Source organism: Leptopilina boulardi, unplaced genomic scaffold, assembly GCF_019393585.1.
Source record: "Leptopilina boulardi isolate dan_hultmark-lab unplaced genomic scaffold, ZJU_Lbou_2.1 LbouV2_121, whole genome shotgun sequence".
NCBI classification, from domain to species: domain Eukaryota; kingdom Metazoa; phylum Arthropoda; class Insecta; order Hymenoptera; family Figitidae; genus Leptopilina; species Leptopilina boulardi.
This window is the reverse complement of record NW_026137665.1, coordinates 1,412,688-1,484,776: the sequence shown is the minus strand read 5'-3', so window position 1 is coordinate 1,484,776 and position 72,089 is coordinate 1,412,688. Positions and strand designations below refer to the sequence as shown.

The window sequence follows — 72,089 nt, the reverse complement described above, 5'->3', positions numbered from 1 at the left end:
TTCATATTAGTAATCAGTGACCCCAAAAACAACCGAGAAACGAATTTTAAGTGAATCCAACCAATTTTTAATAAAAATTTTATGTTACATGAAAGAAACCCGCACCATTTACATGGGAATTTGGGGTCCGGTGAAATTTTCTGCAACTTTGAACTTTTGTAGTTTTTGACCTCCTGAACAAAAAATGTAAATGGCAAAATTCCAAAAAATGGACAGATTTTTTAAAAATTGAGGTTTAAGTTTAAAAAATAGTGTTAAAAGCGAAAAAAATTCAAAAATGAGTAAAACCAAAAGAACTAAACAAACTTTCTTAAAACTCGCTACTCGGGGGTTTTTGGGGTCGCTGATTACGAATTTGATGTGCGAATTTTTGAAAATCCAAAATGGCCGACGATTTTTTTAAATATATTGAATTCCCTTAAATCTCGTTACTCGGGGGTTTTCGGGGTCGCTGATTACGAATTCGATGATAGTTTTTCAAAATCCAAAATAGCGGATGCAGACTGGCGAAAAAAAGTTTAAAAATTATTTTTTTTAACGTGTTTTAAGAAAGTTTGTTTAGTTCTTTTGGTTTTACTCATTTTTCAATTTTTTTCGCTTTTAACACTATTTTTTAAACTTAAACCTCAATTTTTAAAAAATCTGTCCATTTTTTGGAATTTTGCCATTTACATTTTTTGTTCAGGAGGTCAAAAACTACAAAAGTTCAAAGTTGCAGAAAATTTCACCGGACCCCAAATTCCCATGTAAATGGTGCGGGGTTTTTTGAGGATAGAAAAAAATCCTGACATGATGGAGCAAATATAAGTTCAGATTCGTGTCCAGCTTACTAAAATACATGTGAGTAGCGTACTCGGGTAAAGCCGCACATGATACTTTTTTTGTAGAGCTGTGCTATCAATGAAAAAATATTAAAATTTATTTTCCTCGAAAAGGGCTCCGTCGATTACTTTCTTTTTTGTTTAAATATATACTCTGGGAACCTCAAAGATTCAAAATCCACAAGAAATTTTGGAGTGCAAGCAATTTTCATTTAAATCCATTTTAGGCGCATCGTGTAATGGTATAATTTATTTTAATAGTCGTAACATTGTAACATATAATATTTTTTGATAACATATAAATATATATTTTATTAATACCTATGTACAACTTTATTTTAATTGTTCAACAATACGGAATAAATAATAATTATAATAGAATAATAATTTACAATTGGTCGAAAATAGTCAGAGAAATGGATAAAAGGAAAAAAAAATGATAAATCATTTTCAGTAGACGGTAATTTTAAAAAAAAATAAAATGAACTGTATAATAAATTTTATATATTTTTGTGACAATATTTTGTAACAATATATATAATTCTAACATTTTGCGTGAATATACATTTACACAAACTATAAGAAAAGTGTCGATTTCGCGACATTAAAAATTTATACATACAAGCATAGAATTACAAATTTTTTTATTAATTTTTTTTTTACTTTTTTCAAATTGTTAAATAACACACATATATGGGCGATTCCACACTGAAATGAAAATTTATTTGATTCAAGTACTCAATTACTTGACTATTATCAAATAAATATTTACTTGAACCAAATAATTTTTATTTAAATTAAATAAATTCTATTTAAACCAATAATTTCTTTATTTGAAACAAATACCATTTAATTGACTCAAATAAAAATTATTTTATATAAATGAATATTTATTTGATATAATAGTCAATTAATCGAGTATTTGAATAAAATAAATTTTTTTTCAGTGCAGGTGAAATTTACTTATGACATTTTAAATTCGGATAAATATACTTTTTTTCAGTTTTTGCAGAAAAAAGTGATATACGTATTTTTTTTAATTTTTTTATATAAGAGCCTAAATTTTTAAGTTATGAATTTTTAAAAATCTGGGGTTTTTGAATATTTTAAAAGTATAGACCTTACTTCACTGTCATCAAAATGCAATACTTTTAATGTTAGATGTCATTAAAATTAGATCTATTTTTAAAAAAAAACCTTAAAAAACAGAGATTTTTTAAAAATTTAGACACTTAAAAAAAATAAAAAAAATACGTTTACCACTTTTTTCCGCAAAAATCGAAAAAAAGTATATTTATCCAATTTTAAAATATCATAGGTATAATACTACATATGAAATTTGTATATTTCTTATATATATGCCTGAAGTTCTGAACGTTCAAATGAACGAAATTTTTTTTTGTCTACAAATTTTTTTAAAAATTACTACAGCAATGAAAAAAAAATTTTATTAAACATTTAATAAATTATTAATTTATTTTTTGATATCGAATGCAATTTTTTAGAATAAAATTTGAATTTAAAAAAATTGGAAACTTTTTCGTTCAAAACTTTAGACACATTATTTCTTACTATATTTTTTATTCTATTTGATTATTAAAAAGGTCAACTCATATATATATATATATTTTTTTTTAATCCTGATTGTATTGTCTTTCACGACAATACACTATATGATAATTTAAAACACATTTTTGCCTAAAACGTCTATTGCAAATTGAACATCGATAGAATTTTTGTTTTTTCGGATAATTTTGATGCAACAATTGATTATATGACGTGGTGGTTTCATGTTGAATATGATGTTCTAGTTCATTAGTAAGACTCCAATATGGAACTTCTTCTTCTTCTTCATCATCTCCTCCTCCACTAAAATTTCCCGTATTTTGAGTCAATATACTTTGTAGAATTCCTGAAATTAAAAACAATTATTCAATTAGAAAGAGAATTTGTTTTTTTTTTTTTTTTTGAAATTACAATGACATTAATTATTAGTATTTATTAGGTGCAGAAAAAATTTATCAATTTATTGCATAACTGTAGATTTTTTTTTTTATTATTGGTTATGGGAAATTAATTGTTTGAAATTAATGGAATTTTCTGTTTAGCTTTCTACAAATCAGGAAAAGAAAACAATTGAATTGGATGAATCATTAACAATTTTTTTTTTTTTTTTTATTGATTATAAACTATTTTCTGAATGTAAAAATTATTAGAACTATTATAAATATTATTTCCCAGATAGCACGTATTTGGGTTATTTAGAAGTAGAATTTTTTAAATAAAATAATTTTTTTTTAAATTATTCTTTTTATTTGTAAAAACTGTTCTGAATATATCTACCTATTTTACAAAAAGTTATTGCCGCCGCCGCTGTTTCAAGACTCTGAATATAGTCGCAAGTCGCCCCCCCCATCTTCCGGCCAAAAATGACCTAAATTTTGAGGTTATATTCGTTTCAAGACTCTGAATATAGCCGCAATTCCCCCCCCCCCGCCTTCGTTGAGGGGAGGGGTGGATTTTCCGCCAAAAATGACCTGAATTTAGAGGTTATGTTCGCTTTAAGACTCTGAATATAGTCGCAAGCCCCCCTCCCTTACGTTGAGGGGGAGGTTGTTTTTTCCGCCAAAAATGACCTAAATTGTAAGGTTATGTGATTTTGTCAGGAAACGACCAAGAAACAAACATAACCTCAAAATTTAGGCCAAAATTTGGCAAAAACGGAACATGAAACAAACATAACCTCAAAATTTAGGTCTAACTTTCGAGGAAAATAACCAAGAAATAAACATAACTTTAAAATTTAAGCCAAAGTTTGGCAAAAACGACCAAAAATCAAAGATAACCTCAAAATTTAGGTCAAATTTGGCAAAAACGGAACATGAAACAAACATAACGTCAAAATTTAGGTCTAACTTTCGAGGAAAATGACCAAGAAATAAACATAACTTTAAAATTTAAGCCAAAATTTGGCAAAAACGACCAAGAAACAAACATAACCTCAAAATTTAGGCTAAAATTTGGCAAAAACAGAACATGAAACAAACATAACGTCAAAATTTAGGTCTAACTTTCGAGGAAAATGACCAAGAAATAAACATAACTTTTTAAAATTTAAGCCAAAATTTGGCAAAAACGACCGAAAAACAAACATAACCTCAAAATTTAGGTCAAATTTTGGAGAAAAATGACCAAAAAACAAAAACATAACCACAAATTTGGCAGGAAAATTTAAAAAAAATTAGATAAACTTTTATTAAAATCATAAATTTGAATTGAAAATGATTTATTTTGTATATTCACAATTTTACCTAGATTATATTATAATAAATTTTTTTAAGTCAAACATTTTATTAATTTTTGTTTTCCGAAAATACATTATTTTTTTTCTAAAAATAAAATTTATTTTTTTTGTTACAAAAAAAAAAATAAAATTTAAGCATATTTTTTTGAAAAATGTCGATATCCATGAACTTGATCCATATGTCTTTTCATATGATATTTTCGTTTGAAAACTTTAAAACACACTGAACAAGGAAAAGCTGGTTCTTCTTGATGATAATTTTTGTTGACATTTTCCGTGTAGTCGACAAAATTTGTTGATGAATAATTATTCAATATATAACCTGAAAAAAAAATATTTGATTAGAATAAAATTTATTTATAAAATTTTTTTTTTTTTTTTTTTTTAGTAGGTATGTATGATTAACAGCATGCAAAATACTTCACACCAATAATAATTAATTTATATTAATTTTTTTTGCAATGAGTAAAAAGTTGATTTTTTGATTTTTTTTTATTGGAAAATAATTTTTTATATAACTACATGTATTATTATGATTATTAAAAAAAAAAATGCCTCAAAGTGTTTTCTTTGTCACAAGTGGAAAATAATATTTTGGTATTGGAATTTTTGTAAATAATAAAATTAAGTACAAAGTGGCAAAATAACAAAAAAATTGTATAACAATAACAAAAAACGGATATTATAACAAAACAAATAACAATTTCTTTAGATTAAAAATCACACATTTTTTTCACAACTTATGTATTAATAATATAAAATTTATATTCTGTTATATTATTTTTTTTTTCCTTATGTATAATGGTTTGAAAATCAATGTATAAAGATCTACTAAAAATTATACATGAAATAAACAATAATAAATAATATATATTTTTTTAAATTATTCTTTCAAACTGTTTCACAATTAGTATTTTCTTTATTTTTTTATTTTTATTTATTTTTTTTTATTTAATTATTATTTTTTTTATTTTTTTATTTTTATTTTTTTTTTTTTCATTTTAATTATTATTTTTTTTTATTATTATTTTTTTATTATGAAAGAGGAACTGGATGTTTCAGCCTCATGTGAGATTGCCATCGATGCTTGTGTTTAAATCGACGAAAACAAATTTCACATTGATGAGATGGTTCTTTGCCGCATTCTATTCGCAAATGTTTATATAAACTTTCTTTCCAAGAATATTTTTTGCCACATTGATTACACATCCAAACAGTGAGAACTGGAGCTAGACATAAAATAGAAACAATTAAAGAAAATTAAAAACATGAAAAAAAATTTTTTTTTTTAAATACTTTTTGCAAAATAATTATGAAATTAATTAAAAAATTATTCATATCCACTTATTACTAATTTTTTTTTATTGCAAAAATTCCTTAATGTATACTGTCACCGGTTAAAACAAAATTGTCAGAAAATTTTTTTTTTTTATCAAAAAGGGTGCAAGAAATTAAGTCAAGAAAAAAAAACGTATTAGTAAATTTTCAAAACATTCTTGTTATAAAAAAAAAGCAATAAAATTACAATCAGTTAAGAAAAAAAATTGCAAAATTAAAATCAAAAAAGAAATTGCAAAAAGTCATTTTACTTTCTGCCATATTTATTTATATATCTTAAATCTAAAACAGTTTTTTTTTAACAATTAATTTATGTGCAGTGAGTATAAAATTTTTTTTTTTTATACAAATTGTAAGTAACTTGAAATAATTTTTTTTTAATAATTAATTAATTTATTTATCGAAAGAATGAACAATTCTATTATGAGTTGTAAAATGATGTTTGTGCTTAAAACGACGACCACATTTTTCACAGCTAAATGCTGGTTCGCGATTGCATTCAACTCGCAAATGTCTCGTTAATGACTCCTTCCATCGATAATTTCTTCCACATTGAAAACAGGTCCATGCTCCTTCAACTACAAAAATAAAATAAAAAACAAAAATCAGGTAAAATGGAATTTAAAAAAAAAAATTCTTTTTTTATCCAAAATATTTACACATGTAAAATATCTCTACATACTACAATAAATTTATGTGAAAATATTTTTATTTTATTTTTTTTTTTTTTTTAAAGAAAATTGCCAGCGAGAGTGAAGAAAAAAAAGGGAGAAAAAAAGAGAGAGAGAGAAGCAAAAGAAAAAATTACCTTGATAAATTAAAATTACTTCTCACCTTATTGATGAATAAAAAATAATTATTATTTTCTACAATGTTGAATTAAAATATTTTAAACCTTTTTTCTTTATTTAAAATTAAATTACAAAACACGTTTTTTATAATATACAAATTATCACAATTTTTAAATGGAAATTTTATTTGTAATATAAATTAAAAAAATTATATAATAAGCATTCCACGGGAAATTATCAAAAAATTTTTTTTTTTTTAATTTTTTTCGAACTTTATTTGAAAAATAAGAAAATACGTATTTTTTTATTTCTTTATTTGATAAAAATTGTGAAAGTTATTATTTTTTTAAATTCAACGTCGTAAGAAGCCGAAATCTTGAAATGCGGTTTTCTCTGTTCTACGTAACAGACAAAAAATAATATTTTATAAAATTTGTTCGTTTTTTCTTTTTTTAAAAAAGTGGCTTTTTTCAAAATATTAATTTTTTTTATTTGGAAAATTTTTTTTTTTTGAAAATTTCACATAGAATGACCCATATATATATATTTATTTAGATATGGTGTTTAAGTCTCGTATGAGATTGTAATCGATGTTTATGTTTAAATTTTCTTCCACAATGAAGACAAAAAAAAGATGGTTCTTTCATACATTCCAATCGTATATGTTTCCTTAGTGAGTCTTTCCAATGATATTGTTTACCGCACTGCATACAAGTCCAAATCCTCATAAGTGCTAAAAAAAATCAATTTTATATTAAAAATATTAAAAAAAAAAAAAAAAATTAAAAAAAAATTTTAATTTTTTTAAACAGAAGGCACATTTCATAAAAATAACATACATATATTTATTTATATATAATTATTTTGAAAAAATTTATTTTTGTAAATTTTTTATAACATTTATTAGGAATTTGAGACAAATATCTTTAACATATTATTATAATATCACACATAATGTACACTGTACAAAATTTGACATACAATGGTCGTAGAAATACATGAATAATGTAACCAAATTTTTTTTTTTTTATATATATATTAACAAAAATAATAATTTTTTTAAATATAAAAAATTGCACGTAAAAAAACTATTTTTTATGAAAAAAAAAAATTATTTTTTTATTTAAAACAATATTTTTAAATGTCTAATAAATGTTTTTATCATTTTGTATAAATAAATAACAAAATTCTTTTTATTTGTTACAAAATTAAATTATGTATGAAATACATATATATGTGATCTGGTCTACTAAAAGAGATATTTGGTAAAAGAAAATTAATTTTCACTTTTTTTGCGATTTTAATGGAAAATAGTACGCTTATTATGAATCCAATGTCAGTTTAGATACATTCAAAATGGCGGATCCAATATGGCGAAAGTTTTTCTTTTTTGTGCATATTTAGTTGAAATTTGTTACTCGGGGGATTTTTGGGGTCGCTGATTACGAATTTGATGTTAGTTTTTCAAAATTTAAAATAGCGGATCCAAAATGAAGAAAAAATACAAAAAAATAATTCTATACGACTGGAACTTGATTTTTAGAAGTTTTTGAGGATTTTTTTTTTGAATTATTGGGTTTTTATTGGTTAATAATAATATATTGTATTATATTTTTTTTTTTGAAAGGCAAAATAAAATAAAATTTTTTAAATTAACAAAATTATAATAATTTATACAAAAAATATAAAAAAAATTATAAAATATAAAAAAAGCTACTTACTTCTTTTTTAATGTCTACCATTTTGATGTTTGAAACGAATCTCATTAATTTAAAAAAAAAAAACTTTCGCCATATTGAATCCACCATTTTGAATTTTGAAATCCAGATCACATATCGTATAGTCACAAAAATAATTAAATCTATATAAATGACTAAAAAAATGTAAAAAAAAAAGAAATAGTTTCTCATATCTTTAAAATAAAAGATATTTTTTTTTTTAGACTGAAACAATAAACATTTTGGGAACTTTTTTCCCAATTTTTATTATTAATCTCTCAATTTCTCTTAAATTTCTTTCATTCATTCACAAACAATAATAATATAAATCAAGATCAATATTTAATTGCATTTAAAGTCTGTACATGTGTAAAACTAAAAAAAAAACATTTTCTAAATTGAAATAAAATTTGAAAAAATATTTTGTAAAATAAAAAACAGAAAAAAAATTTGAAAAAATATTTTGTAAAATAAAAAACAGAAAAAAAATTTGAAAAAAAATATTGTAAAATAAAAAACAGAAAAAAAATTTGAAAAAAAATATTGTGAATTAAAAAAAATTGAATAATGAAAATATTTTGTAAATTAAAAAAAAAAAAAAAGAAGAAAAAAATCTGAATATACTTATTAAAAAATAAAAATTAAAAAAAAAAATAATATTTACTCTAAATTAAATCCAATTTATGCATGCATTTTGCATGAGACTGCCATCTATGCTTATGTTTAAATCTTCGTAAGCATACGGGGCAGGTGAAGGTTGGTTCTTTTTGGCACTCAACACGACGATGATTTTGAAGTGATCCTCGCCACGAATATCTCTTACCACATTGAAAACAGACCCACTGCTTCTTCATAGGGTCTGAAAAAGAAATATTTTTTTTTGTCAATAAAAAAAACACAATTCATAAATCACAAAAAAAAATTTTTTTTTTTTTTTTGTCCTTTATTACAAATCTTAGAGGAAAATCTTAACAAAGCTCAAAATATTTGTTAATGTTAAATAAAGATTTGTTAATACCAGACGTAAAAAATATTCTAATTTACGAAAAAAAAGAAAAAAAATTTGTTTTATTCAATTTTGAATTAAAAATTACAAAATTATATTATATATAAAAAAAATGTATTAGTATTAGTAAAAAAAATTCTTTTTTTTTGAAAAAATATCTCTAAAACAGCTAAAAATTTCTAAAAATATTTTTATTAAAATAAATACAAAATAAAATACAAAAAATTAAAAATTTACTTTTATATTATAAATACAAAATTATATATATAGTTTTGAATGTATTAATGAATTTATCACTCTGTTCGACAATTTTATTATAGATGAAAAATTAAAATTATATATTATTTTGTAGATGAAAAAAATAATTTCTTTAGAATGATTTTTTTCACCTATAAAATAATATATAATTTTATTTGTAATATTCGTTTTGATGACATTATTATTTTTTTTTTTTTTAATAATAAAAGTTTTGTCACATGCCCTCAAAATGTAGAGTCTGGTTATTGAAATAATTAGAGATTATATATTTCAAAAGTTTATATACTTTTTTTTTTTATTTAACAAGGTGATTGCATCTCATATTTATGTATAGAAGTTTGATGTTTATTTAAATGATGTTTGTGCTTGAACCTTCTACCGCATAAATTGCAGGGAAATTTCGGTAAAATTCCACATTCCATTCTTCTATGTAGACTGAGTGATTCTTTCCATTTGTAGCTTTTTCCACAGTCACATTTCCACACTCGTTTGAAGTATTCATAACCACCTATGGAAATAATAGCAGAAAAAAAGAAATTATTTTAATAAAAATTACCAAAAAAAGGTCAAATTTATTGATTATAAAAAAAGTAATCTATGTTTTTTTTTTACTAAATACAATTTTTTTAATTTACATAATTTTTAACCCGATTTTTGAATGTAAGTTAATTAAAAAAAAAGAGTTGTAAAATTCCCAGTTTTAGTTGCTAATAAATTATAAAAATGAAAAAAAATAAGTGAAAAAATAATTTAAAGTTTCATTTGATAATAAATTTTTTAAAACAAATTGTTAATGAAGCATTAAATAAAAAATAAAATAAAAACGAAATACAATAAGAGTTTTAAACAACATTTAGTCAAATTTAAGCATTAAACATAAATACTATATTAACATTAATTATTTTTTAAATTTAACAGCCATAAAAATTTTAATAATAGAAAAATGTTTTTTTATTTATTTGGTCTAATGGTTTTGGTATATTTGTTGAAATAAATATTTATCAAAAAAAAAAAAAGAACAAATTGTTTTGACAAATATTTTTTAAACAAATATACCAATATACAAACAAAACATTTTATTATTATTATTTAATTATATTACAATTTCTAAAAAAAATTTTAATGGTAACTTTATGGTACAGCTCAACTTAATAAAACTACTCAAAATGATAATTTTGCATTTATTTTGCTCTGAAGAAAGAGACGAAGAAGCAAAAAATTATAGGTTATGTTTATGATAGTTTGTGGCAAAAATAGACAAAGATAATGAACTTCCAATACACACCATTGATGTTTAAGTCATCATTGTATCGAAAATAAAAACCAGTTTTGATTTTACATAATTTAAAAAATAAAAATTCAATTAACGTGAAACTATCATAAACATAACCTATAATTTTTGTTCACTTCTTAAATCCCTTGCTTCAGAACGCGTCATATATATGTGAAAAGCATAAAACCATTTCAAGAAAAGGTGACAAATTTTCTGAATTTATTTGAATTAAATAACCATTTATTTGTTTCAAAACAAAAAATTTGTTTGGTAAAAATAAATTTTTTATTTCATCTAAATTAAAATTTGACAATTGTTACAATAATAAAAATTAAACATTTTTAAATAAAAAAAAATAATAAAAAATATTTATTAGTTTATTTGGAAAAATGAACGTTATTTATATAAAAAAAAAAACATTTTAAAAAATTTTTCTGTAAATAAATACGCGAACGTATATATACGAATTACTTTTAAAAATTTATTTATAATTCTGATCTGAATATATTTGTAAACTTTGTTTATATTTTTCTGTATACCTTATCTGAGAATCAAAGATAAAAAAAAAATCTTGTCCCAACCTCTTCAAAAATTTCACTCTACCTGTAAAAAAAAAAAAACTCACAAGATAAAAAAAAATCTCGAATTAAAATCACAACATAATAACATATTATTAAAAAAAATATATATATTTAAATGCAATTTTCCAGAGAAAAGAAAAAAAATATATATATATATTATATTTGTTATAGAAACAACAAAATAATTCTGAATGTAAAAATAAAACATTTTGAAAATTCACGAGTACAAAAATGTTACAAAAATTTACAATGCGTAAAGTAAATTTCAATATGTAAAATAATGACTTTACGTATTGTTATAAAAAAGGCACACAGTGTTTTTTGTTTAAATTTCAACTTTAGAAGTTAGTGATGCAAAATAGTATACTTTATATATAATAAATAATAAAGTGGAAATGAAAATTGTCACTTTTGTAAACATAACCTCTTGACAGATGCAGCGTCAGGTGCACTGCGCTTGCGCTACTATAATCCTCTCATTAGGTATTTCACTTTCAAATATGGCTGCCCGATCAGCTGGAAGCCTGGAGGGACAACAAATAATTTTACTATAGTCCATCTCTGCCGTCCCAACAAGAGTAGCAGTAACTACATTTTGGATAAGTCACTTATTGGTGGCAGTGGCAGTGGCAAGTAGGTGACTCATCCTAAATGCAGATACGGTTATTCTTGTTGGGGCGGCAGATCTATACATTTGGTAACGTTGAAAACTTCAAAAACTTAACCTCAAAATCACTTGTTTGACAGTTCTTTATTGTTTTTTTCGTTTGTTGTCCCTCCAGGCTTCGACGTCATCAGCCTCTGACGTCACAAGGTAAAATGCCTAATTGATAGAAAAAGAAGCGCTCTTATTTAAAATGTTTTAAAATAAGAAAATGTTTAAAAAACAATAAAAAAAATAATTTAAGTCTTAAACTTGTTGCTTTAATGTTTAGTTATGTTTTTTTTTTTTAATGAAAATTAATTTTTATAAATTATTTTAAGTTATTTCTATTGAAATTTAATCTTAAAATAATTATTGTTAATGTTGGTTCCACAATAGGCAAAATCGTACCGTTCTGAACGATTTTCGCGAATCTATTGTGCGTTGGCCTTAAAAGTACTAAAAGTTATTCGCGCATGCGCGGTAGTATTTATAACATTGTCTGCTGTAAATTTATGTATTTTGACACGTAATTGAAACTTTTTATTTGTGATTTGTACTTACTATATTTGTGAATAAATAAAAAGGTTCTAAAATATTATAAACAATAAATAAAGGTATTTTAACAAGGACACAATATATTATAAAATAATTTTCACTTTTAAAAAGCTCCTTTAATTTCATAATTTGTACAAAATAATCTTATAATACTAATTCTTTTTTCACTTATCACAATGCGTTGTATAATTTTAAAGGCGCTCTCACACCTTTTTGCGGCTGCCTGCAGGTTACCATGGCAATGCATGAGAGTGAGTGCGACAGAAAATTTAAAAATTTGAATATTCAAATTTTCTGTCTTATTCACACTCGTGCGTTGCCATGGTAACCTGCAGGCAGCCAAAAAGGTGTGAGTGCGCCATTGTTCTTATATTTAAATTAATTCTACACTTTCCTAGCATTATATTGCTCACTAAATGTACATATACACAAATGCAAATTCGAATAATGAAAATAATAATTGGCGATTCAAACAGCTACACTAGCGCCACAGTTGAACTAATTTAGGCGTGACTCGCTCTGTAGCACTCCAAATGTTTTAAATTATTTTTTTTTATTTAACGCTAAAAAATAATTTTACAAACGCAATAAAAATATCAGAATAATTAAATAATTTGAAATAAACTGTCAAAACAGAGACTGCTTTAGAGCGAGTCACACCTAAATTAGTTCAACTGTGGCGCTAGTGTAGCTGTTTGAATCGCCAATAATAATAATACTAAAAATGGCACATTAGCATATAATATATTTAAAAAAAATGTTTAAGGCCAGGTCCAAGTGAGGCAGCGCCATCTACATTGAAACTAAAATTTTGGAAAATTTTCAACAGCCTTTTCTTGAAAACAAGAAGGTAAAATGCTTTTTCCTTTATGGATAATTTATTATTGGCAAGATATGCACCAGCTAAAACTTTTTTTAAATTAAAATAATGAAAAAAATTTCATGTCGATAAATTAAATATGAGCAGTTTTTTCACAAAAACTGTAACAGTACTTTCTCAGAAATTACAATCAAAAATGCAATTTCCATTTGGAAAATTAATAAACGCTAAAAAATACACGACCTAAGATTTACCAATCACGAAAATAACAAAAAAAAGTATTTTAACATAACATATTTTACTCATTATGACAGCCGTTTGGCAGGTTATATATGTCACCAGACGTTTCGCAGATTTGCCGAAAGGAGGAGATTGGCGCTGTTGCTAACCACCTGAAATACATAATCTACCAAAGGGCTGTCACAATCAGTAAAGCAGTATCAATATGTTAAATATTTAATAAAATTTTTTTTTCTTATTTTCGTGATTGGTGAATCTTAGCTGGTGAATTGTTTTTCGTTTATTAATTTTCCAAATGGAAATTGTATTCTTGATTGTTAATTCCGAGAAAGTACTGTTACAATTTTTGTGAAAAAACTGCTCATATTTAATTTATCGACATGAAATTTTTTTCATCATCTTAACTCAAAAAAAAGTTTTAGCTGGTGTATTTCTTGCTAATAATCAATTATCCATAAAGAAAAACGCATTTTACCTTCTTGTTTTCGAGAAAAGGCTGTTGAAAATTTTCCAAAATTATAGTTTTAATGTAGATGGCGCTGCCTCACTTGGACTTGGCCTTAAAAATATATGCAAAATACAAATATTAAAAATCCAGTCTATTTTTTTTTATTGCACTGTTTAAAATTTTCAAAAAAATTATTTTTAAACAATGTAACGTTTTAACAAGAAAAAAAAATATTTTTCACATTTACAATATTAATGGTTCAATTTTAACCACATTCATAAAAACAAACTACATACTTTTATTTACAAAAATAGTCCAGTATGTATAAAATTAATAAATAAAATAATTTTTGAAAAATTAATTTTTCCTCGAATTGCCTTGAAGGCTATTTTTCCTCCGTTTTTTTTTTTTTTTAATAATAATGACTATTTAATTAATTTATAATTAATTAATTTGAATGAAAAATTGTTATAGATTTATTATTGATTGTAGATTTCCATGGACATTGAGTACATGACGTTGAAAATTGGAGCGTTGTTTGAATGCCTTATGACAATGGGAACAGAACCAGGTTGGTAATTTTCCACATTCTTCTCGAAGATGTCGATTTAAAGTTGACCTATTCAAATATGATCTGTTACATTTTGTACAGGGAAATGGTTTCACAACTATATTTCTTATATAGTTTCTCCTACCTGAAATGAAAAAGGAATTGTTTGTTAATTAATTTGTTTATTAATATATAAATAATGCACATGAATATTTATCTAACATGAATAATTACTAAAAAAAATTTTTTATTTTTAATTTACCACAAAAAAAAAACAAATTTATACTTGTATTCTTTAACTCGATTAAAAAATAAAAATGTAGAAGTTGCGAAAAAAATAATTACAATTTACTTTCTATTTAAAAAATATTAAAATTTTAATTTTTTAATTACTTTACTATAAACTTTAATTCATTTTGAAAAAATCGAACTATTTGCAATTTTTTTTTTTTTTTTTTGGGGGGGGGAACTAAAGAAATAAGAAATAATCGATTCTTCTTTTAATAATACAATTTATTTTCAAAATTAATTTTTTACAATTTTTCTTTTTTTTGTATGACAAATACGAAAAAATAATTTCAAAAAAGACGAAAAGATAAACGGAAATATTAATTAATTATCGAAAAAATATTTTTTAAAAATGAAGAAACACACATACACACACATACAGAAACAAAAAATTGTTCTCGAAAAAAAAAATTATTTTTTAAAAATAGAACTTAGCTGCTTCCAAATCAAGTTATAATTGTCAGTCTCGTAAATACTAATTTTATCTAAAAATATGTACGAATTATAAAAATCGACTATAAAATGTAAATTATAAATTTTGAATATTATCTACTTTCACTATTAAATTAAAAAAAAAAAAAATATTAGAAAAAGTTCAACTTTTTTTTTCTACAGCCTTTGAGGATAAAAATTAAGAAATTATTTTATTTTATACCTATAATCACATTCTAGACAAAAAACTATGTACAAAAAAATTTTTTTGAACCATTTCTAACATTTTTTTTTTTTTTTCTATTAAAAAACTACTTATAAATCTCGTAACATCCTTTAAAACTAATTGCTCTATATTTTAACTTACAAAATATATTTTTGTACTATAAAATTTTGTATTAAGACAAATTTAATTATTTCGGCGGTTCTTTATCGACAATATCAAAAAAAAAAAATTTGTTTAAACATTTTGTTTTTTTTTTTAATTCTTATAAATTGTAATATTGAAAATTTTGAAATTTTTCGCCAAACGTAGAAAAATTATATTTTCTTCTTCAGAGTAAAAATATATGCAAACAAATATAATAAAAAAAAAATTACGATTTTAATTTGTAACGTTTATAAAATTAAAGTTTATAAATTAAATTACTTTATTTCATTTTTTCTCTAATTTTTATATAAATTTATTATACAAGTATTTTCACTTTGAGAATAATAAAAATAATTTCATAATAATAATTATTATACAACATAAAGAAAAAAAAAAAAATAACAATATTTGTCTCTATTTATCTCATTAAGTGTGTCAAAAATACATATATATCGAAGACTTTACGTTTTTACAATAATTTCAATTAATTTACATAAATTTTAATTACTTCTCTAAAATTCAATTGTGATTCATTGGTTTTCAAAACATTTACTGTGACTTAAAAAAAATATATATTTTTAAATAAGCACCTGAGTATTTCAAATTAAAATTAAAATTTTCAATTATTTGTGAATAATTTTAGACTCTATTTTGATTTGAAATTGTAAAATAAAAATTAAAAAAATTTAATTCAAATAAAATTAAAAAAAAAAAATAAAAAAGTGTTTAAAATTCGACAAAAAAATATTTTTTATAAAATTTTTATATTTTATTTTCTATAAATGGAAATAAAAAAATATTTCAAAAGCAAAATTACTTTCTAAGTTTGAATAAGTTAAACATAACTAATTTGATAGTAAAAATTCAGTCAGTGATTAAAATGCTTGATTCTAGTAATCAATTAGTTAAAAATAATTAATTATCAATTGAATTAATTTTTCGTTTATGTCAAAATAACCGTTCAGTAAACTGTTAACTAATTCAATTAGATAAATTTGACTATTTTTTTCAATTATTTTTTCATTAATAATTAGTCTATTAATGATTTTTCACTATTTGCTAAAAAAAATTGACCAAGATTTTACAAATAATTAGTTTTACTAATTTAGATTTAGAGTGCGTCTTTGTGATTGAGAATAATTTTCGTTAATGAGTATTAATTATTATGAGTATCAAAAAAAAAAAAAAAAACTAATTAGTTTTATAATTAACTAACTATTGGGCAATATCTTTCTAAATCTAAATTAGTAAAAATTTTCAACTTAATTTGAATGTTAGTGAAAGATTTTTTGCTAAGGATTATAGATAAATATCAATGAATTAGTGAAATTTTTTTTTTTTTTTTACTACATTTACTAAATTTTTTTACTAAAAGTAAAATTTTACCGATTCATAGTAAAAAGTGAGTAATTAATTCTAAAGATAAAATTTTTCACTAATTCAAATTTAGAGTGTAGGAAAATTTATAGGTACAAATTTCACAATTTTAAAAAATTCTTAACTATTATATCTAATAGCACCAATCTTACAATTAATTTGCTAGAAGAAGAAAATTAAAAATTTATAATAAAATCAAAAGAAAATCATAAAAATATTTTAAAAAATTATAAAAATTTGAATTAGGGGAATTAAAAAAGTGTTTTTAATAAAATAGTAAAATTTAGTAAAATAGTAAAAGTTTAGTACTATTAGTTAAATTTTTAGTAAAAAAAAAAACAAAACAAAAATATTATTATTTAATTTAATAATTTTCAATTTTTTTTTTCACTAAACGTTTATAGTGATAAATGAATAAAAATGAGTAGAAAGAATTAATTCAAAATTTAGAGAGAAATTTTGTGACAATTCCATATAAACTTGTCCACAAGTAAAGAAGATAATGAAATTGATGAATCACAAAATTAAGTAATTAAAAGTCAATATATATCTATTATTATGATCACATTTAGTCAGTCACTCTCATTTTTTGTTTTTTTTTTATACTGTAAGGAGAAAAATATTTGTCTTTGATAACAAAAAAATTTAATTGATATTTAATAAAATTTAAAAAAACTATTAATATTTTCGAATTTTAATTGAAACAACGAAAAATTTTTTTTAATTAATTTAACTAAAATTTTATTGAGTCAATCAATGGATAAATTAAAATTATTTTCGGTAGCAAAAAATGTTTTCATTATTAAAATATCAAGCAAATGTTTTATTATAAAAAAAAAATATTTTTCTTATATAGTGTATAGACTTCAAATTTGATACTGCAAAAATCGTTAGATGAAATGAAATGAAAAAAGAAAATGAAATAATTATTATAATAATATAATACAGCAATATGATATTAATGTATAATATTATTCTAATTATAATAATAATTATTATTATACTTTTATTTTTTTATATTGAGTACAAAAAACAGTTTTTCAAAACTAATTTTTTTTTCTTATTAAATTTTTAACAAAAATTTTTTATATAGTAATGTATACGAACTTAATTTTTCGTGAATTGAATTGAATTTTTTAATCAACAAAATATGGATACATTTAAAAAATTAAAAATAGCACATTTTCTTAAAATTATAGCTGGCACTTAGTTTCATAAATAATTTTCTAAAATTTATAACTTCTTATAAAATAAATAATTTCGCTTTATGGCATTTTTTTTTTCGTTTAAACTGTAAATACTTAATTATCATTTACAAAATTTTTTAGCAATCTTTTTTTTTCTCTCAGTGCGTAAAATCCAAAATTTGAAGTCTTCACTTTTTCTACGCAAATTTAGAAAAAAATATTTTCAGACTGAAAAATCAGTTAAAATATTGATGTCATAATTTTCTGTGTAAATGTGACAATTTTTTTTTTAGAATTTTCCTTTGACGGAATTTCATCACGTAGAATTTACTTTTAATTGAATTTTCTTTTCTTCGTATTATTATTTAACCGAATTTCTATACTAGAAAATTTTTACATTACAGAATTATTATTATTTAAAACAAATTTTTATTTTACTTTTTCTTTTTGTTTTATTTATTATATTTTATTATTTTTGTATTAATTTTATTTTATCGAATTTGACAGAATTTATTATATTTGCTCGATTTTTCACTAGACAGAATAGAAATTTAAAAGAATTTTTTTTTACAGAAAGAATATTAGAATTTTTTTAGCCGAATTTTTATTTCGAATTTATATTTTTGAAAGAATTCTTAAAACGCCAAAAATATTAATTTAAATAAATTAAAATTCAACTAGAAAAAAAAATTCTTAATTCTTTCTCGTTTATATATTTGAAAGAATTCTTAAAACGCCAAATATTAATTCAAATAAATTAAAATTCAACTAGAAAAAAAAATTCATTCAAATATTATTACTGCAAAATAAAAATTCTTTGAAGGGCAGGTCGAAGTCGATGCGATTTTTCCATTAAAGCTCTATATAAAAATTGCTTCGACTTTGACATGCCCTTAAGGCCAGGTCCAAGTCGAGTCAGCTGTTCCTTTGAAGTTTCAATGGAACAGCTGACACGACTTGGACCTGGCACTTAAATGATTATTTTGTTTAATGGAAATTCTAACAAATTATGTGCCTGAAGTTCTGAACTTTATTATATATTCAAATTAATTTAATTCTACTTTCTGTTAGATTTTATTTTATATATTTTCATAAACTTTATTATTAAATTTACATATTATTATTGTAAATTATAATTATTATAATTTAATTAAATAATCATTAAAAATTTATTTGGAAATTTACTTTTAATTAAAAATAATAAAAAAAAATTATAAATCTTAATGGAAAAGTGAGGGAATTGTTACTTTGTAATTTGTAAGACACACTGCATAAGAAAATAATTATTAATTTTCATACGTTTTTATTCAGATAAGAATCAATCTGAAGACGAGGAAAATAAAAAAAAACCAAAAAAAGTCCTCGTAGAAGGCAATTAGAAACATATGAACAGCTCAAAAACTTAATTAAGGTTAAGGATGAAAAATTTAAAAACCTCTAGGAGACAGCAGAGCAAATCACAAAATTTAAAAAAAAGAATTGACATTTTATATTTAAAAAAAAAATTGGGGGAGGACGGGACAAAATTAAAAAAAAAAAATTCCAACTACGAAAAAAAAATTGTAATAATATTTGAGTAAAATAAAAAAAAAATTTCCATCCAAAAGTTCACAGAAAAAAAGGTGGGTAAAAAGTTGTAAAGATAGAGGATAAAAGTCGTTAGGATACAGGGTATAAAGGATAAATTTGTGATGGATAAAAATGTTACTAAAATATTACTAGAAAAATGGATGTCATATTTGAGTAAACTGTCTAATTTTAATAAAAATATTAGTAATTTTACACTTAACTTATTAAATCCACAAATTTTTTATAAATAAGTAATTGCATGTGGAAATATTTTGCCTATAATATTATTGTCTATTAATAAAAATATCTTTGACTAATACAACTGACAGCTGATGACAGTGCGTAAATAATCAGAACTGGGAAATTACAACTCAACGTCTGTATTGTTGCACGAAAGCAGAGTTGGGTAGTAACTGAATTTTTTGTGCATATGAGGCTCTGTCACTTGTGACGTCAGAGTCGATTCTAGGTGTGACGTCAGAAGCCTGAAGGGACAACAAACAGACGACACAATGTTATTTTTATGGGGAAGAAAATTAGTTTCCACTTTTATCAATTTTATTCATACTTTGAACACGGAAAACGCTTGTTGACATATAATAAAATTAAAATGAGTGTTGATAATTAATCTTGTTACATATTTGATTCAATTGCATTGTTAGATTCTCTGAATTCGTGATAAAATATAAATTTTGAGGTTAGGGGTGTTTGTTTACTAACTTGAAATCTTTTACTGCTGCGGTAATTCCCACTTAAAATATATATTTTATATCTTTTTTAATAACATGCATACTGGATATTGTTTAATAATGTTAAAATGTAAAATGTGATAAGTAAACAAACTTTTCTAACCTCAATATTTATATTTTATCACGAATTCAGAGAATCTATCAATGCAATTGAATCAAATATATAACAAAATTAATTATCAACACACATTTTAATTTTATTAGATGTCAACAAGCGTTTTCCGTGTTTAAAGTATGAATAAAATTGATGAAAGTGGAAACAAATTTTCTTCCCGGTAGAATAACATGGTGTCGTCTGTTTGTTGTCCCTCCAGACCTCTGACGTCATATCTTGAACTCGAAATATCTCGATGAACTGACACAGCCTAATAAGCACAAAAAATTCAGTTACTACCCAACTCTGCTTTCGTGCAACAATACAGACGTTGAGTTGTAATTTCCCAGTTCTGATTATTTACGCACTGTCGTCAGCTGTCAGTTGTATTAGTCAAAGATATTTTTATTAATAGACAATAATTATAGGCAAAATATTTCCACGTGCAATTACTTATTTATATAAAATTTGTGGATTTAATAAGTTAAGTGTAAAATTACTAATATTTTTATTAAAATTAGACAGTTTACTCAAATATGACATCCATTTTTCTAGTAATATTTTAGTAACATTTTTATCCATCACAAATTTATCCTTTACCTTGCATCCTAACGACTTTTATCCTCTATCTTTACAACTTTTTACCCACCTTTTTTTCTGTGTTTATTATTACTCATTGCTAACCGACTACCAAGAAAGTATGCGTCTGACTACTCAAACGGTAATTACATTCAGAAGCTTAATTATTACTTTTTAATTAAAAGACATTCAAATTTTTTTAAAGTAACCTGTTCTTCAATATAAACAATTATGCGTAAAGTAAATTTTTTTTCCATAATAATGGAATTTTTGTTAAATAATAATTCGAAGAAACAAAAATTCTAAATAAAATGCAGTTCTATGAAATGAAAATTCTAAGAAATTAATTTTTGATCTTATTTGTCTCTATTATTTTATTTAAAAAAATAATAAATGATATATTAATTAATATCAATATTTTAATTGATAATTTTCAGTATATATATATATAACAAAACAGTATATATAGCGAAGGCAATATTTTTTTTATTCTTTAGAATATAATGAATTTTCTAATGGCAATCGAACAATAAAATATCCAGGTTGATTTCCATTTCGACAATAATCACTATGTACTGCACTAACATGTCTCGTGCCATTTCCTTTTTGGCTAAATCTTTTTTCACAAAGAACACAAAGATATGGGGGTACAGGAATTTGACATTCTTCAATTAAATGTCTTTGTAAACTGCCTTTATTTTGGTATGCCTTTAATCCACATTTAAGACAAGGAAATGGCTTCTCTTGAAGTTCACTGAATGGCTGAACAACGTTAATCCTTGATAAATTTTCTACAAAACGATAATAAATTCACATTAAAATTTTTCAAATTTTTTCAATTCAAAAAAAAAGTTTTATGGTTTTTAAAGATTAAATCAAGATTCTTTAATAAATTGTTAATTTGTTTTTTAATAAATTAATTAATAATTTTTTTTTAGTTTTAATTAATCATTTTTTAAAATCAAATTAATTTTTTTTATTATTTATTTAAATTAATAATTTTAAAAAATAAAAAAAATTGCAATTTTCTATGTGTGAATTTTTTATGTGAAAAAAATTCTACAAATTTAATAATTAACGAAAATACAAAAAAAGCCTAAAAAAATTTAAATTTATATTTCTCATTATCCTCCGTAATTATTTTTGATAATTTTTTTTATCCTTCCTCAAAGGATTTAATTAAATGAAAATAAAAATATATACATTTGGCAGTCATAATAATGAGCGGTGCAAAAATTGTCAAAAACTCGAAATTAGTTTCATTACACGTAGAACCACAAAAAAATTGTCATGTTTCCAATGCAAAATATGAAAGATTTTTTTTTTGTTATTGAAAAAATAAACTTGTAATTCCACTTTGAATATTGAAAAACAAAAATATATCCAAACATAACCTCTATTAATAATGAAGTAAAGAAATAATTAAAAAAAATGTATGATTTATTATAAATTTTATTACAAATAACTTATTTTATTCCAAGTCTATATATAAGATTTTATAAAAAATTTATCTATTGTGAACTCAGCCTAAAGTTTTAAAATAAAAAAATTTTGTGAAAAATATATTTTGTTAAAAGTATATAACTCAAAAATAATTTCATTAAAAAAACAATTTGGTTAAGATAAAATTATAATTTTTGTATTTTTTAAACTTCTGAATTGTAAAATTACACAAATAATAAATAAAAGACTGAAAATAATTGCATCCATTGACATAACCTTCAAAAAAATTTTTCAACAACAATATAATTATAATTAATCATAAAATTTAAAAGAATTCAACTATTTAATTAAAAAAAAAATTTTCATTGTGATAATTATTTAATATTTTTTTTTATTTAAAGTTAATAAAGAACAATTGTAATTTTTAACCAATTTTCAATTAGCTCATTTTCCTCTCTGAAAGATTCGTTACAATTCGGTTTGTTAGTTTTTTTTTAGTTTTAAAAAAATATAAAAATGAAAATTTTTATTTTTTCAATAAACTAAATTGTTGAAAATTTAGTAATATTACCCAGATAGCACGTAAGCTTGCAGCAAACTTGCGACAGGCTTGCCGCGCAATATTGACAACCTAGCATGGCAAGTTTGCCGCAAGCTTGTAGCAAGCTTCAAATGTCCCACCTAACCCAACCTTGCATGGTAAGCTTGTCGCAAGATTGGTGCAAGGTTGCCCAATAACCTTGCCAATCAGCACAGAAGGTTGCAGCAAGCTTGCCATGCAAGTTTTCTCGGCAACCTTATGGCAAGCTTGGTGCAAGCTTACGGAATATAACAAAAAATTTCGGGGGGGAGGAATTTTATTTTTGTACATACATTGAGCACCAGTTCCTGGGAGGTCAAAAAAATTTACTGCGCAGCCGTAAGTGCTTATGATTGCAAGTGCGCATAGTCCTCATTTTCAATGCAAACTTCTCTGCTGATTGGGCAAGGTTATTTAGCAACCTTGCACCAACCTTTCGACAAGCTTACCGTGCAAGCTTACTGAGCAATCTTGCGATAATCTTACTGTGCAATCTCGCAATAACCTTACACTGCAATCTTTCGGTAAGCTTACCATGCAATCTTGCGATAATCTTACTGTGCAATCTTGCAGTAATCTTACACTGCAATCTTTCGGCAAGCTTACCATGTATGCTTTGGTTAGGTGGGACATTTGAAGCTTGCTGCAGGCTTGCGGTAAACTTTCCATGCAAGGTTGGCAATATTGCGCGGCAAGCTTGCCGCAAGGTTGCTGCAAGCTTACGTGCTATCTGGGTACTATTACCATTTTTTTAAATATTTAGTTAAGTTTTAGTAGAAAATGACTAAAAATTAGTAGAAATTTACACTAATTTAAATTAATAAACGAATTCTTATTAATTAAAATTTATAGAATAGTAAAATTAATTTTAATCATCTTTTTTTTTAGTTGACGATAAAACCAATTTTTAATTTGAGATTATGTTAAGTTATCGCTTTAAAAGGAATAAAAATATTATTACTTTGTTACCTTTTGTTGATTTTCGACAAATTCTTTTTTTTTACAAATCTTCATATTTTTCTTGAAAATATTTCAATTTTTTTTTTTTTTTTTTTTTGTAGTTCTGTGTTATTGTTCCATTGGTGTTATGACAAAATTTTTTGCTCACATTAATTTAAATGTTCTCATTAATAATTAAATTACGATCATATATACTTTTTATCATATTTTTCAAGATGAAAAAAATATATATTTTTTTATAAAATGGGGAAACATCAGAAAATTTTTCAATTTTTTTTTTCAAATGTAAATCTTACCTCACAAATTTATCGTAAAATTAATCTTCAATTGATATTTAGTATTTTTATGTTTTCTTTGTATTAATGTTGTTTTGTATAGTGGTATTATGGTTAAAAAAAAGAGAATTTTATATTATATCAAAAAAGTGAAATTAAATTTTATTATATAATTTTTTTGTCATTTAAAAAATTTTCTTTAATCTTCATGAAATCTTCCAAATGATGATCCTTGACGATGATGAAAATAAAGAATTAAAACACATTAAAAAAAATATCTTCTTTATTAGCAGCCGATAGTATGATGAATTAGTTAATATATAGAAAAAAGTACAATTAGTTAACATTTTTTTTTTTTTTTTGCATTTATAATTAAATGTTATTTTTTTTTTGAAATAAATTCTGAAACGAAATAATTTCAATATGTTCGTTAAAAATTTAAACCATGAATGTTGATTGCATGTCGTCTGTAATTTGATTTTTGTTTAAATTCCTTTTTACAAATTATGCAAACATATTGTGGTGATTGACGACATTCATAACGTAAATGACGACCAAGTGTATCCTTTCTTGCATAAAATCTTCCACATTGATGACATGGGAATTTTTTTTTACTATTTCGTAATCTTGACGTGATGACGACTCTCTTATATCCTGAAATCATAATAAATTACATTAGAAACAAAATAAATAGTGATTTTATAAAAATAAAAACGAAATTTACAATAGATTTGTTAATTGAACATTAATATGTACAATATTAATTTAAAAAAAAAAAAAAATTATTGAGGGGAAGCGAGGATATGCAAAATTTTTGCCAGAAAAGTTAAATCCTATTATTATAATATAGTTTGTTATTTTTATTTTTTTATTAAATTTTATTTTCATTTTCCTAATTATGTGAAAAGCAGCGTGAAATGAAAAATGACATAAATAATAATAAATATTATTAATAATAAAAATAATAAATAAATAATATTAATAATAATAAAAATAATTACTTACTACATCATTTATTATTCACTAATTTTTCAAATTTATCATTTAATAAATTAATGAATCTTACCTTTTTTTTAGAGAGAAACATTCTTGAAACTATAAGTTAGAAATAAAAATCTGAAATAAAAATTGTTTTTTTTCTACGAAAATTATTATTAAAATTCTGAAATTTAATTTTCTTTTTTATATATTTGGAAATAAATATTAATTTCTGATTCAATGGATAATAAAAGGAATAATTATTTGAACACCTTTATTAAAATAGATGTATATAAAAAACAGTATTGTGAAATTAACTGTGTAAAAATATGTGTTATTAATTAACCATTGCGTTAATGATTAAAAAAAAATTATTATTATAAAATTAATTTTCAAAGTGCATTAAAACAGATTCTATTTCTAAAATACAATTTAAATTCAATAACTAATTATTTGTGCTGTTTCATCAAAAAAAAATTATTACAAAGAAAATTTCTTCATATGATGATTATTATATTTTTTTTTATCTTCAAATGATGTCAGTCTTCATTGCGCGAGGACTCTCAGTATCTTCAATTGAAGTTATTTTCAGCCTTCATTTTTTTTTATTCTTCTCTTGCATTGTGCGCAGAAATAAAAAGAACAATTTTTTTTTCTTTTTTTCAAAAACATATCATGTGTCTTTTGTGGGATGTGTAAATTCAAATTTAATTTTCTTGTGTAATGTTTCAACATGACGTTTATAGCTACTTCTTTGCTTGAAACGTTTTCCACAAAAACAAATATTCATTGGTGGCAATCCACATTCTTCACGTAAATGACGCGAAAGTGATACTTTCCATGCATAACTTTTTCCACACATTTGACAGATGAAAACTGATGACGATGATGATGATGATGACGATGGTGGTGATAATAATGATGATTCACTTTTTCTCAGGTAATCAACGTTCATGATATCTGAAATCAAAAATTTATTTATTAGAATAAAATCGAGCTCTCAAGTATTAATTTTTTTTTTTGTTTTTTTAATATAAGCATCTTTGTAGACAAAAAAAAAATTCCCCCGATATATTCATATAGAGTGAAAATAAATTTTTGATTTTTCAAAGAATATTTTAATAGAGAAAATAATAAAAAAAAAAAATTTCCCGTGTGGAAAAAGTGTATTTATAATTTTCTAAGTTCAAAATTCAAATATTTAAAAAAAAAATAGTTTATATGATATAGAATTATGGCGCACTCACACCTTTTTTGGCTGCCTGTCTGCCTGCAGGTTACCATGACAACGTACGAGTGTGAGTGAGACAGAAAATTTGAATACATTTTCTGTCGCACTCACTCTCATGCGTTGCCATGGTAACCTGCAGGCGGCCAAAAAGGTGTGAGAGCGTCTTTAGGCTGTGTTATATTAGTTCATTGAGACATTTTGTGTTCGTGTATGGGTACGGTCACACTATCTCATGCATGCACTATGCATGCATGCAGAAACATTTAGCTGGTCACACTTCAACGAAATCTAGTGAATGTTTAGTAACTTTCTAGTTACAATCGAAATTTTTGGAAAATTACTAGAAAGTTACTAAACATTCACTAGATTTCGTTGAAGTGTGACCGGCCAAATGTTTCTGCATGCATCGCAGAGTTGCCAATGACCCTACCTAAACGCTACTGCGCTTGCGCTACGACAACTCTCTTATAGGTCAAAAAAAGCGCGCTTACATAAAATGCTTAATAATAAGAAAACGTTAATAGAGCAATATAAAACTATTTTCACTATTGAATTTATTTTTTTTGCTAATTATATTGCTTCTTAATAAAAAAATATTAATTTACTTAATGTACTTCTGTATGTAAAAATAATAATAATAATAATAATATTAATAATTTTATTATATTTATATCATTATTGTTATTATTTTTTTATAAAATATATAATCTATTATTATTATTATTATCAACTTAATATTTATTAATTAATTATGTAATATATTATTTTTGTTATTACCATTAAATTGTTATTAATTAATTATCTATGATATATACATATTTATATATTTTTTGAAAACTTTAGCGAAATTTTTTTGTACTTTTTTAAAAGAATAATTTGAATTGGGAAAAAAGTACAAAAAAAATTCGATTCATTTTTTTTGAAATATGTAGATGTAATACATTCATAGATATTTAATAATAATTTATTGAAAATAATGATAATAATAATAAATATTATATTGATGATAATAATAATAGATTATGAATATTTTATTTAAAAAATAATTACAATGATAATGATATAAATATAATAAAATTATTATTATTATATACTTAAGTATATTAAGGAAATTAGTATTTTTTTATTAGGAAGCAATATAATTAACAAAAAAAAAATTCAATAGTGAAAATATTTTTATTTTGCTTTATTAAAGTTTTCTTATTATTAAGCATTTTATATAAACGCGCTTTTTTCGACCTATAAGAGAGTTGTCGTAGCGCAAGCGCAGTAGCGTTAAGGTAGGGTCATTGGCAACTCTGCTATGCATGCACAGTGCATGCATGAGATAGTGTGACCATACCCTATGACTGGAGGGAAAACAGACGACACAATATTTTTCTTATTGCAAAAAAATTGATTTCCACTTTTATCAATTTTACTCATATTTTAAACATGGAAAACGGTTGTTGACATATAATAAAAAAAAAATGTGTGCTGCTAATTAACTTTGTTTTATATTTGATTCAATTGCATTGGTAGATTCTTTGAAATTCGTGATTAAATATAAATTTTGAGGTTAGGGGTGTTTGTTTACTAAGTTCATTTTACATTTTAACATTATTAAACAACATCCAGATTAAAAAATATATAAAAAATAAATTATAGGAATTTTGTAAACAAACATCTCTAACCTACAAAGTTATATTTAATTACAAATTCAGAGATTTCAATGCAATTGGATCAAATATACATAGCACATTTAATTAGCAAAACATTATTTATTTTTACTTCATGTCAACAAGCGTTTTCCATGTTTAAAATATGAGTACAATTGATAAAAGTGGAAACATTTTTTTTTCCCGATAAAAAATAACAATTGTGTCTTCTGTTTATTTTTCCTTTAATAACCTGAGCAGAATAGTAATCGGAATCGTAACCGCAACCGGAATAATGAGCTGGAGAAGGACAAACAATATGTCTATCCTTCTCTAACTCATTCTTCTGGTTACGTTTTTATTCTGCTCTGGCCTTCAGGTACCTGAAGTCACACCTAGAATCAACCCTAACGTCACAAGTGACACAGCCTTAAGGTGCTTATATACCTCAAATTTCGATCAGATGAACATTATTTCTGGACCGTGAAAATGCGTGAAAAGTCATTTTCACGGCGGGTATTTTTGAATTGTTTTAAACAAAAAATGTTTTTTTAAGAAATATAATATTAAATAATTGTTTTAATATGTAAGAACACTTTAAAATAGTGATAGAGAGATGATTTGATTAAAAAATTTAGCAAATTTTGCTTTAAAACGTTTTCTGCTACAAGAAAGTGTAAAATGACGATGTTTGTGAAATGGTTTGTACAGTGTACATGTGTACATGTTTCTTTCAGTTATTCGAAACAATTAGTAGAATTTAAATTTATTTGATAAACATTTCAACTTACCGATTTATTTTCAGCACTCATTATTTATTACAAGTTAAAAAGAAACGACATAACATAAACAAAACTCTGAGAGACACTCACAAGGAAGAAGCACTGTACAAACCATTTCACAAACATCGTCATTTTACACTTTCTTGTAGCAGAAAACGTTTTAGAGCAAAATTTGCTAAATTTTTTAATCAAATCATCTCTCTATCACTATTTTAAAGTGTTCTTACATATTAAAACAATTATTTAATATTATATTTCTTAAAAAAACATTTTTTGTTTAAAACAATTCAAAAATACCCGCCGTGAAAATGACTTTTCACGCATTTTCACGGTCCAGAAATAATGTTCATCTGATCGAAATTTGAGGTATATAAGCACCTTTATGGAGCATTTACACATCTTTGGTAAAATAAATTTTTTACTTTGATTTTCCGAAATGCAAAAATCTGATTGGTTGTCCATTATCAATAAGATTGTGAACAACCAATCAGATTTGTGTGTATTTTGGAAAATGCAAAATAAAAATATAATAAATAAAATGCAAAATTTTAGAAAACAAAACACTTACACCTGGAATGATCCATGAGGGCCCCACATGGATCGTCGAGTAAAAATTTCTTACGCCAAAATTGGAATATTTTTTTTTTGTCAAATCAGTTTAGACGCAAAAATTAAATATAAAGAAAGCTTAATTTCAACTTTAAAATTATTAAATCATTTATTAGTAATTTATGCATAATTTATAAATTTATTATTACTTTTATAGGTTAATTTTTTAAAAATATTTCATAATTTTTATAGGTTAATTTTTTTTTATGTAGAGCCCGTTTTCATCGATGTGGATAAATTTTATTTTTCGAGAGGTAGATATATTCTGCGTCTGCGCAGAAGTAGTATTAAATTTAACGTTGGCACCTATACTGCATTGCGCATGTATATTTGGCCATGTCTGCGCAGAATGTTTGTATGCAGCTTCTGCGCAGACGCATCTGTCTTTAACCTCTCGGAAGATAAAAAATTTATCCACACAGTAAAAATGGGCTCATATTTTATCATTTTTATAGGTTAATTTTTTAAATATATTTTATAATTTTTATAAGTTAATTAGTTTATAAATATATGTTTATCATTATTATGATAAATTTCTAAAAAAAGAAAAGAAAGTAGCCTAGTGGTTAGTGCGTTAGACTACAAATGCGTAGGTCGTAGGTTCGATTCCTCCCATGGGTTAATTTTATTTATTTTATAGTTTTGCGATTATTCTGTATTTTCTATATTATAATAAAAAATTTAAATGTTTCGAACTATTAATAATATTTTGTATTTTTTTATTCATATTTATTTTTTAATTTTACAATTCAATAGCCAATAAATAATTTCCATTTTGGATTTCTATTTAATTTAGAAAAAAAAATATTACTGAATACACTTTATTTCTAATTTTTATTTGTTATTAACTAATAATAATTTATTAATTTATAATTAATTAATAAATTATTTATTTATTTATAATTAACTAATTATTATTAATTAATTTACGTGATGTCTCGACAATGATCAAGTCAATTTTTCCACACGGGTATGATTTTATTTTTAAATTGTAATAAACCATTATAAAAAGAACCCAGGATTATTTGCTATAAGCTTTTAGGCGACAAACGGTTAAAATAAATTGTATTATTAGTTTGTAATTTTAAAAAAATTATAATAAAACGAATATGCACGAAATAATTAATAAATCTTTGTGTATTACTTCCTTCACCACTCACCCGTTTATAATAAGCCATAATGTAAAAATGCAATTATTATTTACAAAGTGTACAATTTAATTTTTTTTTTTGCATTTAATTCTGATTGTTTTTTAAAATATAATCTAAATCTAAAAATATATTATTTGAAATAATAAATTTATAATAATAATTTTTAAATTAATTAATATATTATCTCCTTATTTACAAGTTTGGAAAAAATTAGAAATTTTAATTTTTCAAATCTTCATTGTTTCCGCGCCTCTTTTTTTGCATCCTGTAAGGTATAAATTCACATAATTTTATTGCATTTTGTTCATGTCGACAAAAAATTTATTTCTCCTGTTCCACTATTTCTACAATTACAGCTTGGTAATATAATTGAAATTATAAAATATTTTACCTGAAAGGATATATTTAATTTTTTCAATTAAAACAAATTTTTTTTTTATAATTTCAATATTATTAACAAGCTGAAATTGTAGGAATAGTTGAACGCGGTGAAAAAAAAATTCTTTGTCGAAAGTTGGCAATGGATGCGCGCGCATCATCTTCTATTGTTGAAGCAACCTAAAGTTGACCCTTTTCTTTTATTTTGACAATTTTCATAACCTATAATTTTGAAACTAATTTTTAACGTCATGTTTTTTATTAATATAAATATAAATTGTGTCTCTTAATTGAGAAAAAGAAATTTATTAAACCTGAAGAAGTAAACCAAAAGGATAGAAACAATAAGTAGAAAAAAATATGAATCAAATTTTTAACCAAAATATTCGTATGTTATTATTTTTCATTACAAACATGAAATGAGGAATGGATAATTATTAGAAGATGAAAAAAGGTTATGACAATGTATTATTATATATTTAATATTTGGTTACAATTTGCACAAATTAAATTTGATAAATTGTTTCAATAACTTACGACTTGAAAAAAGATTAAACTTTGTTCAATATTTTTTATCTTTTTTTTTTCTCCTGTGTATATCTTATATGTAAGTACATTGCTGAAATTTAAAAAAAAATATCATTTTTTTTCTTTTCGAAAAACTATAAAAAAAAAAATTATTCCGAATATTCAAATAATTTGAAAAAAAATGATGATGGTAATAATAAAAAAATTTTTTTAAGCCCGTATACATATAAATAAATAGTATAATACAATTTTTGAAAATAAAAAAAAAAAATTTCATATTTCTTCGTTTTCAACAATTTCATAATACTTTTGTTTTTCTAATTGATAATTATGTGATCTTTCATGACGAAGTAAATTCGATCGTACTTTTGTCATATAATTACAAAATTTGCAAAAATATTTTGGTCGTTGACCGCATTCGTCCCTTTGATGACAACTCAATGAATTCTTCCATTTGTATCTTCGACCACAGCGATTACACTCGTATATTTTCATGTTGTAATCTAAAATAAATTCAAATTTTATAAAATTGAATAAACCTCCACCAGAAAAATTTCAATGAAAAAAAAAAAAAAAAATTTCATTATGTGCAATGAAGTGAAAAAAAATATAAGAAAGCATAAAAGCACAAATTAAAATAATATGAACAATGACTTCAAAAAAAAAAAAAAAAAAAAAACATTGAACTACAATTATTTAACATTTGCATAGCAGTAAATATCGATTTTAATTAATATATAATTAATTTAATAATAATAATTATTATAATTTAATTATAATTTATTTAATTAATAATAATAATAAATTATAATTTATTCATTATTATTATTTATTATTAATAATAATACTAAATTTTTCTCAAAAATATGTCAGTAAAATTTATTCTGCACGTACGAAGAAAAAATTGAATTAACTCGTATTGTCACTTAGGACGATTATTGCACAACCGGCTGCGCAAAAATCGTCCTTAGCGACAATATGAATTATTTGAATTTTTCATTCTATTCTATAATAAAAATAGACATTCTAATGTCTTATTAATTGAATAATAATTTTTTTTTTTTAGTGACAAATTTATCAATAAAAGAATTTTATTAATGAATACATATATTTATAAATAATATACAGATAAAAAATATCATTGGATTAAAAATAATACTCGTTATATAATATTATATAATTATTTTTTTTAGCATTACATTTTTGAAATATATGAGATAAAAATGTGAATTTTTTTTTTTATTTTACATATTTTTTTTTCTGAGTATTTTTTATTCGGCATTTTTCTGATTTTTTAACATGATTTAACCATAGATGAAGTTTTCGACACATAAAATTACATCCTTGACAGGCAAAATATGAGCCGCATTCAGAACGCATATGACACTCGAGTGACACTTCATGCTTAAATTTCAGATGGCAAAATGAACACTTCAATCGACCTGAAAATAAAAAGAAATAAACAAAAATTATATTAGTTCATGTTTCATGGGAAATTTTATTAAATATGAAAAAAATTAGACATTTTTAATATTAGAAAATTATTATTTAATTAATATTATTTAATAATTATTATTAATAAATATAATAATGAAGATAATATAAATATAATATTGAAAAACATAATATAATAAATATAATATATTGTAAAAATAGTATAATTATTTATTTTATACAGTCGAATCTAGATAAACTAGTTATTTTAAAAAAAATTATTTTAAAAAACTGTACATCGAGGTTCGACTGTACAATAAATTCCTTAAAAAAAAAAAATTACCTTTTTTTAAAATCGTTGAATTAAATTTGCACAATAAAATTGAAGATATAATTCAATTCTTTATTTATCTTTTTTTTTTCTTTTTAACATAACGTTATCAGTGGTACACTCGTAATTCATAATTATAAGTAGTTAATTCACAAAAAACCGTAAACCATTAATCTATTTCATATATTTTGTTATATAACGCATTTTGTTACAACGGATTTTTTAATCTACTCATTCTATAACAAATTACACTGAAAAAAAAAAAATTTTTTAATTATTACATTCAAATAATCGATTACATTTGACTTTTATCAAAATAATCAATTTCATTTTACTTTTATCAAATAAATATTTACTTGAACCAAACAATATTATTATTTGAGACAATTATATATTTGTTTGAAACAATTATTATTTTTATTATATAAAAAAAAAAAAAAAAAATTTATAAATTATAATAAAAATTATTTTTTAGATTTTGTAATCTCTTGAAAAGGATGGTGGCTACCATCGAAACGTCGAGATAATTAATTAATAAATATGTTTGAAAAAAGGAATTTTTTCTAATCTTTAATTTATCAAAATTTGGATTTCTGGCCTAAACTAAAAAATGATAATATATAACTATATCCAAAAAAAAAACAAAATTTCACAGAAAATTAAAAGGCATTAAAATAAGCTGCAACGCTTATTATTTTAATCCAATTTTTCTTATTTTAATCCATTTTGGTATTAAAATAAGTAAAATTGGATTAAAATAATAAGCGTTGCAGCTTATTTTAATGCCTTTTAATTTTCTGTGTTCTTCAAATTTTTATTTTTTAATCAAAAATTATTTTTGTTTCAAATACAAAAATTATTGCTTCAAATAGTGTTTATTTGATTTAAATAAAAATAACATTGAAATAAAAATCAATACAAATATAAAAAAATAAAATAAAAATTAATTCAAATTTATAAAAGTTAAAAATTTGTTAATTTTTTATTATTATCTGTGATTTCTATTATTATTATTATTATTTTTATTACTATTATTATTATTATTATTATTATTATTATTATTATTATTATTATTATTAATTAATAATAAAATAATAATTCATAATAATAAATAAAATTATTATTAATAAAAATTATTATTTGATTCAAGTAACCGATTATTTGAATCAAATTTTTTTTTTTTTTAAATATTTTTTTTAGTGTATTTTGGAATTAATATTATGCTTTCTTTTCTATATATTCTGTAACTCTCTATAATGCCTACATCATTTTATATATTTCAATTTATTTCAATTATTAATCAAATAATCGTCTGTTTTTATTTTCATTTTTTTTTTTCCACTACAAGACAACACTATTTTTTTCTGAACTTCATTTTTTTTCTTTTTTTTTTTATTTCAAAAAACTTGCAGAACGCTTACATACTAATTATTATCTTGATCTCCGTAACTGTTATTCGTTTGGACTATATATGTTTTTATTTTATTTTGTTCCTTTTTTTTAAAATTGCTGCAAAAAAGATTTTTGCAAAATTTTGATTATTATATTTACATATTTTTCATGTATTTATGCCTGTTTATAAGTATATATATGTAGTATATATATATATAATATAATTTTTTTTTCTTAACTTTACAGATATTGCAAATACATAGTGTCTCAAATATAAAAATTTTCAAATGCAAAAACCAATAAAATAAAGTTTTTTTGCAAAAATTTATTTAAAATAATTGTACTTTTTTTTTATTGACATACTATAGAAATTGAGACACTTTGTATATAATTTTTGTGGCTTTAAATTATTATTATTAGAGCCATCTAATGTCTAATGACACGACGACTAGAACGCGTTTCTTTTTTTTTTTATCATTATTATTTTGGCACAAAAAATCGATTTCATTTCTTTTTTGTTTTTGACGAAAAAAGCGATAATATACATTACACATACGCAAGAAAATAATCGCGATTTTTTTTTTTAAATATAAAATTCTAAAAGTAAGGAAAAAACAAGACGCATGAATTTTTGATAAAAATTGTAAAAATTTTTATTTTAAAGAATTTTATTTGATGTACTTTTTTAGACGAATTTTCATTTTTCAAAAATTAGCATTTGACAAAATTTTCTGCTATTTAAAATAATTTTTAATTCAACAGAATTTCTTTTTAAATGAATTTTTATTTAACAGAATTTTTAGGTAATTTTTAATTAACGGAATTTTTATTTTACAAATTTTTTCTTTACCCAAATTTTTATTTGAAAAAAAATTTAATTTAACCGAAATTAAATTTAATTGAATTTTATTAAAATTTTTAGTCATCAGAAGTGATTTGAATTTTTAAATTATCAGAATTTTCAATTAATCGATTCTTTATTTATTCAAATTTTTATTTGACTGAATTGTTAAATCGCACAATTTTTTATTTGACCAAAAATGTAAATTTCAGAACAAACATAACCTATAAAAAAAATTTCGGCGCAAATTTTATAATTGACCAATCACAATATTCTTGATAATTTCTTCTGAGACAATTTTAAAAATCACATTGAATTCTTTTTGTATAGGTTATGTTTGTTCGGACATTTATGTTTTCGGTCGAATGAAAAATTGACCGTTTCAAGAATTCTATCAAATAAAAAATTCGGACTAACAAAAAATTGGTAAATTAAAAATTCCAAAAATTCTAATCACTTAAAATTCTGTTAAATTAATATTAGGTTAAATTAAAATTTTTTAAATAAAAAATTGGAATAAAAAAAATTCTGTAGAATAAAAATTCTGTCAATTAAAAATTACCTAAAAATTTTGTTAATAAGTAAAAATTCTTTTAAAGAATTTTTTAAAGAATTTTTCTCAAATGCTAATTCAAAAAATAAAAATTTTTCTAAAAAATAATTCAAAAATAATTCAAATTAATTCAAAATTTTTTTTGAATAAAATTCATTGAAATAAAAATCCAAACCAATTAACTTTTTATGGTAAATTTATGCCTCATGAAAAAAAAGGGAGATTAATTTTTCGTTCTGAAAAATACATTTTTTTTTTTTTTAATAAAAATATGTAACCAAAAAAATTGTTTTCTTGCGTTTGTGTTAGAAGTACATATCCATAAATGTTTTACAATATATATATATCATTCGATTATTCACAGTAATTTATATTTGTTATACAGTAATAATAATAATAATGTCTCACTTCGTACATATCAGTCTTTGTGCTTCGAACTTTTTTTTTTTTTTTTTGGTTTCAGTGCAAAATTATTTATTATTTCGTAATTGGAGTTTTTTTTTGGATAGCCCTTTGGTATTTTTCCCCAACTTGAATTCATTGGTTGTTTGGATATTAATATTTTATTTTATTTTTTTTTTTTTGATAACTTGGAAGACGTTGTTGTCTCCTACAACAATTTGTATCGACCCTGTATAATTATTATTACTTTTGAAAAAATATTCTCTTAATTTATAATAATAATATGTAAAAAATTACATGAAAAACATGTTTTATAACAATTTTTTTTTTTAAAGGAACTTTTTTTCAAGTATTTAGAAAGATTTTTTTTTTTATAGCAGCGTCGATTCAATATTACGGTAAGAGAATATTTTCACGAGTAGCACAAATTTTTTTTTTTTTTGGCACAAAGATAAGGAAGAAAAGACAAGTGAGTGGTTTTAATAAAGTGAGAAAGAAAAAAATATGTAAAGGTAATTCTACAATACTTTGGCCACATTTTTCTGGCATTTATCGTCGTTCTTATTAATAGGATATAGAGGGTAGAATTTTTTTTTTTTTTTTTTGGCAAGACAAATACATTTTGACAGTAAGATATTTGAAAAGTACTACATAAGAGTAGATAAAAAGTTTTTTTTACACAGTGAAACAACATTTTTCAACGTCTAGATCAGGATAAAAGATTTAGTTATTGAATCTACTGACAATGATTGGCAGCTTCTTTTATTCTTATATTTTTTATTTTTTTTCATATTTATAAAATCTTTGACAAATTTAGCTCAATTTTTTTTTCGCTGTGAATTTTTATTTTTAAAAGCATACAGGTATATTTTTTTTCATGCTCAATAATTGTCTGAGAATCAATAACTGTCTGTCCTACTTTTAAAGTTAGCTAAAAGATGTTTTTTTTTTATTAGATACTTAGATATACATAGAGTATAATTATAATATGATGCCCGTTAAAATGCTCTTGTGAGTCAGAAGGAGAAAGTTGAACAAGAAATTTTAATCCTTTAATAGCTAAAGTTTCCTTGGCCGGTGAATATAATAAAAGCGGAGAAAGTTTGCCTATGAAAATAGTTTAGGCTATAGAAAAAAGAAATTTTTTTTTCTTATTTAAATATTATTAAAGAAAATTTTACAAAGTACATTAAGAGAAAAAATACAATTTGTCCCAGGTTTAAATATTTGTGATAAAAATTTTTATTTGTAACAAATATTTATTTAGCTGAGATAAATATATTTTTAATTATTATTATTTATTTATTTACTATTATAATATAAATTTTATTCGGTTTGAAGAGAAAAATTTCGTCATGAAAGAATTTTATTTTCAAATGTAAAATATTTGACAAAATCGAGATTTATATAAAAATTTTTTTTTTAATTTTGGAAATTTTTAGTATTTTTTTTTGTCATTTTTTTATTCACCTGACCAAGTTTATAATGTCAACTTTAAAAAGTCATACAACTTTTATTTCACATTATAGATTCGCAGTGAATATATTTATATATATATATTTAACTTATACAAATTACACTGTTTTTTTTATAAATGTTTATTGCATAATGTACATAATAATATATAATATATATATATATGTAATTTATATATAACTTTTTTTTTTGTTTTTAAATATATTCTCTATTTTTGGGCATATCCACCCTATTAGGCATTCTACGACTAGACAATTCCAAATTAAATTTTAATCACGAGACTGTCACGTACCTAATTCGAAAAAAAAGTCTTTGACCTTCTTCAAAATGCACTTTTAATTCAAAATCTGTACTTTCCTTTAGATAAAAATTATAATTATGATTTTTTTATGAAAATCATTTTTCAATAAAAAATTTTGTAACTTAAAGTTTTTTTTTTATTAAAAACTTTTCTTTTCAAAATTTTTTTTTAATCACGTTTTTCATAACGAAAATAATTAGAAAATACCAATAAATAAAATTTTCAATTTTTCAATAATTTTCCGAAATATTGTTGCATTTTTTTTCAATATTTTTTATTTTAATTTTTAAAAAAAAATTTCTATTTTTTTTTCTAAGGAAAGATTTCAAATGCAAAGTTTCTTTTTTTTATTTTATGATCATTCTTGTACTGACTGTAAAATTTATCTTAAACTATTCAGCACTATAATATAGAAAGCTAAAATAGGGGATTTTTTTTATTATTATTATTATTATTATTATTAGTTTTGAATTTCGTTGCATCGAGACATTTGATTTCATTTTTATTTTGAATGTGGCTCTATCAGTTCTATTTGTTTTCAAAATTCCTACAAATTTATTTCGTCGTTTCTATATAATTTTTTTTTTGTTCTATTTTTAATGATTTATCAAATTCAGAGAAACTAAATTTTCACCTATATAATAATATGCCCTTGTTTCTTTCATTTCGTATAAAAATAATTAAATCATTTTTCATGTTTATTATACAAAACTGGACAAAAAAAGACCTTGAAAGACAATTTTTTATTTTTCTTTATTATATATAAAGTGTAAAAATTTTATTTTTTAAATTCAACGATCAATTTTTGAATTTTTAAAAAAGATTTGAAATATACTTGAAAAAATATAAATATTAAATTTTTTTTTATTCATTGCACCAATTTTTAAAAATTCTTATTAGCTTTTCAGTTAATGGTTAAAAAAATATTTATTTAAAAAAAAATTTTTTTTAATTTAATTTTTTTTTTACAAAATATTGCAAGTAAAATATTTTAACTATATGTAATTATAAAATAGTTAAAATGATTTTTCAAGTTGAAAATTTGAAAAAATACATATATTTATAACAAATCTTGTTGATTAAAAAAAAATAATAATTCTATATAATAGGTCTTCTCGAGTCTTTTGAATAATCAACAACAATCATTTTCTCTTTCCTTATCGATTTTCATATTTATAATTATTATCAATTATAATTATAAGTGACTTAAGAAATACTAGCTTCGTGCACAATTGCAAAATAATGGCACCCTATTTTCAAAAATATGCTATTCAATAGGCAAAAAAACAAAAAATTCAAAATTAATTTTAAAAAAACTCAAAATTATAAAAATTTTAATTATAAAAATTTTTAATTTTAAAAAATTAAAAATTTTTTTCAACAAAACAAAAATTTAATTTTCTCTCGTACTGAATTTTTTTTTTTTTAAATTTCTATCGCTAATTATCATCAATATTTCTATACTGTTAATAATATTATTAAGGGCATAAATCTAAGGCATAAAATCAAATCGACACAACACCTCGGTGTTCCCGTGGTAAAATATTGTCATAAATTCAAAATCGAAATATTTGATTTTCAAAAATTTCATCTCATCAACATTTATACATTGCGCGTAAATGAAATAATTATTTTTTATGTCATGTTTTGGCTCGCATTTGATTATACAAATACATACTTAAATCCTACAGAAAAAAAATACATTATTTTCAAAAACAGTCAAAGCAATTTAACGCTTAAAGTATAAAAGTAATAAATTGTCATGGATAATTTATTAAATGAAATTAAAAAAAAAATAATTCCTCTCGAAATATTGTTAATATTTCCAATAAACAAATTTAAAAAAAAAAGATAATGCAAAATTTTATTTTGCATTTGTAATGTAAAACGCAAAAATAAAAAAAAAATTGCACGATAATAGAATTTAAAGAACTATGAAATTAATATATATATATATATGTGAATATAATATTAGTTATTATTAATAATAATAAAATTAATATAAGATAACTAGTTTTAAAAAAACACTATCTTTGGAAAAACGGTTGTTATGGCGCAATTGGGAAGAACATGTTATAGAACACACAAATATGGCACACTTATTGTTAAACTTATTAACCATTTCAGACTTATAAAAAAAAAAACCTCAAAATGGTGTTTCTCAGTATTGCTCAATTTAAAATTAGTAAAAAAAAACATTTTAAACTTTATAAGAGCGTAAATAACGAATAATTTTAAATTTGTTCGAATATTTTTTTGGCACAATTTTTTTTTACCGCGATTAATCAGAAAATAATGCCGCAATTGGCAATGTTTTACTATACTTGTGATGAATAAGTAATCTATTGAATAGTATAATCTTTACCACAAGAGACTATGTCAATGACCGTTGCGAAACACAACTGCGCTTGCGCTATCGTAACTCTCTCATTGGTAGAAAAAGGCGCTTTTATTTAAAATGCTTTAAATACAAGAAAAAGTTTTTTAAAAAGAAAGTAAAAAAAAATTTTTAATAAGAAATTTATTGCCACAATTTTCAATTGCGGTATTTATTGCTGTTTTATGTTTAGTACTTAATTTTTTTTTATTGTTTTCTAAATATTTTCTTATATTAAAGTATTTTTAAATAAGAGCGCCTTTTTCTACCAATGAGAATTGTTGTAGCGCAAGCGCAGTTGCATTTAGCGACAGACGTTGACAATTTTTAAGGTTATGGTATACCCATTGCATGTATGATGTCCTTTCGGTTTGATGGCATTTTGAAAAGTCGTGACACTTCTATATAGTGTATTTCACATTAACTTACTTTTGCATTGCTTTGGTTTTGACTTGCTGAGTTATGTGAAAACGGTACGCGCGCAACTCCAAAAATTGTCCAAGAGACGCAATTTTACGTTCCGCTATTTTGGAGTTGCGCGCGCACCGTTTTTACATAAACTCAGGAAGTCAAAATCAAAGCAATTAAAAAGCAAGTTATTGTGGAATCACCTTAATAATTTTAATAGTTCGTGGCGTGTTTAATTTCCATTGTCCCCACTCGCCATTTGTCATAATTCTCATCAACTACCGCACCCTGCGCTAGTAAAATTTTAGTGACTTTCTTGTTAAAATTAAAAGTTACTAAATTTTTCACTAGAGCAGAGTGCGGTAGTTGACGAGAATTATGACAAATGGCGAGTGGGGACAATCGAAACCAAACCAGCGTATGGTGAGACAGAAAAGGATAAAAATTTATTTGTGTTCTTTTCTATTTCACCAAAGGACGCAAATATATATCTGTCCTTTTCTAAGTAATGCTTCACTTACGTGAATCTATTGTGCATTGGCCTTTACACTATACGCCACGAACTAACAAAATTATTATAGAATTGGTTGGTTTCTATATTGTCCCCACTTGACATTTGTCATAATTCTCATCAACTACCGCACCCTGCTCTAGTAAAAATTTAGTAACTTTTAATTTTAACAATAAAGTCACTAAATTTTTTACTAGAGCAGAGTGCGGTAGTTGACGAGAATTATGACTAATGGCGATTGAGAACAATGGAAACGAACCTTATTATATTTATGTCACAACGGTTGGTTTCCATTGTCTCTACTCACCATTTGTCAATTCATAATTCTCGTCAACTACCGCACCCTGCTCTAGTAAAAATTTAGTAACTTTTAATTTTAACAATAAAGTCACTAAATTTTTTACTAGAGCAGAGTGCGGTAGTTGACGAGAATTATGACTAATGGCGATTGAGAACAATGGAAACGAACCTTATTATATTTATGTCACAACGGTTGGTTTCCATTGTCTCTACTCACCATTTGTCAATTCATAATTCTCGTCAACTACCGCACCCTGCTCTAGTAAAAATTTAGTAACTTTTAATTTTAACAATAAAGTCACTAAATTTTTTACTAGAGCAGAGTGCGGTAGTTGACGAGAATTATGACTAATGGCGATTGAAAACAATGGAAACGAACCTTATTATATTTATGTCACAACGGTTGGTTTCCATTGTCTCTACTCACCATTTGTCAATTCATAATTCTCGTCAACTACCGCACCCTGCTCTAGTAAAAATTTAGTAACTTTTAATTTTAACAATAAAGTCACTAAATTTTTTACTAGAGCAGAGTGCGGTAGTTGACGAGAATTATGACTAATGGCGATTGAGAACAATGGAAACGAACCTTATTATATTTATGTCACAACGGTTGGTTTCCATTGTCTCTACTCACCATTTGTCAATTCATAATTCTCGTCAACTACCGCACCCTGCTCTAGTAAAAATTTAGTAACTTTTAATTTTAACAATAAAGTCACTAAATTTTCATTAGAATAGAGTGCGGCAGTTGATGAGAATTATGACAAGTGGCGAGTGGGGACAATGGAAACCACCCAATTGTCACGACTTTTCAAAATGCCGTCAAACCGGAAGGAACACTCGTGATCAGATATACCTACACTTTTTTTTCCTTTTCTAAAGCACGTGTTGTCATGGCAACATTTTTTTATCCTTTTCTAACGCACGTGTTACCATGACAACGCGTGCGTTAGAAAAGGACAAAAAAAGTGTAATTATACAGTTGGGTGTACATTAAAAGCATAAAAACCTTCATAAACACAGATTTTTCAAATAAATTTTTTTTCTTTTGTCACCTTTTTTTTCAAAATTTGAAAAAAAAAATTAATTTTAAGCTCGTTGATTAATTGTGGCACTGGATTGTGATTGAACATCCATATGACGATGATTAATGTGAGCTTTCAAATTTCTCTCATATTTGGAACTAAAAGCACAATGTGGACATGAAAATGATGGCGCTTTTCCACATTCATAGAGTGTATGACGTTTCAATATATAGGCATTCTTGTAACTTTTACCACAACGTGCACAATTGTGACGTCGATCGAGAGCTGAAATATTAATTGGTCGATTATTGTTACGGCTCACGTGATGCGATGGACAATGAAGTCGTGCACGTCTTTGCGGTGCCAATGGCGCTGGTACATCATTTGAATTTCTTGATATTCTTCTTGTACCATCAGCATTCCATCCAAGACTGGCAAAAAATCCTAATAGACAAAAAAATCCCAAAAATCGTCCTTCATTAATAAACATCAATTTGTTTGTTTTCTTTTTTTTCATAATAGAGTCAAGCAAAAAAATTTTTTGCAGCGAGCTTTTTTTTTCTCTCTTATTGCGAGTTTTGAGCAAAAAAAAAATTTGCTTCGCATTTATACGGCGCGGGCCATGCCAAAAAAAACATTCAAATTTTCAAAAGCTAGCAACAACGAGCAAAAAAAAAAAAAAGAAATGGATTTTTGGACTAGATTTTTGGTGAAAAAAAAAAAAATTTAATTTTTTTGTCAGTTTGAAAATTTATCGATTTGCAATGCTAAAAACGAATGTCTGAGAAACTTTTGACGATAGTATTCGATACATAACCTAAAAGGCAACTGCGCTTGCGTAATCGTATCACTTAAGAATGAGAGAGAAAAGGACATACATATTCTATCCTTTTCTATCTCATGTTAAAGTTTACGTTTTACGATTTCAATGTAACCTTATATTTGTATTACTAGGTTAGGTTAAATAAAAATAGGATTGCCAAATTAAAACAAATTATACTCGAAGTGTCGTTTTATTTTTGCAAAAAATAAAATGTTTAAAAAGACTTTTGTTTTTTGCTTGTTCAATCGAATTATCATTTTCTAACTGACAAGAAAATCAATTGCAAATATTTTCCTTCGGATGTTGATTTATGAGGAATATGAAAGTGGTCTTGTGTGGTGTTTATGGTTGTTTTTAGTTATTTCATTCTGATTATATAATTAAAGGATTCAAGAGAAAACCATTCAAGGATAATGGGGGAAAAATAGGATATTTTCAATGTTGATTTTCCTATCTCTTCTTTCGTGTGTGAAAACTAAAAAAAAAAAAAATTTTCTAGTCCTGAAAAAAAGAAAAAAAATTTTTTGATTAATGTACATTTAAAAAAAAAATGTTGAAAAATCATATAATATTCTGAAATAAAAAATTAATACACAAAAAAATCGAAAAAAAAACGTTTTTCAATTGAAAATACTACAGAGTTTTTTTATTTTATTATCTAATAATTTATATAGTGTTAATTAAAAAGAATGGGGAAAGATAATTTTTTTTTTTTTTTTTTTTTAATAACTAATATACATTTTTATTTTTTCTTCTACCTTTGCTTCCTTCTTGAATTTCTCTTCCTTTGCTCTTGTGATTTGTATGATCCGGAACACCTGAAAATACAAGTTACTAGTCAGTATAGGAAAAAAGCGAATTTTTTTTTTAATTTTCAAAACAAATCAGTATTTTTTTATATGAAATAAATAATAAAAAATGATAAAAAAAAATAAATAAAATATAAAAACTAAAAATAATAAATAAAATAGTAAAAAAAATAAATAAAAAAACTAGTATACAATAATTAAAAATTATTTTTGCAAATCGATTTAAAAAAAAAATCTTACCAAATAAATAAATAAAATAATATAAAAAACTAAAAATAATAAATAAAATAGTATAAAAAAATAAAAATAAATAAAAATACATTACCTTTGAAATAAAATATTTTTAATAATAGGGAAATTTAAATCATTGGGCAAGGAAATTTTGTCTTTCTAGACTTTATTTTGCTCGAAAATATTGAATACAAAGTTTCTATACAAATCGAAAAACGAAAGACAACGAATTTGTGGAATGTTTTTTTCTTTTAAAATCGAAAAAAAGACGTATTACAAAATAATATATATAAAAATATGGACACGCTTTGTTTAAAAAAAATATATATATGGAATGATGATAATAATTTGTACAATAAAAAAAGAAGACAATTGTAAATAAAAAACCAAAAAAAATCAGTAATTTTTCTATAAAAATGTCGAAGATGTAAAATATTTAATCCCATTTTTAATGAGTATAATAATCTTCATATATCAAAAGAAGCAAAATAATCTAGAAAGATTTATATATCAATTATTTGTATAGAGTATAATTGTTTTTTTTTTTCTATATACTATTATAATAATTAAAAATGAAGACAAAAAAAAAAATAATCGTTCGTTGGCAAATACATGGCGAAAAGAATTATTACGATTACAAATATTTTTTTTTTCTATACTTGAGGCGCTGAGCGTAATTATTGAATATAATGTTCTATTACAATCGAATGATTTATATAAGAGTATCGTGCTTTTCTTTTTAAACTAAAAAAAAAAAAAAAAAAAAAAACTTGATTCAAATCAAGTTTATGACTTAAATATTCAGTGAGGTAAAATTGAAATAAAAACTTATAATAAAAAACTTAAATAAAAAAAAAAAAGAAGTAAAATTGACATTGTTCTAAAAAAAAAAACACAGTGACAAGTTTACTAAAAACAGGAACATAAAAAAATAGGCTCACTTAGAGTGAGCTTACACAGTAGATCTATGAAGTCTTATATTTAATTATTGTATAATTATTTAAAATATAAAAATTGGCAGTTTAGTAGAGATTTTTTGATTTCATTACAAAAAAAAAAGATTCTATTTCAAAAGTACAGAGTACAAAAAAATTAACTTTTTTTTTAAATACAAATTTTTTTTAAACTCCTCATTTTAACGAACGTGAAATAGAGAAAATATATAAATTTCGACCTTCTCTTTTTTTTGGACAATACAACTTTCGACGAAACAAAAGAAAAAATAACAAGCGTTTAAAAATTTTCGACAAATAAAACAAAAATTGCACATTTTTTTTTTTTTTTTTTGTTCTTGGTACTCGTTAGAAGAGAGGAGTTTCACTTTTTTTTCTGAATTTATCCCGTACTTTTGAAAATTGACGTAGATTTTAATACCAGTTAAAAAAAAAATTTATTCACAGCTGGGAACCCAGCGCCTCTTTTTCTAAATCTAAAATCTAAGTCGTATTTGAAGGCACTTAATACAAGGCTCTCACGTTTCGAATAATCTAACTCGCTGGAATAACAATTTTTTTTTTTTTTTTTCATTACAAAAAACCTTTTTTTTGTATTCAGGAAATATTTTCCTGAATTTTTTTTCTTTCTTTTTTTTTTTATATGGATCGGTGGGACGAAATCCAAAAATTTAGAAAACGCACTACCCCCCATACAGAAAAATTTTTGTTTTTGAAAAAAAAAATTACTAAATACACTCGACGTAAATTTGCGGCATATTAGAAAATTTTCTTATACCATTTTTTTTTTTTTTTTTTTTTTTCAATTTCGAAATTTTCGTATAGAATCACTTTCAATTCGATATATTTTTTTCCTTCTCAATTCAACTTAAATAATTGAAACGAACAAAATTTTTCAATTTTGATAAAAAGCTAATTTATAAAATTAAATATTAAAAATACAGTTTGGCAGTGATGAAAACCATTCTTTTTTTTTTTAACGTTTTCTTATATAGAAAATTTTTTTATAAGCTAAAACTTAATTTTAAGGCCTGATTAAAAAAAAAATCCGAAATTTTTACGTTTTCTAATGAAGACAAAATTTTTATAAGCTAAAACTTAATTAATTTTAAAATTTTTTAAAAATTTCCGAAATTTAATTTACAGAAATCCTTTTTTTCTCATTCAATTCCTAAATATATATAGAAAATAATATCTTTTAGGCAGAAATTTTGCTATCTTATTTTCTATTCACTTACTAATTAATGCCAAAAAATAGTAAGTAAATCTAACAAAAAAAAAAATTGTCAAATACTTTAAAAAAAAAAAAAAAAAAATACCTTTCGCTCGTTTCTTATTAGTCGTCAATATTCTATTTTATAGAATAAAGACCTTTTCTCACAATCCTCGTACAAATCTCACTATTTAATTAACTTTTTTTCTTCTACAATATATAATAATAATTTTTTTTTTTTATTATATATCACAGAATAAATAAAGCACTGTATCTTTTTTAAATCCATAGATGGCATTCACTTTTTCTCACTCGAAATGTCTCTCTTTTCCTTTATATATATCACTTTTAAAAAAAACAAATTTCGATTTCCTAAATAAATTTGAAATTTAAAAAAAAATAAATTTCGATTTCCTAAATTTGAAATTCTTTTTTTTTTTATAAAAAAATAATTTTAACGCCTAAATATCACGGTGCATTTTTTGTTTATAAAAAAAGGCACACAAAAAATAAGATTCTACACGTTTATAATAAACATTACGTCGAGTATATAATATAATTATAAAGATTTTAATTCACATTAGTGAAAAATACCTAGTAATATAAAAATTGTATAAGCCTAATTCAATAAAAAGCATTATATAATAATAATAATAATAATTATAATAATATAAATCCATAAAGTATAACCAAACCGATTTTTTTTAAATTTTTAAGCGAAATTTTCATTTAATTTTGAAAAAATTTCGCTTTTTAATTAATATGTATATAATTAACGTAACACGTTACTGAAATCACGTTTATAATTTTTTTTTTGAAATTTTTTCTTTTCATATTTTTTTTTTTTTTATTCAATTTAGTTTAAAATTTTTTTTTTATAGTTCTGTTAGAGTCTTCCCATTCCACCAATCCGACACCTAAATAAAAAATCTTTTTTTGTTATTGATTAAACAAAAAAAAAAAAAAAATCATTTGTAATTACAAATTGTGTAAAAACAAAAATCGTAATTATTGTAATTATAATAAGCCAAATTATGTGCGCAATAAGACTCACTTATTTTCAAATAATTAAAAAAATGAGAACTAATTTTTTTTTCAATGACGAATATTTGTAAAGATTAAAATCGAGAAAATAATATTATTTTCGGATAATTTTTTTTTCCCTATATATATATGATTTATATTATATATATATTTGAATATTATAATGGCAGAGATACATAATTTTTGCAATTCCTCAACATTATTATTTTTTTTTTTTTTGAAAAAATTTTTTTAACTTTTTTTTTGTTTGGAATCGCGATATTTAATTGTCAAAAATTATATACGCTTTCTTTTCTTTTTTTGTATATATAATTAGCACTGGAATCACTTATCGATTAGATATATAATATTAGACATTAGTATCTCGTAACAAGTTTCGAAGGCACCGATTTTTCTTTTATCGCAAAAAAGTAAATTTCATTCTTCTAACATGGTCCTCGATATTATTTTCTTTTCTCTTTGTTTATATTTTTTTTTTTCACACAATTTATTGTGTTTCATTTCCTTTTTTTTCGTTGAGTCTAACGCGCTCGAAAATTTTCAATATTCATAAAAAAAAAAAAATTTTTTTTCAAGAGAATATATCACATCTCTTTTTATACGAAACTTTAGTTGTTTTTTTTTAATTGTAGCCAAATTCGACAAAAAAAAATTATTTTTTTCCAAACTAATTACGAATTTAGTAACAAATATTATATTTTAGTAATTTTTAATGGAAAAAAAATTTTTTATTATTTTTTTTTTAAATTTGGCAACAATGTAAAAAAAAAAAACTATCCCAACAAAGTCGACGTTTTGCCTTTTTTTTCTTTCACATTTCAAATATAGTTTATAAGACTAATCTTTCTAATTATGTAATTAATTAAAATCTAATAATCTCCGTTCACATATGATGGCGATCGTTGGCGAGTAACGAAGTATGTATTTATAATTAAATTCCCCGTTAATTTTCTTTAAAAAGCTTTTCAAAATACCTCTAAAATTCGATCACCATCAATGTATTTAAGGCCTCGCGAGGCACTATAGTAATATATATCATATTTATGTATAGTAATTATTTCTATATGTATATCGAGTCTCGATGCATTATCGATTAATAATAATAATATTAATAATAATAATAATAATAATATATAATTAATATCATCGCTACCGAAGTTTGTCATCATTACTAATTTTTTTTTATGCTATTTGATTCATTTCTTTGTTATTACTATTTTATAAACTACGGAGGACTTCGGACATTTTTGAGCGTCCAAATTTGTTGAGTTACCCTTTTTTTTTTTTGCAGAAAATAAAATATAGACCTTACATCACATTATTTATTCAAATTTAATTTAAATTTAAAAATGAATTAAAAAGAAATATTTTTTTATTTAATTTCAATCAAAAGCCATTTAGATATTGTTTTCAATTTTTGTTGTTGTAATTTTCCTAGTACTCTACGAATAAAAATTGCCCGTATAATTAAAAAAATTAATTTTGAAAAAATTTAGTCTGAATTTTTAATAATAGATTATTTTGTTAAAATTGAAATTAATTTTTTTTCCAGTGAACAAATTGTTCTTGATATGTTATTAGATTTATCTAAAAAGTATTTAAACTGATTAACATTTTTTTGGTAAATTTTTTTTTTTTTTGAAAATATCAAATTTATAAATTTTTGAAATCCATAAAAAAAGAAATTATAATAAAACTCCTAAGTATTATAAAATAAATAAAAAAATAAAAAAAAATAAAATAAAAAAAATAAAAGTAAAAAATAAAATAAAAAAAATATTATTGTAAAATAATATAAAATAAAAATGTGATTAAAATTCTTTACAATTTTCTGCAATTTCTGCACTTTGTAAGAAACTGAGTTGCCTTCATTTTAATAATAGAGAAAATTATTATTTTTTTTTTTAAATTCCATGATCTTTAGAAACCAATTTCTTAATTCGTTACCTATTTAAATTTTTTTTTCGATATTTGTAAAAAAAAATATATTTTCAAAAATATTCATTAACTTGCTTATTTTTGTAATAATTAAAAAAAAGATCATTTTATTTAAAAAAAAAGAATAAAATCTCAAGAATTAGATAACACATGACAAAAATCATCGATTCACAATATATATTGACCCGATCAATAAAAGAAATTTACAACCTAAAAACATTAAAACAAAAAACTAATTAGAAAAAAATCTATTAATTTCAACACTAATTTGATATAATAATAATATAAATTTTAAGAAAAACCTGGTCTGACCAGAAAAATAGTTTTTCATTAAAATTCCCAATTTGTTTGCGAATAAAAAAAAATATTTTTAAAATAAAAATTATAAGATTTTTTAAACCTTAATTTTATAACATTTTGATCTCATCAAAAAATAATAATAATAATATTGTGAAAAGACGAATTATAAATTCGTTTCCTAAAAAAAACCTGTCGCATCGCTCTTTTGTTTTCTATTGTAATTGTAATTGTAACATAAGTAGATTATGAATATTATATAGTTTGTATTTTTTTTTGTTTATAAATATTGTCTATAATATGGAAAATTTGAACGGCCGTGTCACGCGATTTATGTGGCATAGGAATATGGGACAAAAATGCCAGAGAGCCAATGAGTATCAGTATATATATATTATGTACTCTCTCGGTTTTAATTAATTATTATTAAATATTTATTATTAACGGTATTTGTATTATTTTTTTAGCAAAATATATAATATTTATATTCACGCTCTATGATTTATTTGATTCTCTGTCTCTATATATTTAAATATATTATGTAAAAAAAAAGGAATATAAAAATAGCAATATATAGGAACAAAAAAATTAATACTGCACTCGGCTCTTGGCACTTTTTAACGAGTTACTCAATCCAACTATATGCAATTTTTTTTTTTTTTTTTTTTTTTCTATACTTGAAAACATACGCACAAGATTCATACGCACTATCTATTTAAAATTTAATTCAAAAAGCTGCTATTATATTGTAAATAAATTGTATAATACTATAAAAAAAATTGTACAATTATTATAAGTTAAAAAAAAGTCTTTTTTTCAATATATAATATATATATATATTTATAAATATAAATGCATTATAATCAACTATGTTGACAGTCTGAGAATCACAAAAAGTTACTTTAGCGGCTGAATTGAGATTTTGCGACAAGGCTTTTTTTCAAAAAAAAAAAGCTGCATTTTAAATCAGTTCATTCAATCATTGAAGGAAAATTATTATACTCAATAGCAGTTATTTGGGAAAAAAATTAATTACGGAAAAAATGACTAAAGGGTCAATCCATTATATTTCGACTGAAGTGGTCGCTGACTAATTTTTAAAAATTATAATACTTTGCAGGAATGATTTTGAAGTTATCAAGATCACGAAATGAAAAGAATTTTATTAAAATTTTAATTATTTATTGCAAAATATGACTTTAAAGTATATGAGGTGCTGAAAACTGTCAATTTTTTAGCCATTAGAAAATATGCAAAAATACGTAGGATTTACCATAAAAATAAAAAAATTTTTTTGTAATTTACTAAGAATGAATAAATTTATCATTATCAATTGATGTAATTATTTAAATATGTGAAATAATATATAAAATATGATTTTCAAGTTCGCCTGTCAAATAACCTAAATTTGCAAATTTCATCTATTAAATGTGAGAAAGAGAAGTCATTTAATGGAAAAAAACCTTACTAAATATAAAGTACCTGTGACTAACTTTTAGTTTTTCTTAGCACTTTTTTCCTTTTTTCTTCATAAATGTGAAATAAAAAGCAATAAAAATTGGCACTTTGCTTATTTTCACTATTTTCAAATGTAAATAACTTTCTTGGAGAAAACTGAAAAATTACAAAACTTGGGCAATATCTAATTGATCACTAAATACACACACTGGAAAAAAATTCGCTTTGGTCCCGAAGATACTTTTTGAGATAATTAAGTTTAAACTTTTCACAATTTTTATCAGGTTAATACATGTAGTTTTTTAAGGACGAAGTTAGGTTTTATTGGTTAAATATTTTGAACTAACTTCAATTTTATAAAAATCACATGCATTAACCTCATAAAAGTTGTGAAAAGTTTAAACTTAATTATCTCAAAAAGTATCTTCGGGACCAAAGCGAATTTTTTTCCAGTGTGTGTATTGAGTGATCAATTAGATATTGCCCAAGTTTTGTAATTTTTCAGTTTTCTCCAAGAAAGTTATTTACATTTGAAAATAGTGAAAATAAGCAAAGTGCCAATTTTTATTGCTTTTTATTTCACATTTATGAAGAAAAAAGGAAAAAAGTGCTAAGAAAAACTAAAAGTTAGTCACAGGTACTTTATATTTGGTAAGGTTTTTTTCAATTTAATGACTTCTCTTTCTCACATTTAATAGATGAAATTTGCAAATTTAGGTTATTTGACAGGCGAACTTGAAAATCATATTTTATATATTATTTCACATATTTAAATAATTACATCAATTGATAATGATAAATTTATTCATTCTTAGTAAATTACAAAAAAATTTTTTTATTTTTATGGTAAATTCTACGTATTTTTGCATATTTTCTAATGGCTAAAAAATTGACAGTTTTCAGCACCTCATATACTTTAAAGTCATATTTTGCAATAAATAATTAAAATTTTAATAAAATTCTTTTCATTTCGTGATCTTGATAACTTCAAAATCATTCCTGCAAAGTATTATAATTTTTAAAAATTAGTCAGCGACCACTTCAGTCGAAATATAATGGATTGACCCTAAAAAAAAAAATTATTATTGAAAAAAATATTACAATATAGAGAAAATTGTGTTGATCACTTTCAAATATACTGGGACGCATGATTATGTTCTAAAAATCATTAGTTGGAATTTTCATTTTATGGAATTTCATTTTTCATAATTATTATTGAGCCGAATTTTTATTTGCTCGAATTAATATATTTTGCATAATTTTCATCAAAATGATTTTCTATATTACTGAATTTTTATATAACTGAAAATTCACTTCACAGAATTTTTATTTATTGGAATTTTTATTTGCTTAAATTTTTATTTAACATAATTAGGTATTTTAAAGAATTTTTATTGGGTAGAATTTCATTGCATAGAATTTTCATTTTATTCTTTCAGATGAATTTTCATTTGTTCGAATTATTATTTGATATAATTTCCATATAACCGATTTTTCATATTACAGAATTTTTACTTAACCGAAAAATCATTTAATAGAATTTCTAATTGATAAAATTTTCAATTGTCCGAATTTGCAAATGGCCGAAAAAACAATTGATTTTTGCGCGATTTTTAAAATCAACCAATAAAAAATTATCCATAAAATTGTGATTGGTTGATTTTAAAAATCACGCCAAAATCAATTGTTTTTTCGGCCATTTGCAAATTCGGACAAATGAAAATTCTATCAATTAGAAATTCTGTTAAATGATTTTTTGGTTAAGTAAAAATTCTGAAATATGAAAAATCGTTTATATGGAAATTATATCAAATAATAATTCGAACAAATGAAAATTCATGTGAAAGAATAAAATGAAAATTCTATGCAATGAAATTCTACCGAATAAAAATTCTTTAAAATGCCTATTATGTTAAGGAGGGTGACGGGTCAACATAACCTCAAAAAACTATCAAAACTAAAAAATTGTTTTTAACGCAAACAAAAATATAATAAATATATTAATTTGAAACAATTTAAGAAGATCTAGATTTACTCCATTCGAAAAAAATTATTTTTTTCCAAAATATTTTGTCAATAATTATTTTTTTAAGAAAGAAAAAAAACTAAACGTTAAAAAAATAATTATTGACAAAATATTTTGAAAAAAAATAATTTTTTTTTAAAAGGAGTAAATCTAGATCTTCTAAATTTGTTTGAAATTAATATTTATTATATTTTTGTTTGCGTTAAAAACAATTTTTTTAATTTTGACAGGTTTTTGAGGTTATGTTGACCCGCCAACCTCCTTAAATAAAAATTCGAACAAATAAAACTTTTGACAAATAAAAATTTTGTGAAATGAATTTTCGAAGCTATTTTCGGAAAGATTATTGTAAATAATAAAATAATTTTTTTCCCCGTCATTATTCACTAATAAGTATAATAATTTCACATTCGGATTGTAAAAAAAAAAAAAATAATAATAATCGCAAAATTTGCTCAGCCACGCATATGTGTAAAAAAAATATTTATAGTACTCTATATGAGAATATTGTGTGAATTGTAAGCTTTGTAATTAAAATATATATAATTGTTATATCAAAAAAATATGTTTAGTGGCAAAGAACCACATTCTATTATTATTATTATTATAAATATATATGACTACATTAAACTATAGTGGCATTTAAAAAAAAATCCTATTAAGAAAATATGTCTACTCTCACGCTTGGAATAAAAGTTTAGTATTGAATATAATTAACGACTGTTTTGCAATATAGTTGGATCGAAATTAGAAAATGTAAGCTATTTTTAATTCTCATAATTATGGAAAAAAATTTGTCTTAAAAAAAAAAAAAAAATCCATAAAAATGTCCCCGGTGTGAACCACACGTGCACGGCAAACGTCCATTTAAAAAAATATATGGAACCAGTGTGACCAGAATGGTTGCTATGGAAGAGCTCCGATTTACAGGTGGTCACAAATCTTGCTCGGGGCTATCCTGCTTATATTCCACTTTTCTTCACATTATTTTTTTCCAATTTCAAAATACGCAAAACAAAAAAAAATGCATATATTTTTTAAATATATACATTTTTAATAATAATAGCTAAATTAAAAATAAAAAATCAGTTCAAAACTGATTTTTTAAAAAAAAAAAATTATAATCATTAAGGCACAATGACTTTTAATACCATTGACGAAAAAAAAAAGAAAAATGAGATTCTAAAACGGTTTTGATAATAGCGCTTGTATCACATAGCGTAGTATTTTTTTTCTATTTAATTCAATATATATATATATTCTAAATCAATTTTTTCGAATAAAAAAATCAGAAATTTTTTTTTTACAACTAGATTATCACTGGTATAGTTACACTCTAAAGCCAAAAAAAAATAATAAATTACAAAAAAAAAAAAACACGCCATTCATCCCTCGTAAAAAAAACCACGACAATCGTATGACTCACAAATTCTCTGTTACGTTTATCACAGACTTTCCGTAATCACCAATCCAAAATCACTTTCTATTCTCCAATTTGGAAAATTCCTTCTCCTCTCAAAATAATAAAATAAAAATAGTCATCGTGCCATTCTATGAGAAATTCTCATTTTTTTTTTTAGTCTAAAAAAAAGGGAAAAAAATAAAAAAAGTTAATAGTGGAGTGCCCCGAGCGAGAAATCGACACTGTCTCTCGTAACATCGGTATCTCGATGCGTAAAACGTACATTAATTAAAAATTAAAAAAATATTATTTAATAATAATAATAATAAGGGCATTTAAAAAATACTTCATTCAAAAACTCAAGCAAAACATTATGTAACATTTTTTTTTCGCTTTTGTGTCAACTATTGTTTTTGAAAAATTCGATTTTTAAAAAAATTTTTTTTTTTTAATTTTGAAAGAAATTTGTATTTTAGGGGTGAAAATTCAAGAAGTTTTATGCTTAAAAAAAAAGATAAATTTTTACGAAAGAACAAATTGGACAGACAATATAAAAAGTAACTCTAACCTCACAGTTTTGTATTTTTAATTATAAAAAACTAGTAATTTTTTTCTAATTTACGAGCAATAAACAATTTTTTTAGTTTCTATTAAAAATACAATTTTTAAATGATTCAAAATGTTAAAATACTTTCAGTATTTTTTGGAATTTAAAAATTCGAAAAAATTAAATCAGAACAATTTTTTACAATTTTAATAAAAAACGGAGCATTTTTTCAAAAATTACCAAAAAAAACATTTTTTCAATAAAAATCGATTTTTTTAAACAATATTCAAAAAAATTGTTCTTTTAAAAAATTCTCGACATAAAAAAGCGAAAAAGAAAATTTGTATGAGAAATGAAAAAAAATTCAAACAGTTCATATATATAAAAAAAAAACAAATTTTTGAAATTTTTTTTCTTCCTCATTCTACACATTTATATCAAATCAGCCACATCCATTCATAAAAATTTGCAAAAAAAAACCTGAGATTATAATATTTATATATATATAAAAAAAAAGTTTGACTTCTTTTTTTCGAGAAAAAAAAATCCTCTCGCGGTTTTGAACATTTTTCAGCTTTCTTGTATATATATAAATTGGGGGGGGGGGCAAAAAAAACTATTTTACAAATGTTTACACTATACCACTATTTCGTTAAGATTCCTATTTTTTTTTGTTTTGTTTTGTTGCGAAAAAAAATTGGATTTGGCTGTTTTTTCTTTTTTTTTTCTTTTCTAAACAAGCTCCTGCTTGTAAATTTTTTCTTTGTGCATTCGCTCCATATGACGAGCAATGTGCATTTTTTGTTTCGCCCGATAAACACAATGGGGACATTGAAATTGTGGATCTTTACCGCATTCCCATTTTTGGTGATTACGAAGACTGCTTTTTAATTTGTAAACACGACCACAAGCTGGACAATTGAAACCCTCAGGTGTTGATGATCCTGAACTTAGACCTTTACCTAATGCAGCACCAGAACGCCACATTATTGATGGCACTGCACTCCATCTTTGCCAAGCAGCTGCCCATTTTAATCCTGTGATGCTCAGGTCCTCGGCTGGAACACATTTTCCAGCTTTTTTATTGATACACAAAAAAAAGAACAATTCAACATCCTTGACATTGTTAAATAATAATAATAATAATAATAATAATAATAATAATAATAAATTAAATTAAATTTAAAAAAGTGTTCTAAAAATAAATATTCTTTGTTTAGAAGAAAAATTAGACTTAATGCTATACTAAATTTTTGGGCATTTGTTTAATTTAAACATACACGAAGTTTGAAATAAAAAAAAAAACGTCGAATAGATCAATTTTTTATCGTGTGAATAATAGAGCCCTTTAAAATTGAGAAAATATTTTTTAGACGAAAATTCAGAATCTTGTTTTTTTTTTTATTCGCAATTTGAAAAATTTTTTAAATATTGGATTTCAAGATTATGAATTTTCGAAAAAAAAAAAATTTCTATTCTAGTGTAAACGTTGATTGATGAAAGAAAATTAAATATTGAAATAATAAGTAAAAAAAAATGTTTTTTATTTTCGAAATTAAAATTATTATCCTCCATAAAGTTGGCGTCAAAAGCTCAGCGCCGAAAATTGTAAAAATTAATTTTCCATTCAAAAAATATAATTCTGATTTATAAAAATAAGAACAATAATAAATAGTAGTTATAATTAGAGAAATTATGAACATTATAATTATTGAATTTAATTTTATAAAATTAAAATAATTATTTAAAAGTTATAAAAATTTTGATAATAATTTAACATATTGTTTAAGGTGGGCTTTATAGAAAGTCAAAAAATCTGTAAATTTCAGTAATTTTTTTTCCCCAAACACATTGAAATAAATTGATACGAGTTTTTGTGGATGTTTTCTTATATATATTTAAACCTTCGAAATATAATTTTTTTTTATTGGAAAAAATAAAATTTAATAATAAAATAAACGTTATATACTCGTTGCTAAAATTTTCCCATTTTGCGGCCAATCTGTGGTCCACAATTCTTATCAAAAACAAAATTTTTTCTTCATTCGTCCATTAGTGCCTTCTATACGACATTTTTTTTTTTTATTATTAAAGTCTAATTTAACATTTTAGTTTAAGAAAAAGTAAGTTATTTTTTTTTGCAAAAATTAATTTTTTTTTTTTTAAAGTCATGTAAAATTTTTAATTTTCACTTTCTATCGAAATCTTTTAATTCATATAGAAGGTGAAAAAGAAGAAAAAATTTTGTATTATTGTTTTTGATAAGAATTATGGATCCTAGATTGGGCGCAATGGGAATATTTCAGCATATATGACATTTATTTTATTATTAAATTTTTTTTTTTTTTTTTTTTTTTAATGAAAAAATTATATTTCAAAGGCTTAAATATGTAAGAAAACATCAACAAAATTTCGCATCAATTTATACGAAGCTTAAGTACGCAACGTTTATATAAACGATTTTTAAAGAAATAATTTTTTAAAATGAAAAATTCTATAATTTTTTGCCTAAAAAATATTTTTTGTATAATTTGTTGATTAATGAAAACTACAAGAAATATTTTTTTGGCAAAAAATTATAGAATTTTTCATTGTAAAAAATTATTTCTTTAAAAATCGTTTATATAAACGTTGCGTACTTCAGCTTCGTTAATTTATTTCAATGTGTTTGAGAAACAAAATTCCTAAAATTTACAAATTTTTGACCTTCTAAATTAGGCACCCCCTTAAAAGCTACAAAAATAAAAAAATTAAAAATAATTATATAACACTAAAAAAAAAAAATTAAAAAACTATTATTAAAAAAAAAAAAATTATTTGTTTCAAATAATCGATTACTTGACTATTGTCAAATATTTACTTGAACCAAATAATTTGTATTTGAATTTAAAAAAAAAAACTGTATTTAAAGTAATTTCTGTATTTAAAACAAATACGATTTAATTGACTCAATAATTAATTAATAGAAATAAATATTTATTTGATAATATAGTCAAGTAATCAATAAGAATCGAAGAAATTTTTTTTCAGTGTATTATTAAAATAAGAAATTAAAAAACTATTATTAAAAAAAATTATTACAAAATATTTAAAATAAAGTAAAAATTGAAAGTAAAATAAAGTTATTAAAAAAAACTATTATTAACAATTAAATTAATTTTTTTTTTACTAAATAGAATATTTTTCATCAATCAACGTTTGTGCGCTTAACTATGTAATAAGAAATTAAATTAAAATCTAATGCATGGAAAGGTGAAATTGTGTATGTTCTTACTTTGAAAAACCCCAAGCAGCTAGAATGAGCTTCAGATTTGGAAGAGCAATTTCCGCGTATTGTGAAAGGAACAGAGTGTGAGCGATTAATTTTTTTTTTTTATTTCCATAGAATATTCATTCAAAAGCCTCGTTTCATGATCAGTTTTATTGTCAAACATTTTTAATATTCCGTATTTTTTTTTTTCGTGGCTGTTCCTTTCGTATAGCGCAAGCAATGAAAATTTGTAGGCTCTCTATTTATATATATATATGTACAGAGCGTAGATATAAAAGTTAGTGCACATGCCTACTCCCCAATATCGAAGATAAATAAAAGTGACAAAAAAAAGAAGAAGAAGAAAAAGAAAAAATCAAAAAAAAGAAAGGAAAAAGAAAAAATAAAGAGGAAAAAAGAAAGAAGAGAAGAAAACAAAGACATAAAATAGTAAAAAAAAAATACAGACAATGAGAAAGAAGAAATAAAAAAGAAGAATCGAAGAAATAGAAAATAGAGAAAAAAGAAAATGAAGAAAAAATAAATTAACGAAGAAATAAAAAAAAGAAAAATGAGGGAAAAAGAATGAAATGAAAAAAAGAAGCAAAAGGGAAAAAAAGAAAAAGAGGGCAAAAGAAAATGAAGAAAAAAATGAAGAAGAAACGAAGAAATAAAAAAAAGAAAAATCAGGGAAAAAGAAAAAAATGAAAAAAAAGAAAAGAAGCAAAAGGAAAAAAAAGTGAAGAAACAAAAAAAGAGAAAAAAGGGACAAAGAAAGAAAAACGAAGAAAAAATGGGAAAAAGAGAGAAAATTAAAGAAAATAAAATAAAGAATAGAAAAGAAAAGAAATGCAATAGAAACAAATTTTTTTTTCTTCTTCAAATGAAATGAAAAAGCGAAATTTTTTAAAAAGCACAAATAGTTAGAAAAAATTCTTCGATACGGGGGACAGTATTTTTGCAAGTAATACTGCTGTGAAATAAGAAAATGCATAGAGAAAAAAAAGATATTATATAAGGCAGATATTGTAATGCAATTTTCGTTATCAAAAATACTCTCCTGAAAAACTTACATATATGTAAAATATAATCATAATTTATGAAAAATACAATATTTTACGCTAATACAATATATAATATACTTATCATTATTAAATAATACTAAAATTAATCATAAAATCAGATTACATAGATTTTTTATTTCTTAAATATTATAAAATATAAAATTATTCACTTATTTTAAATTTAGATATAAAAAAAAATAAACTAACTTTCAGAATCCTACAAAAATATACTAATCCTATAAATAATACATATTTCAATAATCAATAAATAATACTAGAATTCCTGTAAGAGACAATAATAATAATCTTTTAAAAATATTAAATATTTCATAAATCAGAGAAAAATATTTATCTTTGACAAAAAAAAAATCATTTCTTTGATATTTTTCTAACCAAAACATTTTTTACGGTAACAAAATTTTACCTTTAGGTTAAAAAAAAAATTGTTGCCGTCTCATTAAAAATGTAGGTTATAAAAAATTTTTATTTTTCCTGTAAAAAAAATTGCGGCGAAAACAATTTATTCTAAAATTCTTCAAAATTTATTTCATAGTTAAACGAACCAAAATTTTTATGAAGATAAGCAAAAATTTCATTGGACTAACTAAAAAAGTTTAGTTAGACAAATAACTGTAATCAATTTTTTTTTTGTTAAAACAATAATACATTGTTCTATAATACAAAAAAAAATGTATGCAGTTCGAAAACTTATAATTATTTTTCAACTCTTAGACATATATATATATAGTTTAGTTAGACTAAAATTTAGCTGCAATTTTCATAAATTTTCTTTTATCACTTTTTACAGGCACAAATTCTTATATTATAATAGAGTATTATTTAACAATATATGTTTTTAATAGAATACAAGCAACATTAAATACTGAAAATAAAAATTGTAAAAATACAAATTAAATACTATAAATTGATACCAGAAACAGGTACTTATAAATACGATTACGTAATTAAACATCAAAAATAATATTTGTACGAGTCCATGAGAAATTGACTATATTTTTCGACGTAATCACAACAAACAAATTCAAACGAATTCAAACAAATAAGTTAACTTACGTTTGTGGTGACGAAATTGAAAACGTTAAAGATGAAAATATTCCTTGCACTACACTGTTTTATAATCAAGAAGAATAAAATTGTTCAATTTTCGACTTTTTTTTAAATAAACTAAGAAATTCTAGACCGTTTTAACAACGCTATTGCGATCGGTTGATCAGCTGATAGAAACTGCGCGCGCGTCGTTTGCGATGTTAAGGTGATTCTCCAATAGAAAATTTAACGTCGCTCGACAGTGGCAAAGATGCCAATGGCAGTCACCAAACGCTAACTGCGCTTACGCAAATATAAAGGTGCTTTTATGCCTCCAGTATTTTGGTCAAGCAATCGGTTGGATTGGATTTTCACGGTTGTATCACTGAATTTGATTGGCTCTGACAAATAAATTAGATTTTCACCGTGAAAATTGAACTTTTTTGGAGCCAATCAAATTTAGTGATTCTCCGTGAAAATTCAATCCAAGCCGATTGCTTGACCAAAATACTAGAGGTATAAAAGTACCTTAAATCTTAAACTTTTACATGAGATAGAAAAGGACAAAAGATATTTCTATCCTTTTTTTCTCATGTAAAAATTTAAGATTTTTATAAGATATGTTTCTAAATGTTTGCGTTGCGTGACTTACGCGTTGGTTCGCAATCCCAGTGACGTCATCGAAGCATTGATACCAATCGCTAACAAAAAGTTTGGTTTATGATTTTAAGAGACTGAATTTTTTAATTATAAATATTAAATAATTAAAATTATTAAAAAAAAACCTTCGAGAAACATTTGCATTAAAAATTGTAAAGTTGGAAAACAGGGATAAGAGGAACGTAAACCAAACTTTTTGTTCGCGATTGGTATCAATGCTTTGATGACGTCACTGCGCTTGCGAACCAACGCGTCAGTCACGCAAAAGCAAATATTTAGGAACCTATTGGAGAAAGGCCTTAATGACACTAACCAAACGGAAATGGAATCTTCAGTACAGCCAATCAAATTAAGTGACACGACCGTGAAAATTCAACGTGTAGTAAAAATTTAAAAAAAAACATTTTACTTAGAAGAATATAAAATTTTTATTTTCTTTAACAAAACAAATTTTTTTTTTTATAATTTCAATAATATTTACTCGCGAAAAACATTTAGCTATTGTGGAATCGCCTAATCGACTTCTAGGCACGACGAAATTCCTCCTGTTTTTATTGAGTGCAGAATCACCTTAACATCAAAAACGACGCGCGCAGTTTCTGTCAGCTGATTAACCGGTTGTAAATTCGTTATATCAAAACGGTGTAGTTTCTTAAAAATAAAAAAAAAAATCGAAGATATAACCATTTTATTCTTCTTGATTATAAAACACTGTAACGTAAGGAACTCTGAAAAGTAATAAATTTATATGGTAAAGATAAAAAATTTGTTAGTGGTAAAAAAAATAGTACAAAAGTAAACTATGATAGTTTTCTCGTGGACTCGCGAACAAATATACAAAAATAAGTAACATTAATTAAGTAATACAAAAAAAGTAAAACGTATAATTAATAACTAAATTCACATATATAGATAAATGAAAATTTTCTAAATATTCCATTTTCTTGCATTAATCCTAATTTAAGACACAATTTTTCACTTTGATGTTTATAAATTCGAAATTTTAAATGTAAAAATCATTTTTTACCATATGCAAGGGAAAAAAAACTACCTATAATAAAAATGAGTATTTTTTTTCAATAGAATATTAAATAAATTTGAAAACAAAAAAATTCTCAAATGCAATCAATTCACTTAAACTTAATATTGGGAATATATTTTGACAATTTTTCAATATCATCAATTTTATTTTCATGCTGACGACGAATATGTCTTAGCCAATGTGCTTTACGTTTACATCGTTGTGGACAATATGGACATTGAAATTGTGGTTCTTTATTACATTCCCAATGAACATGCCTTTGTAATGAATCTTTTCTCATATACGACCTTCCACATTGAAGACAAGTGAATTTTCCATTTGTTTTTCTTCCCGTTAAAAGTTCTGCTTTTGGTATTTTTAATTGTGCATAATTTCTATTGTCCATCTTTAATACTTGCAATGGAAGATCAGCTGTTTCTTCAGTAATCGAATATTTATCATCATCATCATCATCTGAAAGAGAAATGCAGATTTAGTTATGCTCTATAATTATGGTGCAAATCACTTATTTTTCCCATCACCATTATTAAAAAAAAAAAAAAAAGAAAAAAAAAAATTCACAAAAAGAAATTCTAATAATGTCGTCATTCATTGTTTTATACAAAATTCGAAACAAAAGAGACTCGACCATTTTTTTGTATATAAAATATTTATTGTAGAAAAAAGACAATTGCACAGGTTCACAGAAAAATCGATGAAAGTTTACTTTGACCAAACCTGGTGTATTATATGTTTTTGGCGTCGCTGATCACGAATCTGAAGTCCGTTTTGCTCCAACACGTCAGGATTTTTTCCTAACCTCAAAAAACATGTTCGATTTTACCACGAAGTACACGGAAAAAAATAGTTCGCGAAACTTTCGTAAACTAGTTTTTCACTTTTGGACGGTTCCAAAGTTTGGAAATCATTCATTAACTTTTTCCAAGATTTCACGAACGTCCATCACTCTCTTCATGACAATCAATGTCTGCGCACGCGCACAAAAAAAAGTTCGTGAAATCTTGGAAAAAGTTAATGAAAGATTTCCAAACTTTGGGCCCGTTCAAAAGTGAACTACTAGTTTACGAAAGTTTCACAAACTATTTTTTTCCGTGTAGTATAAGGAAACCCCACTGCTATATTAAGCCCACGAAAAATTGAAGCTGATTTCCCCGTTTCTCTTACAATTAACGGAGGTGTCGAACCTATCGGAAAATTTGGGAACTGGTTACCCACACTGACACAAAATGTGTACATACAGTTACTAACACATAGAATTTTCGCAAAATGGCTGTCGTGACATAACCTGCATAAACTGATTGTTTTTATATCGCATTGTTTTTTTTCTGGTTTTTGTAAATAATTTAAAGAAAAGTAAGGAAATATAATTATAGTGGTTCCATTAAAATTTGCAAAACAAATTGTGTTAAAGGCAATACAAAATATAAATCTATTTATAAAACTATTTTCAAAGAAATCCAAATAATAATAATGAGTTTCATTTTAAATATAAATCTTATTAAAGTATATTTTTATCAAAACCATAATTAAAATAAAATTTAAACAGTTTAATAATTTATATTCACTTGCAGTTACTAATTTTACCTCGATACTGTATTTTTACACAACAAAAATAATTATATCATGTTTACACGGAGAAAAATGAAAATTGAGATATCGGACTGAGTATAAAACAATTGGAATAATTTCTATTACCGTAGGAATGAGTTGAAAAGTTTAGGTTTCTATCCCAAAAAGTTTTATAATGATTATCAATTAAAATGAATTCTAAACATCTTAGTAAACGCTAATATTTTCCTTTAAGCGAGTGCTATTCAGTTTCCGTGATTTGTTTTAACTCGTGAAGGAATAACTTTGAAATAGATTTTATGATCGTGTTGTAGAGAGAAATGTAATCTTAATTGAAGTCTTTATTAGCGGTTGCATTAATTGTGTACATATTAGTATTTTTGAAAGCAATGTATTATAAGTCGCAAGGTATTGAGAACAATTATTATATTTACATTTATTTCAATTCAGTTTTTCAATTATTAGAAACTGTGTATCAGCGTTTACTTGAAGCGGATTGTTCGCTCCAAGTTTCATTGGATTCATTCCCAAACAATTTTAGTCAGCCATATACTCATATAAGCACACAGCCACACAGGTACAGCAGAGATAGACGCGCCTGCGCTGTGCGCTCGTGTCAGTGTGTTGCTCACCATTGCATTACGTCCGGAACGGGCATTATAAACGTAATACATCCGCGTGTATATACCGCTATTTATTAATAATTTTGTGCGTGTTTTATTAGTTTATGATGAATGAATCAAACGCTGATGTATTAATTCAAGGGGACAACTCCATATATCTTCAACCAGAACAGTCTAAAAATTCACTTGAAAAAATCTACGAAATAAAAAAAATATCTCTAAGTGTAACAATAGTACTCGCATTATTTGTCCGAAAATGAGAGACCTATACAATTAAAAAAAATTATTTATCTATCACTTATTCTATTCGATATATTTATGAATATGTTTCCATGAGGAAGCAATTATTTTATTGGAATATTCAATTAGAAATTCAATAAAAAATCTAAAATCTAATAATTAAAAATATTAGAATAGTTTGAATTTTAAAAATCTTTACAAATGAGATTTTTATTTATCTTTATATGCATATATTTAAGTGTGGAATCTTTTTAAAACTTTTTTAAAAACAAAGCCTTTGGTGAAAAAGATGAAAAAAAACTTAGATTTAATTTTTAAAGAGATTCGATGTTTAAATATTTTAAAGATACAACAAAAATCCCTCTAAAAAGCTGCTTAAAATTAAAACTATTCTAATATTTTTAATTATTTTATTTTTAGATTTTATATTTAGTTTCCAAATTGAATATTCTAATAAAAGTAAATATATATACTTTTTATAGAAACATAAATAAATAATAATGAAAAATAGTTAGTTTATTAATAATCGCAAGAAATATGAATGCTTTGATTAATAAATATAATAATATAGGTTACAAAAAGATTGCAGTTATTGCATTAAATTTTAAATGAAACGATCCACACCGCTTTGCACACATTATAAGCGTGCTTGGACTCAGTTCCAAACTCGCATAAGAGCATTCTCCACAAGCGCCTACCAATATGTGCATCTGCTTTGGACTGCCTATAAGCAAGCGTATGAACCTAAAAATGTAAAGCCTATTAACGTGTTATTTCCCTTTTATCATTCATTTCCAAATTTTTCATCCTGGAGCGGCAAAGGTAGACTAGTTTGGGAATTATATCTAAATTACTAGTACTGGAGCCCAAAATTTTAAATCGGATTTCTCTGCGTGTGGAAATTATATCAAATAATAATTCAAAGAAATGAAAATTCATCTGAAAGAATAAAATGAAAATTTTATGCAATGAAATTCTACCCAATAAAAATTCTTTAAAATGCCTATTATGTTAAATGAAAATTCTGACAAATTAAAATTTAAACAAATAAAAATTCTGTGAAGTGAATTTTCGGTTATATAAAAATTCTGTAATTTAGAAAATCGTTTAGATGAAAATTGTGCAAAATACTAATGCGAACAAATAAAAATTCGGCTGAAAAATAATTATGACAAATGAAATTCCATAGAATGAAAATGCCAACTAATGATTTTGAGAACATAATCATGCGTCCCCTAAAAACATATAATACACCAGTTTTGGTCAAAGTAACCCCTCATCAATTTTTTTTTGTGGACCTATGTTACTTTTCCCTTTATTTTTTTTTCAACTTACTTTCTTGACGTTTTTGCGAAGATATTTCAGTGCCCGATGAAAAATTTTCTATCTTGAAATATGTTATTACATATGAGCGTCCCAATTCTATAACTCGTTCGACGCTCGGACGCACGCTCTGATGGTAGTCAGATAGCAGTGAGAGAGCCATTGCTACCCGACTACCAAATAGGGCGTGCGTCCGAGCGTCGAATGAGTTATGGAATTGGGACGCTCATATAGTAAATTAGATACTAATTTTTTGGAAAAAACAATTTTAGTTTTCGAAACTAAAGATAAAAGAACAAAACTGCTACACAACATGCACGTTTTCAAAATTGGATATATATAGGAAAATTTTTATTTAATAAAATAAATATACAAGGAAAATTTTTTCCAAATGATTAAAAAATATTTTTTAATTTATTTTTTTAATAATTAAATAAAATTATAGTAATAATAATAATTAAAATGGAAATAGCAGAAAATATTTATTTATTTTACTATAATAAAAAATATCACACATTTGTTGTTTAAAAAAAAAGAATGGAAAAACTTATAAAATAATAATAATAATAATAATTTATAAACTAGTATTTAAAACATAGTCTAGATGATTATTTTCATTTGCCTCGGGATGTTGTGAAATTAAATGCCTCAGAACATTTGCCTTTTGATGAGATCGATATTGGCAAAATGCACAACCAAATTTTTTATCTTTACCACAAATAGCACGATGATTTGAACGTGAATTACATGATTTGAAATATTTAAAGCATTTATTACATTGATAGGGCGTGACTCCAGTTGTGTAGGTCCATTGAAAACAATCTGAAAAAAGGAAAAAATTGATTAAAAAAAAAAAAAAATTACAAAAAACAATAAATAAGATTTGGAAAAAATTTGAAAATTACAATAATATATGTATATATTTAATAAACCGAAAAACTTTTCAAAGATTGAAAAAAAAATTTTTTTAATCATACAAAAATAAGCAAGCAAAATACAACAAATTTCCGTACATTTCTATATGAGTTACAATTAAAATAATAATATAACATTTTTGTATATATAATAAGTACAGTATTGCATATGTGCCTAAAGTTGAAATTGACATTCGCTTACGCGTTGCAATGACAAAATTTATTACTCAGGAGTTTTAAGCAAATGTAATCAATTTTTTTTTTTGAAAATTCTTTCGAAATTTTTAAAAATTTGATCTCAGATTCGTAATCAGCGACTTTGAAAATCCCCAAGTAATGAATTTAAAGCGAATTTGATCAATTTTTAAAAAATTCTTCCGCCATATTGGACCCGCCATTTTGAATTTTGAAAAACTAACATAAAATTCGTAATCAGCCACTCCAAAAACTCCCGAGTGACGAATTTCAAGCGAATTGAATAAATTTTTAAAAATTTTTCCATTCTTCCGCCATTTTGAATTTTAACATAATATTATAAATACTTTTATTTTTTATAAACATGTTCAATAAAATTTGGTAAAGAAATTGAGAAATGTCATCTTTTTTATAAAATTAATAGCACACCGGTGACTTTAACATTGTAAATAATAAACATCATAACCCAGACAGCACATAACATTGCGGCAATATTGCTGGGCAAGTTTCGCAATATTGCCGTGTAACATTACAGCAATGTTGCCACAAACATTATAATGTCCCACCTTGCTCAATATTGCACAGTAAGCTTGCTACAAGCTTATGTCAAGGTTGCACCACAAGCTTGCAGCAATGTTGCACGGTAACATTGCCGCAAGATTGCTCGGCAAGTTTGCATCGTAAGCTTGCTGTAAGATTCATGTAAGGTCGAATAGTAAGCTAGCTGAAAACTTAATGCTACAGAAAATTCTCGCCGTAGGCACTTTTCTTAAATTTATTGTCAGTTTTTTGGCTATATAATATTTGAACGTCACTTCAAAAAAGAAAATATCCATAATTGGAAAATAATAAATAATAAAATAATATCTTAATTGTTCAATTAAAAAAAATTAAAGATAGGATAAAAAATGGAATTAAAACATTTAAATCTGGCTATTTTTTAATGGAAGAAAAAATTATTTTTATGGCCTACGACGAGAATTTTCTGTAGCATTAAGTTTGCAGCTAGCTTACTATTCGACCTTACATGAATCTTACAGCAAGCTTACGATGCAAACTTGCCGAGCAATCTTGCGGCAATGTTACCGTGCAACATTGCTGTAAGCTTGTGGTGCAACCTTATCATAAGCTTGTGGCAAGCTTACTGTGCAATATTGAGCAAGGTGGGACATTTTAATGTTGTGGCAACATTGCTGTAATGTTACAAGGCAATATTGCGAAACTTGCCCAGCAATATTGCCGCAATGTTATGTGCTGTCTGGGAAGTGACGTTCAAACGAGAGAAGGGACCTCACGTGAAAAAAATTTGTAGGTTATGTTTAGTGATAGTTTTACATTGATAAAAAAATTTCTTTCTAATTAGGTTAAATGAAAATTTTTTTTTTATTGCATTTTTTGAATCTGGAAGTATTTTCGCTACCAAAAATCACAAACATAACCTAAAATTTTTTTTGACGAAAGGTCCCTTCTTTCGTGGAGCGTCACATATTGTGTTTTAATATTTACTTATTTCTACACACTAGCACCCTACAGTTAATTTTTTCAACTACATAAGTACCAACCATAATTTTTTACTCGAGAAAAATAACCATAGTTAAATGACTCAGTTTTAGTTATTAAATATTCTTTTTTTTCTCTTTAAAATTAATTAGAAATTTTTTTAATAAGTTGAATCTATATTAATTTGAATTTTTTTTTAAAAACGTTGAAATCACCGAACATAACCTCAAATTAAAAATGCTTTTACAAATTTTTGAAAAAAATAGAAATATTAATTTTAATAAATTTTGAAAAGATTTTCTTTGAAACAAAAAAAAAACCTTCTTAGTTTCAAAGAAAAATTTCTTTGATTCAAAGAAATTTGTGCATTAAATCATAGAAATTCTAACATTGTTATATGGGAACAAAGAAACATTTATTTGAATAAAATAAAAAATTTCTTTGAAACGAAGATAATTTTTTTTGAATCAAAGATAATTTGTTTGAAACAAATATAAATTTTCTTTGTATCAAAGAAAAATTTGTTGAAGAAATTGATTTCTTTGAATCAAGGAAATCTGTTTACTGGATGTATTTCATTTATTGAAAACGGATAAAATTTATAAAGTTCATCAAAAATAATTTTTAATTCGAAAAACAAAAATGATGGAATAATTAATATAATGACAATAATTTTATTTATAGATGTAATTACTTTTTTAAACTGTATTGGTTCTTAGAATAATTATAATACAAATATTATATTTAAATTTATTCACATTTTTGTTTTATTTTTTCTATAAAAGCGTTTTTACTTTGAGGTTATTTCCAAAGAAGCCAAAGACCGTCACACTAAATTTTTTGGTTATGTCTGGTATTTATAAAATATTATGACAGTATAACGATATTATTCTATATAAATCTAAATTAACTTAATTTATAAATAAACTAAAATTCATATATTTTGGTACATTAAAAATATTTTAAAAACATTTTAACTTTTTTTATTTTCACTTGTTTTCGTTGTTCTAGCGCTGATGTTGTTCTCTGTAATAAAAAAAAAATAATTCATTGTTAGTATAAATCACACACAAATTAAAAATATTCTAAAAAAAATATATTTTTTTTCCATATGTAATGTTTTTTTTTTCTTTTTCATATAGTATTGTATTATAAAAAACATTTACCTAAATTGTTTACAAAATTGCTTCATATGTCGATGAATGTCAAATTTTCTTCGTGATGTATACGTGCAATATAAACATCCAAATTTTCGCATTTTCCCACAATCCACTCCCTGATGATATTTTAAAGCTTTACTTGATTTATAAGTTTTAAGGCAAATATTACAAAAATATTTTCCCCCTACTGTTTGATTTTGACTAGGTTGATGATAATATTCTGTAAAGATACAATGAAAATATAAAATTAAAACTTCATATATCCATCATTTCTTTCTTCAGTGGCAACAAAAAATTGACTCAATACAAAGAAATGATGTTTAGATGAAATGAAATATAAAAATATAATAAATTAGAAGAATATTTAAGAAAAAAAAAATTAAAAACATTAATTTTATTTATGAAAATTTTACAAAAAATTAACATAAAGCTTTATTTTTTATTATTTTTCTCTGTAAAAATTACCTCTAGTCTGAAAATTGAAAAATAATAAATAAGTGTTAGTAGAATATAATGATTCTGAAATATTTATTATGATTATTATTATTATTAATATTTTTATTTTTATTATTATTATTATTATTATTATTATTATTATTATTATTATTATTATTATTATTATTATTATGATAATCGTAATATTTTAGTTCACAATTTTAATTAAAAACACTTAAAATCTACAAATTTAGGAGTTTAAAAATGCGGATTTTTTTTCAAAAATGATTGCACTTAATTTATTTATTTTATTATACAAATGGCATGTATATATATATATATATGATTTTTTTCAAATATTTACAATAATTAGTCTTTAAATTTTACGTCTCTATATTTCACTTTTCTTAAATTATAATTAACGTAAAATTTCGTTGTTAAATTGACTGCAATTTTTTTTTTATGTATTTTATTTTACAAAGTCGCACAAAAAAACAATATTCGTAAAATCGAATCGTTTTTTTTCTAAATTTTGCATTTATATTTAAGACTTAAAAAAAATTCGCTCAACTTCTTTATATTTATTAATAAAAAATTAAAAAATATAATATACTTTTCATGAAAAATCACGAAAATTTCTCTATATAAAGTGCTTAAATATAAAAAATTAGATGTATTGTCTCACAAAATATTCGCAAATTTGAAATATTAAAAAAAAAAAATAATTTTTTGACGAAACTTCCACTTTTATTTTGATTGATTTTAATTTTTACTTCCATTTTCATTTTCACTTCTACTTTCATGGATTCTAATTTTTAGTCTCATTTTCATTTTAACTTTCACAAATTCTAATTTTCACTTTCATTTCCACTAATTAGCTATTAGTGAATGTGAAATTAAAAGTAATTTCACTTTCACTTGCATTGTTTCTAATTTTCACTTCTCTTTTTACTGATTAGAAAGGAATGAATGTGAAATGTACATTGAAAATTAGAAATAGTGGAAGTGAAAGTGAAAAGTAAAAATTGGTGGAAGTCATTTTCATTTATTTTAATTTTTACTTACTTTATTTAACTATAGCTAGTACAGCAGATCACCTAAAAACTTTTCCGTGTAAATGACCTAAATTCAATTGGCCTTAAAGCCTTATGGACTAACTCTTACTTGGCCTAATCTGCATATGACCTAATTCTTATTTGGCCTAATCTTCATTCAATATAATCCTCATTTGTACTAATCGTCATTTGTCCTAATTCTCAATCCCAAGCTTAATATAACCTAATTCTGATTTAACATAATATTTATCTGCCCTAAATCTCACTTGACCTTTTTCTGTAACCTAATACTTTTTTAGCCTCATTTTTATCGGACCTAATTATTACTTGGCCTAAACACAATTTACCATAATTATCATTTGAAATCACTT

General features: G+C 23.5%; 2 protein-coding genes across 2 annotated transcripts; both read right to left on the bottom strand.

Moving 5' to 3' along the window:
* Positions 1 to 6,840: 6,840 nt before the first annotated feature.
* Positions 6,841 to 11,595, bottom strand: LOC127286504 (gastrula zinc finger protein XlCGF26.1-like). The gene is made up of 4 exons (XM_051312952.1): positions 11,500 to 11,595; positions 9,609 to 9,744; positions 8,637 to 8,831; positions 6,841 to 6,987 (listed from the first exon to the last, which is right to left on the bottom strand). Exons 1-3 carry the CDS (start codon positions 11,509 to 11,511, stop codon positions 8,638 to 8,640), a joined length of 342 nt encoding a protein of 113 aa, XP_051168909.1. The 5' UTR covers positions 11,512 to 11,595; the 3' UTR covers positions 6,841 to 6,987; position 8,637.
* A 31,048-nt stretch (positions 11,596 to 42,643) lies between these two features.
* LOC127286407 (longitudinals lacking protein, isoforms A/B/D/L-like) lies at positions 42,644 to 62,695 on the bottom strand. Its single transcript, XM_051312826.1, has 4 exons — positions 61,030 to 62,695; positions 56,493 to 56,699; positions 44,482 to 44,541; positions 42,644 to 43,344 (listed from the first exon to the last, which is right to left on the bottom strand). Exons 2-4 carry the CDS (start codon positions 56,626 to 56,628, stop codon positions 42,965 to 42,967), a joined length of 576 nt encoding a protein of 191 aa, XP_051168783.1. The 5' UTR covers positions 56,629 to 56,699; positions 61,030 to 62,695; the 3' UTR covers positions 42,644 to 42,964.
* Between the last annotated feature and the right edge of the window lie 9,394 nt (positions 62,696 to 72,089).

What these genes read in the sequence shown, in the direction of transcription:
- LOC127286504 (XM_051312952.1), bottom strand. An exon ending in TGCAATTTATGCGGTAGAAG is followed by an intron (nt 8,832 to 9,608) that starts GTTCAAGCACAA and finishes TTTCTTTTTCAG; the next exon opens with ACCCTATGAAGAAGCAGTGG.
- LOC127286407 (XM_051312826.1), bottom strand. Translation starts at nt 56,628, where the DNA reads ATGTGGCGTTCTGGTGCTGCATTAGGTAAAGGTCTAAGTTCAGGATCA. An exon ending in TCACCAAAAATGGGAATGCG is followed by an intron (nt 44,542 to 56,492) that starts GTAAAGATCCAC and finishes TTGTATTTTCAG; the next exon opens with GTGTTCCGGATCATACAAAT. An exon ending in AATTCAAGAAGGAAGCAAAG is followed by an intron (nt 43,345 to 44,481) that starts GTAGAAGAAAAA and finishes TTTGTCTATTAG; the next exon opens with GATTTTTTGCCAGTCTTGGA.